Source organism: Mercenaria mercenaria, chromosome 12 (genome assembly GCF_021730395.1).
Source record: "Mercenaria mercenaria strain notata chromosome 12, MADL_Memer_1, whole genome shotgun sequence".
Classification (NCBI taxonomy): Eukaryota; Metazoa; Mollusca; class Bivalvia; order Venerida; family Veneridae; genus Mercenaria; species Mercenaria mercenaria.
This window is the reverse complement of record NC_069372.1, coordinates 46526938-46599026: the sequence shown is the minus strand read 5'-3', so window position 1 is coordinate 46599026 and position 72089 is coordinate 46526938. Positions and strand designations below refer to the sequence as shown.

Genomic DNA, 72089 nt, shown 5'->3' with positions numbered 1-72089 from the left:
AGTACTACCCAAAGTTGGTATATCGTACGAGCCAAATTCAATAATTTTGTAATAAACTCAAAATTCCCTTCATTTCTATTGCAAACATGGATAAGAAACAACAAGTAAGTTAATATATTTCCTAATTTAAATATATTAGACTAGGATTCCGGTAATGATATTTGTACGGTTTTCAATCCATTAGAATATTGTATAATATCTGGGTTATTACCATACATTATAAGATGATGATTTTGTAGAATGTATTTTAAAATATGTTTACCTCGTGAGGGTTATAATCGTTTATTAATAGTTCGTAGGGTATTACTTAATGCACGTATAAATTCTAATTTTAATATCAACCTTGTCTTCAGTTCTTTTATCCAGGATTCCGAATCATGAAAATATATTCTATATCGGCTTAAAATAAGGGTCTGCGGAGAGTGACTGGTCAAACTATAAATTAGTTTTAGAATTTGAAACAGTCGTATTTATACTCAGTTACGTAGCGTTAGGACGGATAAAGTATATTCATTGGATAATGACTTTTAAAATTTAGCTTTCTCTGACCAGCAATTGGGTGGTTTGAAAAAACGTATATCTGTTGGCATTAATATTAATATATATCGCGTCTTTTAGGAAGCGTGGCGTCGTCCAGTATGATTCACCGCGTCCGTTTCCACCCTGGGATTGGCTCGTATATAAATTAAATATATGATTAATAGAGTCTGCGAATAGCCCGTGGGTTATGATTCATAATTCTTGTGGTCACCGATTTAAGATCGATTATTGAATATGAATCATACAGTTTATTACCAGTGTATCGATTATTATTGAATATGAATCATACAGTTTATTACCAGTGTATCGATTATAATTAGTAACTGCTGTTATGATCCATAACTCGTGCGGCGTTATTTAGCGTCACCGATTTAAGATCGGTTATTGAATATGAATCATACAGTTTAATACCAGTGTATCGATTATGAGTAGTAATTGCTGTTATGATTCATAACTCGTGCGGCGTTATTTAGCGTCGCCGATTTAAGATCGGTTATTGAATATGAATCAGACAGTTTATTACTGGTATATCGGTTATGATTTATAATAATTTCTGTAACTAAATTTAGTACGAATAAGACTACTAAAAACGGGTAATTGAATCATCCAGTTTATTACCGGTGTATCGATTTATGGTTCGTACGCGGCGTCCTAATATTTAATAGATCATTTACTGGGGATGTTTAGTACCTATCAAAGATTTTACCCCGCTTTCTGTTGTTGCTACTTCGAGATTATCTTATATATTATAAGAATAATAGTACAATGTACTTATTTTCATTTTTCATTTCTTTCGGAAACGCTCTTTCGACGGAGAAGTTATTGTAAGCGTTCAATATTAGTCACTATTAGTTACAATTAAAATTGGTATTTTATAAATTATAATACAGTATCTATATACTTATAAGAGATTAATTAGGCAATAGAGAAATAGAAAAGTAAGGTATTTGACTTAACACCCGGCTCTTGTGAATGTTCTGTCTTGTTCAGGTAAAGTTTATAAAGAGATTAATAATAAAATTGTATAAAGCGTAAAGTTATAATCTTAATTGTAAATATAATGTTCGTATCAATAACTTCAGCACGTTATGAAGCAAAAATTTTACCTTTTCAGATCGTGGAGGAAGATCAATCCACCCCTCGTTTAGAGGGGAGAGATGTAAGTAGTTGGCAATATTTTATTATCGTTTCAGCTTTATTCGCGTATAATTTAAAAATATATCCATAAACCTTTTCACTTTATTACCGCATGTTTACCCGAGGTCTAAATATTCTATAGCTGTCTCATAAATGTTCCTCTTTTTAATTGTAGAGTGAAATACCGTCGTCCCAGAGAGAATTGTAATAATATTATACTATTATACTCTGTGTTGTACTAAAAAAAATGAAATAAAAAATAAATTCATCAAAATTTTAAAAATGACTCTGTGTTGTACCTTTGCTTTAGACTTTTGAATCCATTTCGCTTAGAACAGGGACGTTTTATATTTAAAAAGTCGGTTGCTGACGGCCTTAAGTATAGAATCTACGCGTCAAAGGGTTAACATTGAGGTGTAGTAAGGTTATATTTAATATTCTATATCTTTGATAGGAAAAAGGACGCTAGGCGGGAATCGATAATTAGGTCGTAAATATCCGTCGTCAGATTATAAAGAAAAATTAACGAGTTTACCGTTATCTAATAAGAACGGTCTTAGGAAATAATGAGTCAGTTCCGTTAGATGACGTCGTCGTAATGACCCTGGGCGAGTCATAACCTTGACCAATTACGTACCCCGTAGGCTCCGCCGGCTCCATCCGATCCCCGATTGCGGATTGCGGCAACTGCTCCCTGCTCCACCCGATCCGGATCGGGCAATTCTCCAGATCTGTGCCGTCTATACTACTTATTATAGTAGCGTATGAATTAACGCATTCTGCACAAATTGCAGCACGTGAATCATCTTTCACCCCGGGGTGTAAGACGACTAAAAACACGGAAAAATCCTGTCTGGTAAACAAGAATAGAAAGCATACAATACTTGTAACAATAGAAAAATATATGTTTGACTTAAATGAGCAAAGAGGTGGTAATAGTCTGCGTTAATCATCTTGATTGACATTTTATAATTGCAGTATTTACAGAGGCGTTTCCAGTCAAGGGCAGTGCAACTTCTCGGCATGACAATGGGCATGCTGCAAACGGTATTCTTGTTTTCTTCAGTTAATAAAATGTCAAATTTGGTATCTGAATAACGAAAAGATGAACTTTCCCGTGAACATAAACGTTTATATCACTGGACCGGTCACAAGAAGACAGACTGTCATAAAAATTAGCCTTGGATAGCAATACAATTAAAGCCTATATACATCGATACGTCATCATAAAATTAATATTTCATAAGAAATTACGTCAAAATGTTATAGCGCAAGCATTTAAAACTTTTATTTTCAGACAAAAAAAAAAGCTACAGTTTATATTGTTCAAAAAATCTGTTCTTTTTTTACAACAATATGTTTTGATACATGTAGCTGTATCATTGTAACGTGTTTTGTTTCGTGTAGATGCATCATCGTTATGTGTCTTGATAATTGTAGACGTTTCATCTTTTCTAAACTTGTTTCATGTAGCTGTATCATCTTTATAAGCCTTGTTACATATACTAGATGTACCATCTTATCTTGTCACTTTTTATGCTATTGTATGATCTTTATGTGTCTTGTTTCGTTTAGCTGTATCAGCATAATACGTCTTGTTTTATGTAGCTTTACCATTGTTATGTGTCTTGTTTCATGCAGCTGTGTCATATTTATGTGTCTTGTTTCATGTAGCTGTGTCATCGTTGTATGTCTTGTTTCATGTACTTATGCCATATTTGTGTCTTGTTTTATGTAGGTGTATCATCGTTATGTGTCTTTTTTTGTAGCTCTATTATCGTAATGTGTCTTGTTTCATGTAGCTGCACCATCGTTGTTTGTCTTTTTTCATGTAACTGTGCCTTGTTTTATGGAATTGTGACATCTTTATGTGTCGTTTTCTATGTAGCTATATTATCGTTATGTTTCTTGTTTCATGTAACTTTGCCATCTTTATGTGTCTTGCTTCCTGTAGCTATATCATCTTAATGTGTCTTGTTTTATGTAGCTGTACCATCGTTATGTATCTTGTTTCAGCTTCTTTATGTCAGCATTGTGTTGTACTCACCAGCACTTGCGCTAGAAGCAGGTAATATTATATAGTTCAATTAATTTCCATCACATTTATTTAAACATACAATTTTATATGTTTGTAGCAACCTTAATATGTTGAAATATGATACACCAATCTATGTTTTATACTAAATTTCATATTTTTATCTTAAATTAGTTATCAAAGACATATTAATTTTGAGACAATTACTCACTGCCTCTCATTTTGAAAACTATTAATGTATAGTGTCATATTGAAATCAGCTTGTTTAAACTGTTTTAACAGAAATGTAACGAGTAAAAAGTAATAAGTCTGACATAACATAAATTGCATTTAGCACTACAACCAATACAATAAGGTCCTAAACTAGGTGGTAACGTTTGATATAATTATTCATGATACTTTTTTCTGTTTCAGTTGCTGGAATTCCAGTATGGTTATCTATTGTAATAATAGGACTAATAGGACTGTTCACAGTATGTAAATTTGCTTCTGTGCTTTATCTGTCCCTGTATACGTTTTTAGGGTAACTATATCCGACGAATATAATGCAAGATTTTCATACTATCACTGTAGCATTTTATCTGGCGTTCCATAGTATTTAGGACGAGTACATTTTAGTGCATTCATAATACTATATGGCAGACAGACAGAAGATAATAATGCATTGTCATAATTCAACAACAAAAATACCACTTAAGAATTTTTTAGGCTTCAACGTAAGGCGGCCAGGCACAATTTTCAGGCATTCTTTAATTGCTCAATATGGTACAGTAAGAGAGCGAAAATTCGATGTGTCTATAACCAACTATAGATTTGCACTAATCTAGTCAAAAGACTCTTTGGAGTCTTTCACGCACCCTAGCACGGGTAGAAGCGGACCTCTTCTAAAGAAAAATGATTCCAGAGACATTATAACGATATTTTCATAATATATTGAACATGTATCGAGAATTATGCAGGAATCCTGAATTGATTAGGTTTGTCATTAAAGGAGATTATCTACAAGAAAATAAAAAAAAATCAATTACGGTCTTACACCCAAGATGAACTTGTACACGTCATTATTATAATAATTGATATTCTAAAAGTACTTACAAATTTCTTCACATTTGAACTTTCTATAAGTATATCAATTGAGGAACATTTGGTTTTTCCAGGGAGGAATGAGAACCGTGGTCTGGACAGATACATTCCAGTTTGTTAGGATCTATGGTGGTCTGGCTGTGATCCTTATTCTGGTTAGTATTAACTTGATATCGAAAGTGTCTAACTATTATGCATGAAAGGTGAACATTAGTGAACATGTATGTAATAATTCTGCTTCGTTCTTTTCTGTAAAGAGAATAATTGGCAAAATACACGAACAATTACAAGGATGTTCAAGCATTTACTAGATACAACTTTTTTCAAACAATTCTAACAAATGTTAAAGATACTGCTCTGATTCAAAATAAAATGTCAAGGAGAATGCTACATCTCTCGCACGTAGTTAGAATAAAACCTTTTCAGTCTGTAGCATTCTGTCTTGTGGACCTTTTCATTAACAATCTTTAATTTATACCCTTTTTCTGATCGATGATGGTTATTCCATTGGGAACTTTGTGTTGAAAGTTACTTTGTGTATTTTCATGAAATGTATTATATGTTAAAATCTTATCAATGCATTTCAATAATCGGGATTTTAATACGTGCGTGTAACGTGCATGTAATGTTGTTTTATTCTGAAAAGAACTGCAGTTAAATAAGACACCATTGCACCACTCCTGATTTAAATCCAAGTCTGTCAAAATTTTATTATATGGCGATCTGTAAAAAAAAACGTTTTTGCATACCATTGTATGATTAAGTTATGAACTAGAGGTACATTTTAAACAAATAATTTATATATAGCAGCTGTAACAATTTTCACTTTCATGTTTTAGACACACCAAGAATTTAAAAATGGGTTAATACAATCTAAATTTGGCCGATTTTACACAGTGATTTTTGAATTAAAATAGATTACAGATACACTAAGCATATCATTAATAATCATGAAAAAATGGTTAGTATGTTGATGAAAGATATGTCGAATTAATTAAGATGTAATTATCTATGAAGCGTCTTAGGGGTATGCGAGGAATTATTTATTTAAATTTTGAGAAGGACGGGTATATCAAAAGATAGTATAAAGTACGCCCGGTGGTATGTTTAGGACATGCTTTTATTTCTTTATAAGATTAATTATTTCGTGCGCACGACATCTTATCTCATTGTCACAACATCTTATCTTTAGCGCAAGACATCTTATCTCGAGCGCACGACATTTTATCTCGTGATGGTGACATCTTACCCCGTGCGCACGACATCTTATCTTGAGAGTACGACATCTTATCTCGTGCGTATGACATCCTATCTCGTGTGCACGACATCTGATTTCAAGCGACGTCTTATCTATATTTTACTAGGGCTCTTTTATGTATTCAGGTCACCAATAAAACCATAAGGACCTGAACATTCTTTGGGTTCCGCCTATTCAGGTGTTATTTAAATTTCCCATAAGTATAAGTACATAGTGATGCTAACTGCAAGTTACTCGAAGATTAGCGAACAATCGCAGTTCAATTCTGTAGAAAATCATACATTGTCAGAAAGGGTAGTAGGGAAACTCTCTGACATACGGGCGAAACCTACGCACTAAATCGTTTCTTTTTGTCAAGTACTTAAAATTATAACTACGCGTCATCACATACATTTCCTTTTTTTCTTTCATCATTAACTTGATAAAAGACTTTGAAACTTACACACCAATGTAACGGTTTTAAGCATAAACAAAATAAAAACAAAAACGGTGGGAGGTGAAATGGCATTTGAACTGGTATCACATAGGGCATAATGTCAAGTGCTCGGGATAATATGTCGTGCGCATGAGATAAGATGTCGAGCACACGAGGTAAGATGTCGTGCACTCGAGATAACATACCGTGCGCTCGAGAAAAGATGTCGTGCGTACGGCATACGATGTTGAGCGCATGAGATACTATGTCGTGTGCTCAGATAAGATGTGAAGCGCACGAGATCTGATGTCGTGCGCTGGAGATAATTTAATCTTTTAAAAATAAATGCATGTCTTAAAGATACAATCGTAAGTACGTTCACAATGTTAAGTTAAAATTGTTGACTTAAATCTATAATAGCAATAGAATTTCTCTCAAGAAGATAAAAGAGTAGCATTCGTAACATTATGTGTTAAATATTACTCAGTTGATAAAATGTGACAGAGCGTGTAGTCATTTAATGAACGTTTTCAATATATCTGCAATGAAAAATAAACATTGCGTTTGTTATCAAAATCTGCGGTAAAAGTTTACTTCATTTAATGTCAGTCATCAATGTTTATGGCGAAATGAGAAATTCATTGAATTTATTAATTCTCTCGACGGTTTAAAGCTTTTTATTGAATTTAGCCTTTTGGGGCTAACCTTTTGTGCATATAATGAATTGCTGCTGTAAGGCCACCCTGAACGCAATTTGTTCGGTGACTGAATGATCTTGTCAACATGCAGAGTGCGGAACGATATCCAAAAATCGTGAAATATTTTACTGAAAGATTATTTTAGAGAAACACATTATGCTGAGTGTTCAGTCCATTTACAGATTACAATACTATTTCCAGATTGTGTTTGGGTAGAATCCATGATGATTTGTTCGTAAAGCCAACCAGGTGCTTATCGTCCTTTATAGTGTATCTGTTGCATCTTTCCCTATGTGTATATAATATGTTAGATATTAGTACAGCTATAAATACGAAAATGGTTTCTTATAACTTATCGTTCTTTTTGTTACTGTTGTTTCCCGCAGAGCTGGGGGTTAAATTTATGTTAAAGTGATGTGGTTAGAGTACAAAACTCACCAATAGTGCTATGCCCATGCACCGTTTAAGGCGATGCCCTTGTGTTCTGTCAAAAATATGCTGTCATCAATATGATAAAATACCTAGACTAAATTAACCACTTGTGATATGCTGGAATGTCCGTAAATTATTCAGTATGTTTTTGACATTATTTCACGCTCAGTGCGCCTGCAAAACAGACATGTGTGCAAATTAATGTTAGATATTTGTAAAATAACAAGAAAAAGGCTGCACTTTTTTTCAAAAGCGCTGCAACTGTTTATTACCATCTGCACAATACTTTCAGTTATCTATAAAAATGTCTTTCAAAATATTTTGGCGATTAGTTTGTTACGCCTTTGTCACTTTCAGAGTTATCAATCTATATGGATTTTTGAGAGAAAGTATTTTTCACCTAAAATGTGTGGGTTAGTCCATTTGACATTTAATAGGTAATATCACCGTCTAAGGACCATCCTTATTAAACCACAACCCCACATCAGTACATGTATTGATGAAAATAGAGGATATTACATGAGTGTCTTATTATATGAGGAGTTGAATAAAATGAAAAAAATGCTAGACTGTGCCCAAATTCAATTTGAAAGACACAGGTATAATATTCTTTTTTTCACATGTAAGCTTTTCCTGTTGAAACACTAAAATGTCTTCTCCAAGTAAATTCGACCAACGTCTCATATACTTGAAATGACGTAAACGTCACAGCTTCATTTCACTATTGTATTACAAAATGTGTTTGATGACTATATTTCACTCACGCGACGTCGAACATGTGATAGACATGATTGATATAAACACAAAACTACTATATAGACAAAGTAAAGCATATACATAACCGATAATGATTTACTAAACAAGGAACCCACTGAGGTAGCGCCTTGGAAAGCACTGGAGGGTTCTACCTAGCCTAGCTCCTAGACTATGATATCATTCCTCTGTGAAAATCTCTAAAATAGACTAGCTTTTGTCTCTATGTAATTCGACCAAAAATGGGAAAATGTAGAAAGATATTTATTATCAGTCGAGTAGCTAGTCTAGGTTCTGCAAGTTAACGGCAGACCAAACCTCAGTATTGATGTTAACCATATGCCTAAGACAAAACAATTCCAACGACTATGTTTTCAATATTCTTCAGCATTGTATATAATGATGTGTTGAAGATTTAAGGAATATATCAAAAAGTACATAAAAAGTCAAAACACATAGAAGACAAGAAGAAAACAGATTATGAAAACTAATGTGGCCCCGACTTGGAACGAATAGTGGCTAAGCATCCACCTTGATGTTTCAACTGATTCTAACAAGTTCGAACATTGTTGCTATGTACATACATAAAACAAAACAATATTTTGATAACCAATATCTTTGTTACCATGCCAGTGCTATCGTTTATGTATTCTCCTTTTCAGAGTATAAAAGAAATAGGAAGCTTATCGAAAGTTTTCGATTTGTCATCGAAAGGTGGTCGGATTAAATTTGATGAGTATATATCTTTATTATTTGGTCTTAGTGGTCAATTTACCTAAACGTTATTTTTTTCACAACTTACACTGTTAAGTCTTGTGGCTCTATGGCTGTGTTTGGGGTGCTCTGTGCTTCCGGGATTTCTAACCTTACCTTTTATTTTTTATGTTACTGCTAGTAATTGGTTCTGTTTACATTTTACGCAAAACGGTATTATATCAAATACCTGGACAATTGCACCTCGATGCTTATAGTACAATTCTCGAATCGGTAAAGTTTATTGTATGAAAATGTATAATGTTACTTTACAGATAATAATACCCAACCGGAACTCTATGTTTGTGTGCGCAACGATATCATTTCTATTCCCGAGCGTAAAATGTCCATGCGACATTTCTATTAGAAGGTTTTCTGTTGCTTCGAATAGTTAATTAATGTTTAAAATGCATATTAGTAGAATCTTCAATACCTTAATATCTCAAAATATAAACTTTGAAGGATCAAACCGAAAACAACAAAATGGCTGTACAGTGCTCGGCTATCTTTTTGCCCCCCCTTACTTACTATAGATAGCCTCAGAAGTGTAGTATGTAATACACTTAGTCGTTCTTCTTTTCTCAACGAATATGCACAGAATCAGTCATGTTATTTTAAGAATATTCATAGAATTAGTCAAATTTAAGACAAGCATCGAGGGTTTCATACAGTCTTATTTCTTACAAATTAAATAGTACCGATATTTAGTCATATAGTGAGTTGATTTCGGATTATATTCTTACTTCGTTAAGAGCTGTACTGAACGCCAGATGCTCACCAGGGACTAAAATAATGTCGCTTTTTGTCTTCTTCCACAAGTAAAGACTGACTGTATCATTTGATAAAGCTTTGTTACTATTTCAAGTACTTTCGGATCATGGAGCCCTAGGAGTCATGTTATGTATAATTGGTAAATGGTGCTGACACAGTCTTTAAACCGAGTCTATTATTATTAACTGTCACCCAAATTAGATACAAACCGAATGAAAACTCACATGTGTTATCAAATGGACAAACATATTTAGATTCACTGGCGTTTGCAAATGTTGTGTTGAAGTCATTGTGAACAAAATAGTTTAAATCTCTATTCTTTCTCTGTAGAATTAACCCGGATCCTCGTGTACGTCATACAGTGTGGGGATGTGTTATCGGTGCTGCGTTTAACATGCTTCCAAATTGTTGCGGCCAGTCGGCAATACAGAGGATTTCTTCCATAGAAAAAGCTAAGGATGCGAAGAAGTATGTATATTATTTGGTATACTAATGTTTGGTTAATTGTAATAAACGTACTTACAAACCATTTTTGTACTGGTGCCTTTGTTGCTGGTCCGGAATTCGCTTCCATCCTGTTTAAGACATTTCGTAAATTATAACTTAAACTTAAAGACTCTCCTTTCTGTCGGTATAAATTATTTTCAAATTCAATTCATTGATCAAATTCATTTCATATAATAAGTCCTGTCAGATTGCTCAATCAATTTTGATTGTTTTTTTTTTATTAATCTACCTAGTGCGACCCTTCTGAATATACCACTGGCGATAACTTTCGTTTGCATTCTTGCATTGACTGGCTTGGTGCTTTATGCATACTTTGTTATAAAAGCATGCGATCTTTTGGCTGGTGATCAGGTGTCAAATCCGAATCAGGTTTGTTATTTATAGAACTATAAGTTGAAATAGAAGCAAATTGTTGATTTTCTTTCACGTGTACTTGATATTACTTCTGAATAAACAAAATATAGAATTCTTGATTAGCTCCTTTTTACTCTGAACAGATTTTTCTAGTTGCATAACTTGACTAACAAGGACAGCGTAGTATTAACGGGATATCAAACTATTCGTTTTGATAACATATATACATGAAGAGGAAAACATTTTTATGCCCCCGAAGGGAGGCATATAGTTTTTGAACCGTCTGTCAGTCTGTCGGTCTGTCCGCAACTTTCGTGTCCGGTCCATATCTTTGTCATCCATGGATGGATTTTCAAATAACTTGGCATGAATGTGTACCACAGTAAGACGACGTGTCGTGCGCAAGACCCAGGTCCGTAGCTCAAAGGTCAAGGTCACACTTAGACGTTAAATGTCATATTTGATGATAGTGCATTGATGGGCGTGTCCGGTGCATATCTTTGTCATTCATGCATGGATTTTAAAATAACTACGCATGAATGTGTGGCACAGTAAGACGACGTGTCGCGCGCAAGACCCAGGTTCGTAGGTCAAAGGTCCTAAACTAACATCGGCCATAACTATTCATTCAAAGTGCCATCGGGGGCATGTGTCATCCTATGGAGACAGCTCTTGTTATTTCTGGTTTTGAGTGTTTTAACGCTCCAAATATAATGTATTTAAAGTGGCTTACTTTGAAATAAAAATTAACGTTATCACCCAGGCAGGTATGTTGGATCTGCTTTGAATTTTAGTTGATGATATATTTCATCTTGAATGCATTAAGCGGTGTACCAGGACTGGCGGGGATTTTTCTGGCAGCAGTTTTCAGCGGAGCTTTAAGGTAAATACTAATGACGATTCGTGCTTTCTAGATATGTTCTCTCAGTCATACTAATTACTTATAGTAATAATACTATCAAGCTGGATTCTGCACGATGGGGTACTTGGTGTCAACAAATTTTTTGTTCGTTCAAAGTACAACTATGGACTCTTTCCCATGGGAGAATATTTGAATACTCTAAACCATATTATTTTCCAACGTTAGCAATTACATTAAGGCCCACATCCAGTTAAAACTAAAATGAAGAAGTCAAGTCAATATGCAAATGGATCTTAAAAATATTTGAATGTAATTAACGTATTATTGTTAAAATCCTACTGAATTTTAGTACCTTGTCTTCTGGTATAAACTCAATGGCTACAAACGCTCTACAGGATATTTTGTCTGGATACTTACAGGAGGCTCAACAGATTAAAAGGACATCCATTTTAAAACTATTAACTAAGGTATACACACATATTTAATACAGCCTAGTTTAGCATTTTAATATTCAAAATTTGCAATATATATATATTATATATTTCTATAAATACATATATGCAATATATTGTGTGTATAAATGATATGTCAAGTAACGTCTCATTGTATTAATTTGTTCAGCTTAGATTAGCATTGCAAAGCAGATGGAGAATGATAAGTAGCATTTAAATTTGAAAACAAATTCTTACAAGCTTTCATCAGACAAGCTTGTTTACGAGTATTCATAATATACAGAACAAACATGACATTTTCAGTTATTTTAATCTTCATTTTTCTAGTTTTAGTATTCGGCATTTTGACTGTTGTATTAGCGTACCTATCACAGTATTTAACACAGGTGATTATATTATGTTTTACGTGATGTTATGGGGTTTTCAACTCCTTAAAATACAATCATCTTAGCCTTATGAAATGTGATGGAAAGGCTATATTATATCACCAAAATTCAGTTCACTCGTTTCAAGGAAAACACGCTCACGATGTGTAAACGCAACCACTCGGCCTAAGGGCGTGGACTTCGTCCCATATCAGTACATATATAGAAAAAGGTAGTTAGCAAAAGCTAGAGAATTTTGAATGCAGATATGATCGCCTGTCATAGACAGGGTCATCTAGAACGCACAGTATGGTTCTTTAACGTGCGTGGTGAAAAGCACCGATACACAACTTCTTTCCCACGCTCGAATGTCTTGAAACCAGTACACTGTTTAGGGGTGTTAACCGAAAATTTACTGACTGAATAGCGAACAGAGGCGACCAAGGACGTGCAGGCTGATCTTGGTCTGCATTAGTCGCAAAGGAATAATCACTTGCCACCAGCAGGCTACAGGTTAAGTAGGAAATACTTTGGTCAGCATGTCAAAATTTCTCCAGCACCTAGGTTGGACATCTAAACTGGGTTCTCTGGGTTGGTAGTCCATGTGTTTTACCACTGAACCATCTTCCATTTGCATACAACCTTTGTCCATAATTTTCTTGAAAGCACATTGTTCTTACTTTGATACATGTATCCTAAAATAGTCGAATTTTATGTTATAATCTAATTATTCTTTTATCGAACACAGATGGGCAATACAGCTTTTGGTGCAGCCGGTGGTCCAATTGTTGGTATATTTTTTCTGGGTGCTGGTTTTCCACAGGCAAACAAAAACGTAATATTTTGATTTCTCGCGCCTTATATTTGCTTAAGAAAGTAATGGCAATGAATTTGACAATTGATTTTTCTGTAAGTCTACCAACAAAACAGTAAAGCGAACTTGATAAATGGTTCAATTGTTAATTTTCTTAGACAATTATTTGATTTTTAAATAGTGATTGTTAAATTCTTTCTTTGAAGAATATAATGAATATACCAATGATATGATTATAGATACTATGCTTAAGGTATTGAAGTTATCTGGAAACCAATCTGATTTTTGCACTGATATTGCTTTTATAATAGGGTGCTTTCGTAGGAGGGATATGTGGAATTGCTATCAATATGTGGATTGCTCTTGGCTCCTTTTTGTACGGAAATAAAGCTCCACTGTCACAGCCAGTCACTTCATCCGGGTGCTACCGAAATGAAACGGACTTAACTCAGCTGAATTTAACACTGAAAACCGGCAGTTCAACATTTGATATATCTTTTGATCGTTACGGGAATAATACTACACCTATGGATTTGCTCAAGCAAGTATCAGATATAAAGTTACTTAATTTGTTTATTAAACGGATGCATTTCCATAATTTTACTATAAGCGTTATCATCTTTACTTTTCAGCTACTGGTTAAGGTCCCAAATGGGTTATTTCGTAATAACTTGAAATAAAGAAAGGGAAATTATTTGAATTTATAGGTCAACTTTCATTCTTGATTTCAGTGTTCATCACAGTGTGAGTAACAATCATCTTGCTATCTATGATTTGTCATATCTCTGGCTTGGACTCATAGGATTTCTGGTTGCAATAATAACCGGTTTGGTTGTCAGTTTTGTTACAGGTATAGAATTTATACTTTTTAAACCTGCTAATGCCAGATATAGTACTCGCGTAAATGAAAATATTAAGAAAGAAATTATCATTATCATACTTTATACAATCGGACCAAATACATATTTAATTTAGTGCCGCAAGTGGAAGGTTGAAATTCTCACTACGTTTCAACTGTCGAATGAGTTGGCTAGGACAGCAAACGTTACAAATAGATTTTAATTCGCAGGCTTTTGTTGTGTCACCGAAATTTGGAATTTATCAGTATTTTACTTGGTTCAGCACTACAATGTATGGAGAGGACATCTTCTTACACGCATTCAAAAAGAAGATACCAAAGGTCATTAGCGTTGGCTTGTTAGTTTTTAATAACTTTGACTACGAACAAATAGTAGTTATATAATATCATTATCATTTTGTGTTCGTTTAAAAAGAAAGAATGATAACCTTAACATCTCAATACTAGGTAAAGATAAAGAATTTCCCACGGAATCGATGTACATCATTCCTGTTCTACGACATGTTTGGTCATTTGATGAATCAACGTTACATGGGCAGCCAAGAACTGAATACTGTTATGTTCCAACTGATGAAGAAATGAAAGTGATTGATCCAAAGATGGAAAGCATAGTAGAACCAATTAATTGAATTGCATAGAAAACAACCTGTATGAAATACTATAAGTGAGTTTTTTTTAAAAAAATAAATAATACACATACCTTCGTCAAATAATGAATATTTTGGAATAAATAATAATAAACTGTTTAGAAATATTATTATACATCTGATGTTCACTGATGATTGCAGAAGTTTAAGTCGGAAACACTGATTAGCGAATCCACGAGACCAAGTCGATTTGGAATATAATTCTATAACATATAATGACCTATGGGGAACTTCTAGCGCCATTTGGCTATAAAAATGCAGTACCGGACACGTTAAAGAACGAGACTGTCTATTCGCAAAGAGCAAGGCTAAGTAAGCCGGGCAAGCCTGTATCTATAAATATTTTCTCTCTATCTGTTCTGGGGGCTTAATCTCACTCTGTCCCTCTGATCAGATCAATCTGAGTCTGTACTAGTAGGGGATGCATTTTGCGCCCTGTGTGGCTGTGTTTATCATGACAAGGGCGCTATATAAATTTGGTATAATAATAATGATAATAATGATAATAATAATAATAAACCACTTAGGACAGAGACAACAAATGATCTAGAATTGACTTACTGTCCTCGCCGCAGTATTTTTAGTGCCGTGCGTTGGCCATGAAATGTATTAAAGCTGGACTCAATGTTGTGACATTTTCTAGTCTTTTGGGATTATCATTGAGTAAGTGAAAGAGTTGCGTTTTGAGCATATTTCATTACTTATCATAAACAGACTCATTCAAAAAGAGTATGTCGTTATTTTGCTTCCATAGTTTCAATTTTATTAGATTTCTAGATATTTCTAGATAGACACGGCCGCTTAGCTCAGTAGGCAGAGCACCGATCTACTGTTCGCGGGATCGTGAGTTCGATCCCAGGGTGGGGCGTATGTTCTTCGTAACAATTTGATAAAAGACATTGTGTCTGAAATAATTTGTTCTCCACCTCCGATTCATGTGGGAAATTTGGCAGTTACTTTCGTAGAACAGGTTTGAACAGGTAAAGAATCAAGGAACACTTATTTGGTTAACTTTCCGCCGTTACATAACTGAAATACTGTTGAAAAACGACGTAAAACCAAACCCAAACAACGATTTCTAGAGGGAAAGGCTTAGTTTGATGTGTTCACACGATTAAAATGTATCTAGTAGAAATACAAGAAAATACTGATTTAAAAATTCTCTACCAGAGAAACATTCTTTTTAAATACGGTACTAGACTGCTGATTATGTACATGCAAATTATTACGCGTGTAAAATTCGCTAGTTCAGTTTAGGTGTATATTGATAAACAATAATTTATTTCAAGATGAAATTGGTCAGTCACAACCCTGCCATATTGACTAGAGAACAAATAAGCTCAGAAATAATTCCTCATTATGCCAACACTATGATAACTTGATTTTGGAAAATGAAAGTTACGTCGTCACAATCATATTGGTAGAATTACTGAAAATTCAATACATTATTGAAACCTTACAAGGCTAATTTCAGTATTTACACTTTTTGAAATATATTCATTCAGCTGTTACAATTGCAATAACGTGCTGGCTGAGATGTGGCTAGTACAACCATTTACTGGAAATAAGAATGTTGGAGCCTAGTTTATACTCCTTACGGGGTAGAAAAAGCCCAGGACATGGGATATAATTCTGCAGATTCGAGTAACTGCACAAGTTTAATGAATTTAGTTTGGAAAAGAAAATTAAGAAGGTAATGCAATAAACTGCATAAGTATGGCGTTTTGTAGTAAAACACAAATTTCGTGAATTTAATAGGGAAATTGGGTTATGAATACAATGAGAAATAATGAAATCTTCAGGAAATGTGCGTGTTAAGATGGACGAGGAAGAAAGAAATGCAGTAATGTAAAAAATTGTAATGTTCTTCCTTCCAGGTTCTCAACCTACTTTTAACGTAAAATGTAAATATTGAAATGCATAACATGTATACACTTTTTTAAAACTGAATGTATAAGTAATGTTTCAGCTGAACACCACTATTGTGTAGGAGTCACCGACAATGCTTACAACATTCCATGGTATTTAAATTAAGTGGAAGTATTTCTTCAGCGAACACCAGTCCTGAAGATTCTTGTTTCTATTGTAGAGCATTAACTTTACGTTTCATTTTCATGCTGCAATTGCGTATAATCGTATGCATCCATTTCAAATACGTTTACACCAGCCTGCGTAAGACTATAATGTGTAAAATGATAATGACAACTGAGCCACGCCATGAGAAAACCAACATAGTGGGTTTGCGACCAGCATGAATCCAGACCAGCCTACGCATCTGCGCAATCTGTATAAGGATCCATGCTGTTCGCTAACGGTTTTACTAATTGGAATAGGCTTTGACAACGAACAGCATCGATCCTGACCAGTCTGCGCGGATGCGCAGGCTGGTCTGAATCCATGCTGGTCGCAAAGGCACTATGTTGGTTTTCTCATGGTACGGCTCAATTACTAGGTTATCAAGTCATTAATGAAAGTGTCTAAGAAATGTTCTCAACGTAAAAATAGAATGTACATATGAATTTTCTACAAGTTCAAATGGTAATTATGATGTTAAGACTTTGCAACATTGTATGTGAGACATTGTCACATATTGTCCGTTATCGTTGCGGCCTTGCAACACATATGTAGCTTACATAAGTTTATTTCTTTTCACAGTCTGATTAAAATCATTTCCTATTTACGTCACGCATACGGTATGTTCTGAAGACAACCGATAGAGGGACACGTTCAGACGTCCTTTCCCCTAGCCAATCGAAGTCTAGCTTTCAACATTTTAAAAGTGAAAGTAGAAGTTTGAAATATCTATATTTAGCCTGGGATTGCAGTTTTCGAAATGTAATTATCTCGGGTTTATAATTCTCATGACGACAACATCATGCCTGCTCCCTTGGATTTTGCGAAAAAATAAAATGATAAAACAAAAAGAAGATAGATATAGTGGAGTCTTGGAGTCAAACGTTCCCGATGGCAATCATGGTGATACATCTCTTTCACAAGACTTAGTGTTGTTTTGTATATCTATGCAACTGTCAGTGTCAATGGGTATATCAAACGCATGATGAACAATGTCTGTATAGTATATGTAACAAAAGATAATATAAAATATCTTTGTGTTATTTAGACTATTTTACCTTCATTTCTAATAATGAACACTCTAGACTGAAACGTTACCGCCAACGATATTACCATGAAAGTACTCCTCAGTATTACTGTAATACGAAATTGAAATTCCAATCACAGAAATGTAAGAAAGATCACCGTAATCATATTTTTAGCAGTGTAAATCTTTATCTCTATATTTAGGTGAAGGAAAGTATAAGAAGAGAAAGGGCCAGGTAAATTTTAAAAAGTTACTTATATACGTAACGCTAATATTAAGGGTAGCTAACTAATTAGCTACATTTTATGTGTACGAAAAGTCAAGTCAATGCAATAATTTTTAGCATAATCCCTTTCTTCAAACTCTTACGTATTAGCAAACAACTGCTTTCATCAAAAGATCAAAGGCGCGCATTTTGCGATATAACACAAGCTTTAAGCATAATGTAGGACGCAAACTTATTATACATTCAATAATTTTTTTTAACATGTTACAGATAAAAAAGAAATGAGCCGTGCCATGAGAAAATCAACATAGTGGCTTTGCGACCAGCATGGATCCAGACCAGCCTGCGCATCCGCGCAGTCTGGTCAGGATCCATGCTGTTCGCTAACAGTTTCTCCAATTCCAATAGGCTTTAAAAGCGAACAGCATGGAGCCTGACCAGACTGCGCGGATGCGCAGGCTGGTCTGGATCCATGCTGGTCGCACACCCATTATGTTGGTTTTCTCATGGCACGGCTCATATATGCTTATATTTCAAGTTCGGTCTTTGTAGATATTCTTTGTTAGGCTGTAATGTCACACGTACAAACCAGGGTCACGTTTCAACGTTATTATTTATGAATGCAGACAAAATATTACACACTTGATAATTTTCATTAATTCATATATAAATTTTAAGTACTTCATGCTGACTAACTTTAATGACAGGAGTTGCAATAAAATGCATTTCACCAGTATACAAGTGCACATAGCTTTAATACAAAAATCTTAAACTTTTTGATATAAACTCCTGTTTTATAACCAAATAATTCTAATTTCTTAAATAGCTGACCGGATCCCATATAGGAATATTGCCAAAGACATTTACGAACCTATTACAATCATGTTATACATTGTATAAATATATTCAAATTGTACCGGAAAAGTACCCAAATAGTGTTTCAGTAGGAAAAGGTCTTGCACTCATGTACGATGTTAAATAATAAATTGAACATATCCGCAAGTCTTTTAAATAAATATTTATTTACTTTTGTTCTTACCTTAGTCATACTACCATGTCGGATATACGTTTGAAATCAAACTCCGCGTGAATGAAGATTTTACTGTAACTTCAAATGTGATTAAGTGGTTTTAAGCAATGTTTCATTATCCGCATGATATTTCTTCTAAATTTTAAAACATTAAAATGATTTTTGAGAGACATCCATACCAAGGTATAGAAGTGAGATAATAGCGGAAAGAAAAATCCTCAATCTTCCCAGTAAAAGTAATATCTTTTCGGTAAGCCAGTTCCTGTTTTGATTTTATTGTAGATCTGGTCCTGTATTTGGCGTTTTGGTAGCATTTTAAAGGAGAATGTTTGCATGAACGTGGACAATTCTATGTAATTAGGCTTCAAAAATATTGTTAAAAACCCTTTAAAATCACATTTTTCACTGTCATGTGTGGATTGTTTTTCTGATAAAACAACAACAACAACAACATCAAACAACTCTCTAGATGGCCGCAAACAGGCAAAACTGGCCCTATCAAAAAGTCATGTTATGCATATTCCGACATTCTCATTCTGTCAAATTGTACAATTACCTGTTATTTCAGATATTCTCTATTCAATTATGTCAGTTATTGCAAGTCTTTTACTAAACAATTCACCAATATTCACCATCAAACGGAGGAACAATTTTCCGCGTAACCTTATTGCAAATAACTTTGATATTGTGCCACATGTCTTAGCAGTGATCTCCCCTTTCACTAATGTAGTGTTGGGGGAATCAAGTTTTAAGGAAACCGAAAATTCCTTACACATGTATAAGTATCACTTATCTTTAATCACAATATAAAGATAGTACCTAAGGCGACGTATTCAAGGACAACAACAACAATCTAGTGCAAAACTGAAGCGCATATCGTTTTTCTAACACTAGCGATATTTTAACATAGCACCGTGCAGTAAATACGGGAACTTTTGCCTGCGAAATCGGCTTCGTTGTTTTTGTGGATTAGCTAATGAAAGGTGATTGTCATTCTATTTAACTAACACAGCCATTTTATTTATACTAAAGAACGTCTGCATTATATTAACAGAAGTTTCTGTAACGGCAGATTCCGCAAAGGTAAATGCGATTCCGCACACCTTGGTCAATATGCAAATTAGGTACATTTGTAAACACAAGGTGCGTGTCATAAAACGTGAAATAATTTCTTTCGGCTCAGTTTTTGGTATGCTTTTGGTGTGACCATTAGATAGAATATACATTTTTATATCGCTCTGTTTTTAACTCGTGCATTTTGAGGCCTTGATTATTCTTAGCAAACCAATTTTGTATAATGTTGAGGGATTCGATGTCGTAAAATTCATATAGTCTTTTTATATTTTTTCTCACTAAAAATGTTTTCTTTCCTATGAGCATACCATACCTGCAAAATATCGGCAGTAATAAATAATAAAAATTGTCTGTGAATAAGTTCGTTTGAAAATGAAAGATAATGCTCAACTTTTCTGTTTGAATGATTATTCATAGATCTTGAAGTAAACTATATTTTTGGGAAACACATCCGAATCTATGCATACTTTGTTCAGATAACTAAATAGTCCTAGAAGAGTTATCTGTCACTGGCTTCACTTTTCCAAGTAGGACCAAATTTGTCGGATTAGATATTGCCTTTCAAAATGAATAATGAAGTATGAAAGTTAAACCATTATATAATTGAGGTACCCCGGTATTAAGGTTTCAACAGAAAGTAATATCAGATGCAGTTTGAAATTTTAGGTACCATCTCTACACAATACAATAAGATGCAATACAAATATGCATATCTTAACCTCTGTTAGGCAAACTGACCCTAATGCGGAAACAAACTTTAATACAGTACCGAAAAGGATATTTTAAAACACAACTAATTAAGTGATCAGTAATTCTTTAATAACTGTCATTTTTCCATTCTGTTTCCACAGCCTTGCTAGCAATTGGATATTAAATTATACTCGGCGACCCAAGACAGTCTAGAGCAAGTTTTAATATTCAACATTTTTACTGAAACTTTCAGTCATATACTAAATGACAAATATTTTTCACATTGCTAGTATGTTTAAATGTGTCATCATGCATATCATGTTATATTGAGCTTGCCGATTAAACCTCGTCAGTATAATGCTCCGCGCCCTTTCAAAGATACAATCATTAGTTTCAGGGAATATCAAAGTTAAATTGTCGGACATTTACCAAAAAAACCATTGGATAATTTAGTAAGATACATTTAAGAATAACATACGTCTTAAACATTACATCACTGCTTGTTGAAGAAATTTTGTTATTTCTTATTATTGAATAGACAAAAATAATGAAACGATTAGAATTTCACACTGCGGATTATGCTGTCATGGTGATATTTGTTGTTATATCTTCTGCGATCGGAATTTACTACGGCTTTTACAAGAAGCAGAGGACCACGGAAGAGTACATTCTTGGCAATCGGCAGATACATTTTGTTCCAGTTGCACTGTCGTTGGCAGTAACCTTTCAGTCCGCAGTTTCCATAATTGGAGCTCCAAGCGAAATTTATCTGTATAACACTATGGTGATTTACACGATCTTTGGGCTGACTATTGCATATCTTATACAGGCATTTTTCATCGTACCTTTGGTGCATCCATTGAGGTTGACTAGCGCATACGAGGTACGATTTATAGTTTATAACAATTGAACAAAAATAACTGAAATTATTTCAGTTGACGTTTATTAATGTTTCTGTTACTTAACTTGGGATAACATCAAAAGACAATATATTTATGTGTTCAATACAATCTGTTGTCAAAGAGACGTTTTATCATGACTAAATTTATACAACGTTGCTAACCAGTTTTTTCTTTACTCTGATATGTTTGTTTTTGTTAAAACACGCTTACGCTAAAATGACGTCACGTTAACGAACAATGACGTCAATGGTTTTGTTCCGACCAAGAAAGAACGTTAATATATTTTATCTTATGTTTTAGATAAAGGGCATATTAGAATAGAAGTAATGTATAATTTAATCATATTTTTCTTAAATTAATGCACTCAAAATGGGTTATACATCATCAGAATAATTCACTCCCGCTACGCCATAGTGAAATTATTCCTTGGATGTTAACGTTAAAATGTCATTTTCTATAAAGTTCTGAAATAAAGCAATGGAAGAAGTCCAAATTCAAAGACAACAGCCCGCACAGCATTCATTCCAGTTGAAAATGCGTGTAGATTTAATGTAAACTCGTACACAGCACCTGAGCATATGTATACATAAACAAAAAACAAATGCAATAATAAAGTAACAAATAGTAAAAAACCTTCATGAAGAAGGAAAACACCTTTGAGGAAGTTAAACTAGTTTACATGCAAAAAAAAAAACGCAATCTACCATGTTCCTATGTTACATGACAGTGTAAAGAAGAATGATGCCGGGTGAATCCCTACCACAAGTGACAGTAACCACTGGAACACATAGCATACCACTTGTACATGTCCAGGGCAAAGTTTCTACTGAAAGTCACTGAACTGAGATATGCCTATGGTATACATAACTAGGCTTGGCACTGAAAACTCCTGTAAGGTTTGGTGGAAATCTGTCCAATGGTGTAAGAGAATTTGTCAAAATATCATAAAATTTGACAAATATTGGGCCGTTACTCTGACGAAAATCAAGTGCCACCAATCCGCTGAAAATCACTTAACAATATACACAATTAAGATTGTCACTTGTTTAAGCTTTGTTGGCAATCCACTCAATAATATAAGAGACGTGGCAAACTGTCATAAAAGTTGACGACTCAAGGGCCACAACTCCACTAAAAATCCACAAAACGTTACTTGTCAATGCTATACACAATTCGGCTTGGCACTAATCTCTCCTGTAAAGCTGGCTTGAAGTCCGCCAAACGATATAGGAGAAGTAGCCAAGCATCCTAACATTTGACGAACCAGTGACCATGGCTCCAGTGAATATTATGAAACTGGAAAAGGCCGGCGACATGCACAACTATCACGTCAAATGTCTATTTTGAGAAAATGTTTAAAATGCATAAACTATACATAAACTATACATACAACTCCTGTGTATATTTAGTATATTTAAGATAACATGATTATATTTATCCCAGCGAAAACTGCCAAGGAACACAATAAACATATTATATAATTATTATATAATATATTATTTAAATAAAAACGGCATCACAGCGAAAGAAAATCATCCTCACAAGGAAAGTCCAATGATATACATCATTACACAACCAACCTGAGAATGACCTTTTAAAGCACTTTTATCATTTCTCTCCATTCGCCTCTAAACATATTGATCTTATACACATAAATACATCATAAAAATGCTTGGATGGGCACTTAATGCGCATTCAATTCAAAACATTTTCCCACCTCAAATACCACTTGTGGTAAAAGTTCAAAACTATTTGGTAATGATTTGAGCCGTGCCATGAGAAAACCAACATAGTGGCTTTGCGATCCATGCTGTTTGCTTTTAAAGTCTATTGTAATTAGAGAAACCGTTAGGGAACAGCATGGATCCTGACCAGACTGCGCAGATGCGCAGGCTGGTCTGGATCCATACTGGTCGCAAAGCCACTATGTTGATTTTCTCATGGCACGGCTCATTTATCAATTAAACCTGGAAGGTGAATGTTTGTTTAACGTTTTTACGCCTCGCCTATCATGTAAAGAAAACCAAATTGTTCAAAATAAGCGGGAGAGACTCTCAATAGTGGTTGCTTTGCCTGGAACCCCAATCTTTGCGCATTATATCACAAACACTTAAAGTTTTCACGTTCTATTTTTTTTAGAAAAACGTCCGTGTTCAAAAATACTTTGCTATTACGTTTATAATGATAGTGTCTTTACATATTTTGCTAAGTACAGTTCGATTTCTAGGTCATACATGTTTACACGTTTCAAACCAAAGTTTCTCTACTTATAAAATTGCCTTTCTACGTTTTGATTATGTTTCTTTTTAGCATGAGCTCACGCTTTTCTTATACAAGACACACTAAAACATGGAACCCTGAGTTTAGGTTACAAAACGGAATCTTTATTGTTTACAAGCATGATGTTTACGAAAACGAACTGTACTCCGGATGACAAAAGGGTTTTAAAACATGTACATCTCAAAACATTGCAAAATTTGCAAATTGAAAGTAAAAGCAGAAATTTTGAAATAATGTTATCCGCTGTGTTATATCGAAGCAAATTTTGCATTTTAGTGTTAATAACTTGCAATAGTACTTGTAATGTCTTTTGTTGTTTTCATAGGTCAGCGTCTGGCCATGCACTTTTAAGCATGCAGGGCTCTTTCACTGGTTGACGGCGCGGATTGAAATATTAAGGGTACCGTATCGGGGTTAATTCTGCGGGTTTTGTATTTCTGCTAAATCTGCTGGTCGAGACTGTCACGCAGAAATAAATTCCGCACATTTAAACTATCAGCAGAAATTTTTTAAACGCAGAAATAAATGTTGATATTTCGCTTAATATAATGACCCTTTATCTTTATCTCACGAGTTAATTATATAACGTCTGCTATAGTAGTTATTCACACCGTATCGATTGTGGTTGATTGCTTTTAGTCTGGTGGTTTCAGCCCCTGGAAAATGTTTATGAGGGCCGCAATGTTAATGCTTGGAAACAAGGACTTTATTAAGTTTAAACATCCCTGGTTCATCTGGGTGCTGTCTCCAAAAAATATGACCATTATATGCAAATTATAGTTGTCAAAAGGTCATGCGTTAAAACTGATATTTTCACATAATTTTCGGCGCTGATGCAATGATTCATGAATAATTACACATTTTACAGGTTTTGATTTGCAAAAATAGGTTTAAATAAACCATACACTTGAATCCAATTAATAGATTATGACTCGCACTCGAAAACGCATTGAATGCTCATATATAAAGGTTAAAGGTCATGGGGTATATATACAGAACAAAGTAGCTAACCGCATTTGCTAATTTCCAAAATCTTTGCAAATTCTGTAAATACAATTTTGAAATTTAGCAAACTTTTAGAACAAAGTGTTGTTAATAACATAATAAAATTTCAAAAATATTAAGTGACGCCAACAGATAATTTTATTCAATTTACTAACTCACCCCATTTGTAAAAAAGTCACAAAAGCACAAAAAAGCTGTGTTTTAGTGAATAAGTGAATAAGTGAATACCATTTGTAAGAATAAGAACTGTTCATACTTATATTTTTTTTTTCTAGCGAATGATTAAATATGACAAGAATGATGAATGCTGATTTTAGAAAAAGCAAGTTAACGAAGTTATATCATTATCTTCCCAAAATACGTTTTCGTTTTTTAGTATGTACATGCACATTGTAAACTTTTTTGTTTACTTTTTGTGACCTGTCAAAAATTGATTGAAATCGTAAAATGAATGAAAACGACGTGTTTTGGTTTTGTCGAAAATTCGGCATTTTATCAATAATATATTGTTCTGAGTGTACACTACATTTCAAGAAAGTATTTTGTGTTATTATTTTTTGTAGATATTGGCAAACAAACATGGGTGCACTTAGCTATTTTGTTTAGTATATATTATTTATATACAATTTTAGAAAAGATTTTATTTTACAGATTAAAAACGTCCCAGTAAATCTTTATGTAATATTTGCATACATATTATCATGAAATACTGTTGAAGTTCACCTTCTGGCAGGACATGTTTAAAAGTTTTAAATGTTTCTTTTTCGTTGCTTTATTAGCTCGACTTTTCGAAGACAAAGTAGAGCTACTGCACTCGCCCCCGCGTCGGAGTCGTCGTCGCCGTTGGTTAAGTTTTTGAATAAGTCAAATATATCTGTTACTATCAAAGCTATTGACTTGAAACTTATAACAGTTATTTACTATCAAAGTCTACACCATAAGAAACAACCCCCATAACTCTGATTTTTGAATTTTGATGGAGTTATGTCCCTTTTTGACTAAGAATTTTGGTTAAAGTTTTTGATAAAGTCAAATATCTCTGTTACTATCAAAGCTATTGTCTTGAAACTTTAAATAATTATTTACTACCAAAGTCTACACCAGGAGAAACAAACTCCTTCTGACTTGAATTTTTACAGAGTTAATTCCTTGTTAACGTAGGTTTTATCAAGTTTTTATTGGCAAAGCTCTAATTCAGAGTCAAACAATGAGAAAAGTCGAGCGCGCTGTCTTACGGACATCTCTGACTTGTTTTAATTCGGAGTGAGACTACTCAACCAAATATTTCTGATTTCTTGTTAAGATAATTAATAAATTTTCCTCTATGTAACTAATGCAATCAGTTTGATCATACAGATGCTTCTCAGTTTAAATGTCACAAATATACGTCAAAGGTCGCAATATAAATAAACATGATCATATTGCCTACTGAAAAGATACATAACATTGCATATAAAAGGGTATTATTTATCAAGTTTATAAAGTTGTGACTTGCGTCTGTGTTCATATTCTGGAACTATAATATTGTTAATAGCTTTTTGTTTATATCTATCAGAACCAATCGTAATTTCATTTTTGAATTAGTTCTAAAACTGATGAAAAACACATTTATGATACAATATGATATAATAGGGGAGTAATTTCACCTACAAACAAAAAGGAAACTTTTTTGTGTTGGATCTAACGTCGCACCGACACATGATAGGTCATATGGCAACTTTTCAGCTTTAATGGTGGAGGAAGACCCCAGGTGCCTCTCCGTGTATTATTTCATCACGAGCGGGCACCTGGGTAGAACCACCGACCTTCCGTAAGCCAGCTGGATGGCTTCCTCACATGAAGAATTCAACGCCCCGAGTGAGGCTCGAACCCACATCGATGAGGGGCAAGTGATTTGAAGTCAGCGACCTTTACCACTCGGCCATGGAGGCCCCCAAAAGGAAACTTAATTTGAGTGCATGTAACATTGACCTTTGCACATATTACTAGTATATTGTTTATAATGGTGAATATTTATGTGGCATCGGTGGAATAAACCAACAAAAATGCAAGCCAATATATGTATTATGTAAGGATGATGTCGACTGTATGTGGGAGTCGCTAAAACATGTACATGTACTTGTAAACTCATGACTACAGAACAATATTCGGTATTGTTAAATAAATCGTTTATGTAAAGTTAGCAGAATAGCAGCATAGGGCAATGAGTTCATATAAACTTTCGGAACTATTTAACTGCGTTCCTATATGAAAACTCATCTAAGTTATCGGTATATTACACAACGTTAACTTGTTTTGATATAAAAGTTTTTAAAAAGGTAGAGTTTCTTGTTTAAAGTGGATAGTGGACGAAAGTCCCCACCTGTAATGGATGGGACAACTTATTTCCAGTGGAGCCTACGGCAGGTGTGATATTTACCTTCCCAGCATCCAGTCTAGGCCTATAGTGCTGGAAACAGTACCAGTACTGAACACTAGTCGGGATATCAGCCGCGACCTTGAATCGAACCCGGACCGCTGGAGTTGTAGCCCAGCCTGCTATCCACTGCGCCACCCACTCTCTATTACCCACTCTCTATTAATAGAGAGTTTTAATAAACAAAGGACATAATCTAATTAAGTGACGTATGAATCAATAAGCTGCATCTGGCGAAAGAATGCACTTTAAAGTTATTTACATAAAGAATTAATTATTCAAAAGTCATTTAGAGATGCTTGTTAACTAAGCACTGAAACTTAATGCTCATTGTGTAACTTTTAAAAGTTTGTCAATCTTTAGTGTTATAATGTAACGTAGATTTTGGTGAAATAAATGGTACGCTAAACAAAGTATGATACACTAGTACTCAGTCATAGACAGTCATTGCTCAAACTGTGGTAAATTTAGGGAGGGGGCATTTTATTCATTAAAATTACGTAAAAGCAACTAGTAATAAGACCTCACAAATATAAAAAGAAATCGAATTATACCTGTGTTATGCAGTACATTTTTTTCAGAAGTAAACATAAGTATCGGTACATACGTTACCACGAAAGCATGCTGAAATAAAACAAGAGCACAGCCATGCGGGTGCAGATCTATGCTCATCTGATTTTTTTTTTGTTTCTGTATAATAGAAATATTGTCGTACCCATGATATTTTCAGTTCAAAAGGGGTTGTAATTCTTTAAAAAATAACACAATGTAGAGTTACCGTACTTGCTGTGCAGAGTCAGCTTTAAATGGCTAATAACTGTTCGAAGTTTTAAAGCAATAGCTTTGAAAGTTACTGAGAAAAGTTGACCTAAAAGCAAAATTTAAGCAAGAAATCTGATATTTTCTAAGTCCAAAAGGGGTCATAATTCTTGCAAAAAGCAGGATGGAGTTATGTTTCTTGCTTTACAGAGTCAGCTTTTGATGGTTAATAAGTGTTATAATTTTTGAAGCAATAGCTTTAATAGTTTAGGAGAAAAGCTGACCTAAACGCAAAATTAACAAAGAAATTTGATATTTTCTAAGTCCAAAATGGGCCATAATTCTTGCAAAAAGCAGGATGGAGTTATGTTTCTTACTTTACAGAGTCAGCTCTTAATGGTTAATAAGTGTTGCAAGTTTTAAAGCAATAGCTTTAATAGTTTGGGAGAAAAACTGACCTAAGCACAAAACTTGAACAAGAAATCTGATATTTTCTATGTCCAAAAGAGGCCATAATTCTTGCAAAAAGCAGGATGTAGTTATGTTTCTTGTTATACAGAGTCAGCTTTTAATAGTTAACAAGTGTTACAAGTTTTAAAGCAATGCATTGCTTTGATAGTTTAGGAGAAAATTGACCTGAACGTAAATCTTAAATAAGGAATCTGATATGTTTTAGTTCAAAAGGGGCCATGATTCTTGCAAAAAGCAGAATGTAGTTATGTATTTTGCTGTGCAGAGTCAGGTATTGATGGTGAACAAGTGTTGCAAGTTTTAAAGTAATAGCTTTAACAGTTTTGGAGAAAAGCTGACCTAAACTTAAAACTTAACCAGGCAACGCCGACGCTGATGACGATCAAGTGATGACAATAATTTTCAAAAAATCAGATGAGCTAAAACGGAACCCAATATTCTATAACAATGCTTATTAATAAGATATCTGTGTTAAATTATATACAAAATATGCAGACAAAGGGAATATATAACTATCAAAGATCATATGTTGTGCTGTATATGATATATATTGATGATAACGGAAGTGTCAAGGAGCTGAGGTCTAATTTAACAAGTACATAATGCGGTAAATATTAATCTTTATGTCTATAGTATTATTAATTGTGACCATCCGCTGATATGTTTTCTATATAATTGAACAATCCCTTAAGCAAGTAGGGTACCACAGACCGTTTGACAAAAGCTTTTTAACGATCAACTGATGCTAGTAACGTAAGTACTAATTAGACCACTGAAAAGAAAGTAATATCATTTAGTGTTTAACAATATGGTTCAAACAACTCAGTTCTATAAAGGGAGATAATTTAAAATATGAACGAGATAGACAAATGATTTTATACACTTTAGTTTCTTTTAATGGTTTTTATCGTGTGAAATTTCAACAAAAATGATTAGTTAAATTTAGAGTTATTCCTTGAAAAAGAAATGTTATATGTAAGTTTAATAAAGAGAGATAATTCAAAAAGCAAGCTCGATAAATTTATTGTACTTGTACAAAGCACTTTTCCTTAATGTCCTTACTCTTTGTATGAAGTTTGAATAAATTCTATGCATCAATTTAGGATAACATATTAATAGTATCTATAGATGACATTGTCTCAACGTAAATACATAAAGTGCATGACCTTTGACCCTTATTTCAGACGTTTGTATTTGTCATGTTCTTTTTTAGCTTTGCATCAATTCTAAATGACTAAAAAATAGTTTCATAATACATTTAGGGTACAATTTTCCAGAAAAATTGCCAGTACATAATCATTGAAATAAAAGCTACACAAAAAATGCAAAATCAGAATTTCATAGCATGACCTTTTCACCCCTCTAATTTACATAAAACATTGTTATATTTTTTGGAGACAACTATCAAAGTAACCGGTAAGGTTCAAGCTTCAACAAATATGTTGTCTTCGGGCATTAACATACCGGCCCTCATAAAATGATTTCTAGAGCACTTTTGTCACTAAAACCACCTGACTATTTTGTTATTGTATCAATCTATTGTCCACGAATGAATGGTTACCGTTTCGAGCGTGTAATCTTTACAAGTGTATATCACAAAACACTCTAGGTTTATGAAAAGTTTAACAAACTAATAAGTGTGTGTTGTAGCTGTTGTAACTGTTGTAACTGAATGGACTGTGAACGCACTATGTATAGTTCGACCGCATGTTTTGATCCGTTACGGAACGATACAATTTTTCAATTGGGTTATATCAATATTTGAGGTCCGTACCTGGCTGTCTAGACTAAGTTAATGTGTGTGTTTTGTTTATCATGAACTCAATTATATCGCTGGTGCAATTGGTAGAACGTAATGTTTATAAACCGTGAGATACTAGATTGATAGATCGTAATGATTATAAACCGTGAGATACTAGATTGATAGACCGTAATGATTATAAACCGCGAGATACTAGATTGATAGACCGTAATGATTATAAACCGCGAGATACTAGATTGATAGACCGTAATGTTTATAAACCGTGAGATACTAGATTGATAGACCGTAATGATTATAAACCGTAAGATGCGAGTTCAGTCCGAGGTTACGACCATATTTTATTTCTACTATACATTTTTTTCAATTGCATTTTAGTCAAACATTTTGGAAGATTCTTTAGAAAAACGCATTACATATTTCATTAATAATGTTTGACTGTTTCTATAATTTTGGTGTATTTTGCTACTTTTATTTCAATTTAATTCATGTTATAAATTTTAATTTCAACTACACTTGCTAAATTTGTTGAAAACCCTTCAGCTGTGTCAGTCTCTCAGTCAGACGACATATCGGAATTAGGGTTAAGCTCGATGATCACCGGTGCTGGAAGATCATTAACTTATCGATTCAATGGACTGCACAGTTTTCTCGAGCAATGACTATTGAAACAAACGATTAAAAAATGAAAAAAGAGAAAAAAAAAAAAGAAAAAGATAATGTGAACTTATCAAGACTCGAACCTCTTAAAGCAAGATTGTTAAGCCAACGCCATATCCTTTGGACCATCATTCGTTTACATTCAGTTCCGTAACTTATATCGTATTACTATGTATTACATATACCTTCCTACCCTTTTTTGGGAAATCAACTGTCCTGCATAAATTAGTCACGGCTCAAAACACATGGTCGACCTATACTAGATTTTGCATTTGACAAATAGATAGTAATTTTTTTTTGCCAGCAGTGTTACATTTCATTAAAATGTCTTTCAAAATAAATTACCGGTACTAGACCTACAGTATATTTGTGTTTTTGTTTTTTACTCTGATATTTAATCATTCTAGATGATGGAAAGAAATCAGATTTAAACATAAATAAGCTGCGCCAACTTCACTGTCCTATGTTCCGACCGAGATAATGCCACCAAGACATAACTTACGAGAACCATATGAAACTGAGTCGTTAATGATGACGTAACTAGTGCTATTTCCCATGCACAGAATTTACTTTTGGTTTATGCAAACCGCAAAAATTATTTCATGCTTTTCTCGAAAGTCGCAGAAATAAAAAGATGCAGAAATAAACTAGGTCCAATGTAGGACAAAACTGCAGATTTTTTTTGCCGGCAAAATTAACCCGCTATACGGTACATGTTGAGGCGTTAACGAAGCTCTGCCGAGTTACAAAAAAAAAAAAATAAAAAAATAGATAAATAAATAAAGAATTAGTTACCCTAGAAACAGATATTTCCATCCCCACATTTAACAAGTGGTCTACTCTTTTTTCTTGCATGCCGTATTCTTTGATTAATAGACGAAATAAAGAAAAACAAAGGCTTTTCTTTTGAGCACTATTACACCCCAGGGTGTAAAACGACAAAAAAAAAAAAAAAAAATAAATAAAAAAAAAAAAAACACGGGAAAATCTCGTCTGGTATATACAAGAATAGAATGTATACAATACTTGTATTAATAGAAAAATATATATGTTTGACTTAAATGAGCAAGGAAGTGGCAATAGTCTGCGTTAATCATCTTGACTGTACATTTTATAATTGCAGTATTTACAGAGACGTTTCCAGTCTAGAACAGTGCAACTTCTCGGCATGACAATGGGCATGCTGCAAACGGTATTATTATTTTCTTCAGTTCATAAAATATCAAATTTGGTACCTGAATAACGAAAATATAAAATTCCACTAAACAAATACGTTTATTGCACTGGACCAGTCACAAGAAGACAGTCTGCCACCATTAACTAATGAAGGCTATATTCATAGATATCTCAACATAAAATAAATATTTCATAAGAACTTGCGTCATAATATTCTAGCGCAAGCATTTAAAACTTTTTTCCAACATCATATGAAATGCATTGATTCATGTAGCTGTATAATTGTTGTGTGTCTTGTTTCATGTAGATACATCATCGTTATGTGTCCTGAATTTTGTAGATGTATCGTATTTTCTAGTCTTGTTTCATGTAGCCGTATCATCTTTATGTGTCTTATATCATAGAGATGTATCATCTTATCTTGTCATTTTTCATGCAGCTGTATGATCTTCATGTGTCTTGTTTCATTTACCTGTATCACTTCAATATGTGTTGCTTTATGTAGCTTTACCATCGTAATGTGTCTTGTTTCATGTAGCTGTGTCATCTTTATTTGTCTTGTTTCATGTAGATTTGGCATCTTTATGTGCATTGTTTCTTGTAGCTCTGTCATCTTTATTTGTCTTGTTTCACATACACGTGGCACCTTTATGTGTCTTGTTTCATGTAACTGTGTCATCTTTATTTGTCTTGTTTCATATAGATGTGGCACCTTTATGTGTCTCGTTTAATGTAGCTGTGTCATCTTTATTTGTCTTGTTTCATATAGATGCGGCACCTTTATGTGTCTTGTTTCATGTAGATGTGCCATAGTTGTATGCCTTGTTTTATGTGCTTGAGCCATATTTATCTGTCTTGTTTTATGTACGTGTATCATCGTTATGTTTCTTGTTTTTTTACCGGTACTGTTCTATCCTTGTTTGTCTTGTTTCATGTAACTGTGTCATCTTTATGTGTCTTGTTTTATGTAGCTGTGCCATCTTTATGTGTCGTTTTATATGTAGCTGTATCATTGTTATGTTTCTTGTTTTATGTAGCTGTGCCAGCTTTATGTGTTTTGTTTTATGTAGCTGCATCATCTTTATGAGTCTTGTTTCATGTCGCTGTATCATCGTTATGTATCTTGTTTCAGCTTCTATATGTCAGCATTGTCCTGTACTCTCCAGCACTTGCGCTAGAAGCAGGTAGTATAATATTGTTCAATGCATTTGCATCACCTTTATTTAAACGTACAAATTTAGATGTTTGTATCAAACTTAATATGTTCAAACATAATACACAAATGTATTTACTTCATGAAATTTATATTTTTATCTTAAAATTATAAAAAAAACATGTAAGCCTTTTCCACAATAACTCGTTAGCTCTGCGTTCGATAATTATTAATGTATAGTGTCATATACAAATATTAGCTTGTTTTACTAATTAGCTGTTGTAACAGAAATATTGATAAAATGATACGAGCTCAAAGTAATAAGGCTGACATACATAGAATTACCTTTTAGCAACACAACCAGTACAATAAGGTCCTAAACTAATTGGTAACTGTTGATATAATTATTCATGATATATTCTGTTTCAGTTGCTGGAATTCCGGTATGGTTATCTATTGTAATAATAGGACTAATAGGAACAGTTTACACAGCTATTGTAAGATTTTTGCTTCTTGTGCTTTTTATCTGGCGTTCCATGTAATTACAGTTTTCAGTAGTTAAAATCATATCACGACAGAATAATTATGCATAGGAGGGATATTCAATACATATGCAGCTGCAAGGATATATTTTAATGTATTTTGAATATATGTATATCTAATGCCCTAGGTTGAGGGTCTTCTAACAAAAGGCATTCATCAACTATGAACGGGTTCCGTAGAAAAGGTATTATGACAGGACTTTTCTTGCGCAGCACATGCATTAGATTTGCAGCAACGATGTTCTTACAGCAAAACCCTCGAAGTGTCTTTGAATATGATATCATTTTTCCGTATTTGTCCGATAATACTGTATTATCTAAAACTGCATACATTTCCATTTTCGTTGCTCAACAATGCAGTCATGTAGAGTCGATATCAGATCTTAGTTTCTACATAGGACACTTATATGATATTACAAAATTAATTTGGCACAGAATGTAGCAAAATTTCATATAAAACTTTATATTTATTTTGCAGTTGAGTAGGTTTTATCTATTGTAAACGGAGACGTGTTTTATTTTTATAGGATAGCATTATTCCATCAATTCTTAATATGTTTGTCATTAACCGTTTACTCATCTAAAACGCCTATCATTACGACAACAAAAGAAATTATTTAAGAAAACTTTTAAGGCGGCCAGGCACAATTTTCAGGCATTTTTTAATTGCTCAATATGGCACGCAGTTGGGATAGTCAGAGAGTGAAAATTCGATGTGCTTTTAACCATAGATTTGCACTTATCTAGTCAAAAGATCCTTTGAAAGCATAAAACGCAACCTGTCAACATAATAGCAGAATAGGTTTGCTTGAGTCTGTTCATGAGGTGTAATGAAATGTGCAACACCCTTCACGCTCCCTAGCACGGGTAGAAGCGGAACTCTTCTAAAGTAAAATGAATGCACTCAATGATTCCAGAGACATTATAACAATAATTTCTTCATATATTGAATGATTAACGTTCGTTATTAGACATGTATCGAGAATTATGCACGAGTCCTGAATTGAAGAGAACTGTAATAAAAGTATATTATATACAAGAAACAAATAATTTTAAATTACGGTCTTGCAACCAATATGAACTTGTGCACGTCATTTTATTTGATATTATAAAAGCACTTACGATTTTCTTCACATTAAAACGTTATATGAGCAGCGCCATGAGAAAACCAACATAGTGGCTTTGCCACCAGCATGGATCCAGACCAGCCTGTGCATCCGTGCAGTCTGGTCAGGATCCATGCTGTTCGCTTTCAAAGCCTATTGCAATTAGAGAAACCGTTAGCGAACAGCATCGATCCTAACCAGACTGCGCGGATGCATAGGCTGGTCTGGATCCATGCTGGTCGCAAAGCCACTATGTTGGTTTTCTCATGGCGCGGCTCATATATTTATATCAATAGAGGAACATTTGCTTTTCCAGGGAGGAATGAGAACCGTGGTCTGGACTGATACATTCCAGTTTGTTATGATGTATGGTGGTCTGGCTGTGATCCTTGTACTGGTTAGTATTAATTTGATATTGAAAGTGTCTAATTATTACGCAAGAATATAAAGATCTTATATGCCTGCCTGTGTAAGACGGGGTTTTCCCTACCCGAGGGACAGTGTGGAATGGAAAACCGAGCGTTAGCGAGGTTTTTTATCCATGCTGTCCCGAGGGTTGGGAAAACAGTTGTCTTACACAGGCAGACATGTTAGATCATTTTCTTGCCTATCACGTTTAAAATAGATCGTAGAGACAAATAGATTCAAATTGGGTATTTCCTGACATTATTTATAAGGTTTATGACGTCACAACAGTGCCAGTACTATGTGACGTCACCTTAGTGCACGCAATTTTAGACAAGGGTTTTCCCTAGGGAAAGACAGGGATATCTATCCCCGGCGCGTGCTCGGACAAATGTATACTTTCCCCGCTAGGTAGGCAAGAAAGGTGAATTTTAGTGAACATGTATGTAATAATTCTGCTACGTTCTTTTCTGTAAAGAAAATAATTGGCAAAATACACGAACTATTACAAGGATTTTTAAGCATTGACTAGATACATTTTTTATAGACAATTCTAACAAATATAAATGTACCTGCTTTAATTAAAAATAACTTGTCAAGGAGAATGCAACATTTTTCGCACGTAGTTGGAATAAAACCTTTTTTGTATGTAGCATTCTGCCTTGTGGACTTATGACAAACTTTTTGAACCCATCACCTTTTCATTAACGATCTTTAGTTCATATCCATTTTCTGGCGATGATTGTTATTCCACTGGGAATTTTTTGTTGAAAATTAATTTTTGTATTTTCATGAAACGGATTATATGTTAAAATCTTATCAATTAATTAATGCATTTAAATAATCGGGATTTTAATATGTGCGTGTGAAATGTTGTTTTACTCTATAGTCGGTAGCATTTACCGAAAAGAACTGCAGTTAAATAAGACACCATTGCACCACTCCTGATTTAAATCCAAGTCCGTCAAATTTTATTTTATGGTGATCTGTATAAAACGTTTTCGCATACCATTATATGATCAAAGTACGAACTAGAGGTACATTTTATACATGATATTTTATGTATAGCAGCTGTAACAAATTTTCACGTTCATGTTTGTTTAAAGATATATAAATGAGCCGTGCCATGGGAAAACCAACATAGTGGCTTTGCGACCAGCATGGATCCAGACCAGCCTGCGCATCCGTGCAGTCTGGTCAGGATCCATGCTGTTCGCTTTCAAAGCCTATTGCTATTAGAGAAACTGTTAGCGAACAGCATGGATCCTGACCAGACTGCGTGGATGCGCAGGCTGGTCTGGATCCATGCTGGTCGCACACCCCCTATGTTGGTTTTGTCATGGCACGGCTCAAATTGTCTACTAGACATTAACCTTTATTTCAACTACCTCATGAATTCGTCGTAAATTTTATGTTTAGATTTTATGTGGCGTGAATAGTTTGAAAGGTCATCAAAAGGTCACGTGAAGTAGAATCAATCTAAAGGATCAATCTAGTAGGTTAAATGCAGTTCAATATTACAATTTTAAATTATTTTCCCTTTTCATGTTTTATCAGGCTCACAATTTTGTTTTGTAATACAATCATTTATTACAATATAAAAATGTAATTGCCACTGAAAAAATAATAAAGCACAGGAAGCTTGATATAATAACTGAATTTACATACATGTACGTTTCTTACCTCAAGAATTCCATACGGACTTTCAACTTTTATTCATAGTGAATATGATACTTCAAAGGTAGAAAGTATCGTCTGAAAATGCTTTACTTAAATGTTGGTTTTGGTTATCTATAAGAATGTCTTTCAAAATCTTTTGGCGATAAGTTTGTCACGCCTTTGTCACTTTCAGAGTACTCAATTTATATGGATTTTTAAGAGAAATTATTGTTCACCTAAAGTGTGTGGGATGGTCTCTTTAATATTTAGTAGCTAAAATCACGGTCTAAGGACCATCCTTATTAAACCACAACCCAACAGCAGTACATGTATTGATAAAAATAGAGGATATTGCATAAGTGTCTTATTAAACGAGTTTAATATAATGATAAAATGCGTGACTTTGCCGAAATTCAATGTGGAAAGACACAAGCGTAATATTCTTTTTATCACATGAAAGCTTTTCCTGCTGAAACATTTAAATGTCTTCTCAAAGTAAATTGGACCAACGTCTCAATGACATATACTTAAAACGACGTCAACGTCAAACCTTTATACTATTAACTCTAATATAGACAAAGTAAAACATGCATATACTATTTGATACCGAGGATAATTTACTAAACAAGGAACCCACTGAGGCAGCGCCTTAGAAAGCACTGGGGATGGAGAGGGGGTGGGGGTTCCACTCCACCAGTTCCAACAGTTAACGGCAGACCAAACCTCAGTATTTATGCCAACCATATTTCTAAGACAAAACAGTTGCTTTTAACGACTATATTCTTCAGCATTGTATATAATGATGTGCTGAGAATTTAAGGAATGTATAGAAAAAGAACATAGTAAGAACGTTAAAACAAACAGAAGACGAGCAGAAAACAGATCATGAAACACAATATGGCACCGACTTGTAACGAGTAGTGGCTAAACAACCACATTGATGTTTGACGCGATTCTAACCAGTTCGAACCTTGTTGCTATGTACATACATAAAACACAAAACAATATTTTTATGACCAATATCTTTGGTACCATGCCAGTGCTATTTTTTATGTATTCTCCTTTTCAGAGTATAAAAGAAATAGGAAGCTTTTCAAAAGTTTTCGATTTGTCATGGAAAGGTGGTCGGATTAAATTTGATGAGTATATATCTTTATCATCTGGTCTTAGTGGTCAACTTGCTTAAATGGCGCTGTTAAGTCTTATATGGCTTTATGTCTGCGTATGGGGTGTTCTGTGCTTCCGGGAATTCTATCCTTACCTTTTATTTCTTATGTTCTGTTTTTCGTGTAATTTACTGCTAGTAATTAATTTTAATTTCATTTTACGCAAAACGGTATTATATCAAATACCTGGACAATTGCACCTTGATGCTTATAATACAATTCTCGAATGAGTAAAGTTTATTGTATGAAAATGTATAATGTTACGTTAAAGATAAAAATACCCACCCAAAATTCTATGTTGGTGTGCACAAAGACATCATTTCTGTTCACGGACGTAAAATTTTCGTGCTACATTTTAAATAGAAGGTTTTCTGTTGCTTCTGATATGTAATCAATGTTTATAATGCATATAAATAGAATCATCTTGATATCTCACAATATAAACTTTGCAGGATCGAGAGGAAAACAACAAATTGGCTGTCTAGCGCTCGACCATCATTTGAGCCGTGCCATGGGAAAACCAACATAGTGGCTTTGCGACCAGCATGGATCCAGACCAGCCTGCGCATCCGCGCAGTCTGGTCAGGATCCATGCTGTTCGCTAACAGTTTCTTCTATTCTAATAGGCTTTAAAAGCGAACAGCATGGAGCCTGACCAGACTGCGCGGATGCGCAGGCTGGTCTGGATCCATGCTGGTCGCAAACCCACTATGTTGGTTTTCTCATGGCACGGCTCATTTCATTTCTAACACTTGCCCCCCCCCCAACCTATTACAGATAGCTTCAGAAGTATTGTATATTCATAATTTTTATGTAATATGTTACGTTGAACGTTGAAGATCGTTCTGTTTTTCTTAAAGTAATATCACAGAATGAGTAGTGTGCGTAGAATTAGTCAAGTTACAGACATGCATCAGGAACATCATACAGTCTAATTTCTTTATTACAAAATATTACCGGTATTTAGTAATAAAGTGAGTCAATTTCGGACTATTTTCGTACTCCGTTAGAGCTGTACTGAACGCTAGATGCTCACCAGAGCCTGAAATAATATCGCTTTTGGTATTCCTTCACCAGAAAAGACTGGGAAGTCGCTGACTGTATCATTTGACTAAGCGTTGTTACTATTTTAAGTACTTTCGGATCATGGAATCCTAAGAGTCATGCTGTGTATTACAGCTAAAACATGCTGGCAAATCTCTCAGGAACAGATTCAGTTAAACCGAATCTATTATCATTCAGTGGTCTCCCAAATTAGATACAAACCGAATGAAAACTCACATGTGCTATCAAATGGACAAATATATTTAGATCCACTGCATTTGCAAATGTTGGGTTGAAGTCGCTATGAACAAGATAATTTAAATCTCTATTCTTCCTCCGTAGTATAAACCCGGACCCTCGTGTACGTCATACAGTGTGGGGATGTGTTATTGGTGCTGCGTTTAATATGCTGCCAAATTGTTGTAGCCAGTCGGCAATACAGAGGATTTCTTCCATAGAAAGAGCTAAGGATGCCAGGAAGTATGTATAGTCTTTGATATGCTGATGTTTGATAAATTGTAATAAACGTACTTACAGACCATTTGTGTATCGTTACCTTTGTTGCATATCAGGACTTCGCTTCCATCCTGCTTCAGATATTTCTTAAATTATAATTTAAAAGAGACTCTCCTTTCCGTAGGTAAAAGTTATCTTAAAATTCATTTCATTGAATATGTTCTGCCTGATTGTTAGATTAATTTTAATACTTTTTTTATTAATCTACCTAGTGCAACTCTTCTGAATATACCTCTGGCGGCAACCTTCGCTTGCAGCCTTGCATTGACTGGCCTGGTGCTTTATGCATACTTTGTTATAAAAGCATGCGATCCTTTGGCTGGTGATCAGGTGTCAAATCCGAATCAGGTTGGTTATTTATAGAACTGTAAGTTGAAGTGGAAGCAAATTTATTGATTTCTTTCCCGTGTACTTGAATTTATTTCTGAATAAGAAATATAGAAATGTTCAGTAGGTCCTACTTACGCTTAACATATTTTTCTAGTTGCCTTACGTGACTATACGAAATTAGAAAACAAGGATAGCGTATTATTAATGGAGTATTAAACTATTCCTTTTTATATGTATATATATACATGAAGAGGAAAACATGTCTTTTTCTTTAGTTTCGAGAATTTTTACGCTCCAAATATAATGTATTAAAAGTGGCATACTTTGAAATAAAATAAACACATTAACTCAGGCAAGTCAGCCGGATCTGCTTTGAATTTTAGTTGATGATATATTTCGTCATGAATACGTTAAGCGATGTACCAGGACTGGCTGGGATTTTTCTTGCAGCAGTTTTCAGCGGAGCGTTAAGGTAAATACTAATATCGATTCGTTCGTGCTTTCTAGATATGTTCTCTCAGTCAACTAATTACTTAATATACTAACAAGAGCCATGTCAGACATGGCTAATCCCCCCACCGGGCATATCATAATGGAAGGATGTGGTCCGCATCAGGGGTTTTAAGATGTGGAAGAAAGAATAAGTCAGTAGTGAGGTGGTTTACTGCTAAATTTTATTAATTTTCATGAAGAGTATAACTATGATGTTTTTCTGATGCTACTGTAAAAAGAAGGAATGGAAAGCTAACAGGGAACAAGAGTGCCAGAATGTCACAATATATGCCCGTCAAAGCAAATTTCTTTACTCTAGCAGCTGTATTTGCAAATGGAATGTTAATTTTGTGGTTGTTTAGTAATCATTGTAAGTCTTTTGTTTTTTAAAGTCCACAAAAAAACTCCTTACTAGGTAGAGATACCTTATATATAATAAAATTAATAAAATACACCTAAAACTGGAGAGTAACATCTATGCTGTACCACAGGAAAGTGGTCTTGTTTTTTCGCTAGGGTCAATTATAAAAATGTTACAATATAAGTTATTTATAGTAACAACTAAGGGAAGTTAATCTTTATAAAAAAAAAAAAAAAAAAAAAAAAATTGCAAGTCCACACAAAAATCTTTATCAGAAAGAGACTGGTCAAAATACACCTCAAAATTGGATTTAGCATGTTTGTTGTACTACAGAAAAGTGGTCTCGATTTTTCCCTACGACTAGTAATGAAAAAGTTACAATAAAAGCTATTTAAAGTAACAACAAAGGGAAGTAATTCTAAAGAAGGGAACTGCGCATGACACTTCGTCTCATGATGGTGTATAATTGTGCCAAGTTACATCAAAATCCCTCCATTCATGAAGAAGAAATGCTCCGGACAAGGTTTTTATTCTTGTATCCTTTGACCTCTAAGTGTGACCTTGACCTTAGACCTAGGGACCTAGTTCTTGCGTATGACACTCCGCATCGTGGTGGTAAACATTTGTGCCAAGATATATCAAAATCCCTCCATGCATGAAGAAGATATGCTCCGGACAAAGTTCTTTAAGAAAATATTATAAAGGGGAATAACTCAAAAAATAGGCAAGGTAGAGTTATTGTTCTTGCACACTGCACTTCCTCCCAATGTGTTCTATCAGTGTATGAAGTTTAAAGAAAATCCCTCCAGTACTTTTGGGGTTATGCTCCGGACAAAATGTTTTAAGAAAATATGATAAAGGGGAATAACTCAAAAAATAGGCAAGGTAGAGTTATTGTTCTTACACACTGCACTTCCTCCCAATGTGTTCTATCAGTGTATGAAGTTTGAAGAAAATCCCTCCAGTACTTTTGGAGTTATGCTCCGGACAAATTTTTTTAAGAAAATAAGATAAAGGGGAATAACTCAAAAACAGGCAAGGTAGAGTTATTGTTCTTGCACACTGCACTTCCTCCCAATGTGTTCTATCAGTGTATGAAGTTTGAAGAAAATCCCTCAAGTACTTTTGGAGTTATGCTCCGGACAAATATCGTTGCGGACGCACGGACGGACGGACGGACGGACAGACGGACGCACGGACGGAGAGCATTTCTAATATCCCCTTCACCTTTGGTGGGGGGATAAATAATGCTAACAAACTGGATGTATTTCTTGTTGCCTGGATCCCACAGCGATACGTTCGTTCTCTGAGGCGATGTACAAGATATATTGATATCGAAACAAACATTCTTTACTTATTCAATTAATTGATTCTTGACGCTTATACTAGCTATTTGGTAATACTCGCGTGTAGTTTAGTGTGTTAGCAAGCTGAGAAATTGTTGAAACTATTTGCCTCAGAGATCTAGTGGCTAAGGGTCTTTGGGTGACTTGCCTCCCACCACTGTAGGTTCGGAACCTCGCTTGGGATGTGAAATCTTTCATGTGAATCCATCAATCTGTGTTGCATATGTTCTGTTGTTCTATCCATTTACCAACCCGTACCTGCATGCTGCACGATGGGGCACTTGGTGTCAACAAAATGTTTGTTCGTTCGAAGTACAACTATGGACTCTTTCCCATGGGAGAATACTTGAATATTCTAAACCATATCATTTTCCAACTAACGTTAGCAATTATATTAAGCTTATTCAGTTAAAACTAAAATGATAAGTCAATATGCAAATGGATCTTTTAAGTATTTGAATGTAGTAATTAAAGTATTATTGTTAAAATCTTGTTTGATTTTAGTACCTTGTCGTCGGGTATAAACTCAATGGCTACAAACGCTCTTCAGGATATCCTGTCTGGATACTTACAGGAGGCTCAACAAATTAAAAAGACATTCATTTTAAAACTATTAGGTATACACACATATTTGATACAGCCTAGTTTAAATAGTTTTAATATTCAAAATTTGCAATATATATATATATTTCTATAAAAACATATATGTAATATATTATGTGTAGAAATGACTTGTCAAATCATGCCTTATTGTGTTAATTCGTTCAGCTTAGATTAGCATTGCAAAGCAGATGGAGAATGATACGTAGCATTAAAATCTGAAAACGAATTCTTTTATTCAAGTTTTTATCAGACAAGCTTGTTTATTCATAATATAAAGAACAAATATGACAGTTTCTGTTATTTTATTCTTCATTTTTCTAGTGCTAGTATACGGCATTTTGACTGTTGTATTAGCGTATCTATCACAGTATTTGACAGGTCCGGTGACACAGGTAATTATATATAAAATATATATGTTTTATGTGATGCTGTGGTTTTCAATTCATTATAATACAATCATCTTGGCCTTATGAAACTTTTAAGAAAAGCTATTTTGTTACATTTTACCGTCTATCATAGACTGGGTTTTCTGGAATGCACATTCTGATTCTTCAACGTGCGTGGTTTAAAGCCTCCTCTCCAATATGTCCTATAACAGTATGTCCTATAACAGTACATTGTTTAGCAAGTTAAAATTTATATTTTCTGGGTCGGATATCGAAAATGGGTCCTCTGGATTTGCAGTCCCGGACCACCTTTCACTTATATACAACATTTGACAATGATTTTCTTAAAAGCATATTGTTCTTAGATTTAACCTAGAAATGCTTTTATTCCAAAGTCGATTTTTGATATAATCTAATTATTTCTTTTATCGAACACAGATGTGCAGTACAGCTTTTGGTGCAGCCGGTGGTCCAATTGTTGGAATATTTTTCCTGGGTGCTGTTTTTCCACAGGCTAACAAAAACGTAAAATTTTGATTTCTAGCCCCGTGAAGTTGCTTGAAAATGCATTTACAATCAATCTGACATTTGATTTTTTTCTGTCAGTCTAGCACCAAAACAGTAAAGTGAAATTGATAAACAGTTCAGATGTTAATGATCCAAGATAATTAGTTGATATTCAAACGATTGTTAAATGCTTTCTTATTCATTAAAGTATAGTAAATTTACCAATGATATAATTAAAAAGTACTATGCTTAAGCTATTGAAGTTATCTAGAAATCAACCTGATTATTGCACTGTTATTGCTTTTGTAATAGGGTGCTTTCGTAGGGGGATTATGTGGAATCGCTATCAATATGTGGATCGCTCTTGGCTCCTTTTTGTATGGAAATAAAGCTCCACTGTCATCTCCAGTTACTACATCCGGGTGCTACCAAAATGAAACGAACTTAACTCAGCAGAATCTAACACTGCCAACCGGAAGTTCAACATTTGATATACATTTTGATCGTTACGGGAATAATACTACACCTATGGATTTGCTCAAGCAAGTATCATTTATAAGCTACTTATCAAGTATATGTTAATATCTTTGTTAAACAGATGCGTTTTCATAATTTTAACATATACATAATCATTTTTGCTTTCCAACTACTGATTATTTAGCCTGCAAAATTTCTATAAATTGAACTGGTCCATCCTGGAATTTTGGCAAAATCATTTATTATTCGAAGTATTCAATGAAAATATACTGACAGAGTAGCAAATAGTGTAGACCATGATCAATCTCAAATGGGTTATTGCGTAATAGTTTGAAAATAAAGAAATGGTATATCTCAAACAATATATTCATCGTTAAATGAACAAAATCAAAAAATAAATATGAAAATTATACTAGCGGAAAAAAGAAACTGTGCATGGGTATAATATGCTATAACTTAGGAGGTTTATAAGAAATCGCAAAAAAAATTCAGCAGGGTTTTATCTGACCTGTATTTAACACCAGCTCAGTTGATACGGTTATTGCATCAGCAGCGTCTTGGATAGATATCAGTTTTCAGAGACGTTCTCTAAACAAAGTTCAGCTCATCACTACCGTGTATGTCCACCATCAGAATCAATGCATGCTTGGCAACGACGCCTCATTGATGCGACAAATGTGCTGAAGAATGCCTTGTGAATACCATTCCAGATTCTCACAAGCGCACGTGACAGGTCAGGTAACGTCTACGGCTGATTTTGGAGGCCACGTAAGCGACGCTGCATCTCATCCCACACGTGTTCTATAGGCGACAAATCCGGTGACATTGCAGGCCAGGGCTGCACATTTACATGGTTCTGGATCAAGACGTCGGCGACGACCTGCGCGCGAGCGTTATCCTGTTGCAGCGTGGCGTAACGTTGCTGCACAAATGGAAGGACGTGAGGCCGTATGATTTCGTCACGGTATCTGATGCCTGTAAGTGTGCCGTCCACAACCACAAGAGCAGTTCTGCCAAGGGATGAGATGCCACCCCACACTATGACACTACCTCCGCCGAATGGACGTCGTTGAATCACACAACTGTCATGGAAATGTTCACCTACACGAAGGTACACTCTAGAACGACCATCGCTGCTGTCGAGATGAAACCTGGACTCATCCGTGAATAAAATATGTGTCCAGTCCTGTTGCGTGAAGTGTATGTGTCGTCTACACCAGGCAAAACGTGCTACACGATGACGTTGCTGGAGAACAGGACGTATAGCTGGACGTCGTGGACGTATGCATCGCTCACGCAATCGATTACGTACCGTTCGGGGACTAATTCTTCTAAGGCCAGGAATACTTCAAGCCGTCAAAGTAGCAGTTCTGAGTCGTTTACGGAGATGAACCACCCGGATGTACGTATCCTGGCGATTAGACGTTATGCGTGGACGTCCTGACCGAGGCCGGTCTCTGGTGGTCCCAAACTGCTGGTACCGTCTCCACAAGGCGTCTACAGTATTTCGGTGCACACCAAATTGTCTGGCAACGTCAGTATGACGTACACCAGCTTCAGTCATGCTTACGGCGCGGCATCTGTCAATTTCATCAACCTTGGCATGGCGTTTCAAAGACGTTTTTCAAAATTATCCTGGTTTTGTGTCTTACAGGTATCAACACTATGCTTTTACACAGGTTTAGGCGACAAACGTGTTTGCGATTGACTGCTGCCCGAAAAAACAACGTGGAAACGAAGACATTGGCCAGACGGACAAACTACCCGTGCACTTTATTCACTGACCAGTGTAAATGACCGAGAGGGATACACAGCTTACCTGTGTAAAGTTTCAAGTTTTAATTTGTAAAATTGAGCGATACATGAACATTTTACACATGCACAGTTTCTTTTTTCCGCTAGTATAGATAGAAAATACACTTAATTAGAAAGTGTAATAGAAAGTGTAATATAACACGGTTGTTATAAAAGAAGCTTGATCTGGAATGCTGTATTCGCCTGGAGTTGATTTTTACCAGGTTGGATCTCACGAGTGTGATCCGACCTTGCAAAATCCACAAGAGCCGAATACAGCATCCCGGATCGTGAAATATTCATGTGCGCTATTCATAGAACTGTGTTAGGTCATGGATATTAATGAAAGTAGTCCGGCAGCATACAATACGAAAGATACAATACGGAATTTAACAGGAACAATGCAGATTTTTTTTTCTGCCTGTTCATATTTAATTGTGAAATACAAGACAATTTATTTACAGAATTTATATGTATATAGGTATATAATAAAACTTACTATTAGATAAACATATACAGATTACAGACTTTAGGAATATTTTAGAAATTGTATTTCAGCATTTTCATATTGTACTAATTTACAATCATTTGTAACTGGTCTTACTGATTAAAATAGCACATAAAACAAGATAGTAAAATTAACCGTTTAAAGATTGTCCAGAATGCGTATTTCTAAATCATTAATTGACGCTCGGAAGGTCGAAGATTATACCAGTGTGCCCACTCATGCCTAACACAATGCCCGGAGGGTCACATGGGGTCTTTCTGTACCACCAAAAGCTGCATGATCTGCATATGTGGCGGTTAAGTTTAATTGCAACTAAAAGAGAAATTGATAAGAGGTGAAATAAACAGAGGAAACTACATGAGCGTCTTTTCTTTATGAATTCATTAAACAAGTTGAATGAAAAATAAATGTGACGCTCTGTCGAACAAGTCATCTTTTTTTTTTATTTAACGGGTTTAAAAAAATTCTATGTGGAAACATGTGGTATTCTTTTATCACGTTTTAGGTTTATCTTTTGAAACATCGGAATACCCTGTTTCTTACAAACCAATTCAGTTCGACCGAAGTCACATATACTTGAAATGTTATCGATGTCTAAATGTAATTTCACTTGCGTTATACCACTTTTGTGTATTAGCAGTATTGCACTCCCTGGACCTCAAAACGTATGGTTATAAGTTATATCAACAGATTTCTAGACTTCAAAAGAAAGCCAACTTCCCAAATATGGAAGAAAAAGCCTTAATCTGTCATTATAAACAAGAAAATGTTATTATACATTTTTTGCATTCGTATGCACCGAAACAAATTCTCTGGTAACTTAAGGAAGGTGACGTGCTTCGAATGTACCTTTTTAAATAAATATCAAATGATTATTGCCCTAAATTAATACATTACCTTCCCATTGAAAATTTCCACAACATTGTTTATCATATTAGAAATTAAGTAATTACTTCATAATAATTTATAACATTATAGCAAGAATTTAGAAAACTTACATTTTATGGACAGTTTTGATGTACTCAAACGTATTGTCATGCATATGAATAGAGGTTCTTTTAAAATTTCTTATTCCAAATTTTTCCAGTTAAATGTCCGAGTAACGTTAAAATGAAACATTGTCGTTTTCGTAGTTTTCATATATAGCAAGTGACTTTCTACTTATTTCAATTGAATTGAGATGATACACAACATACATTTGTTTTAAGACGGTTTTAACGTTTTAACCTTTAGCCTGCTGGCGGCAAGCGATTCTGCCTTAGCGACCAGCGCAGACCAAGATCAGCCTGCACATCCATGCAGGCTGATTCTGGTCAGCACTTTTCGCTATTCAGTTGGTTAGTTTTCAGTGAAAATCACTCCGAATAATAAATGGTACTGCCGCAATTGGATGATGGACCAGTCCACTTTAGAGATTTAGCAGGGTAGAGGTTAATATAATGAGCATCGTCTCTTGCAAGCAACATGATCTTAGCTTGCAAGTGCTATTTGGTATTCTAGTGTTAATAGACCTATAAGTATATAATTATCTGAAAAATTAAAAAAACGTGTTATCTTTTACGGAAAAGAAAATCTGGACGCCATGCAATTCCTTGTTTTGATAATATTTGGAGTTTTAGCTATTGTCCGGCCAGGGTTAACTTGAACATGTAATATAATGATTTATTACATCAGTGCATAATACCATCATTTTTAATGGGTATGTTAAGTAATTGCTTCGTGTACGTGGGCAGAAAGAGAAATTATTTGATTGTTTAGGTCAACTTTTATTCTTGATTTCAGTGTTCATCATAGTGTGAGTAACAATCATCTTGCCATCTATGATTTGTCCTATATTTGGCTTGGATTTATAGGATTTCTGATTGTTATAACCATCGGCTTGGCTGTCAGTTTTGTTACAGGTATAGAATTATTAATCTGGATAAAGCCAGATAGGGTACCCTTGTTATAAAGTTATTAATATTATCATTATCATACTTCAGTAAGAAATCAGACAATCGGGCCGAACATATATTAAGGTTGAAATTCGCACTATATCTCAACAATCAATTGATTTGTCTAAGGATAGCAGATGTTTCAAATATATTTTAATCAGAGGATTTTTTTGCGTCACTGAAAATTTGAATTTAACAATGTCTTACACGGTTCAACGCTACAATGTATGGAGGAGACATCTGTAGTACTTATTACACACGTTCGGAAGGAAGATACCAAAAGTCATTGACTTTGCTTGTTAGTTTTTAATATCTTTTACTACGAACAAATAGTATTTATATAATATCATTATCATTTTGTGTTTTTTTTCAAGAAAGAATGATAACCTTAATATCTCAATACCAGGTAAAGATAAAGAATTTCCCACGGACCCGAAGTACATCATACCTTTTCTACGACGTGTGTGGTCATTTGATGATTCAACTTTACATGAACAGCCAAGAACTGAATACTGTTTAGTTTCAACTGACGAAGAAATGAAAGTGATTGTTCCCAAGACGAAAACATAATAGAACCAATTAAATGAATTAATTAAAAACATGTGAGTGAAATAACATGACTGAGATTTTAAGAAAAAATAATAATCTTATACGCTTACTTATGTCAAAGGCGACATTTTGTACCATTCGAACGTCTATAACTAGTTTGAAATAAACAATGATATACTGTTTATAGATATTATTATACATTTGATGTTCACTGATGATTGCAAAAGTTTCAGTCGGAAACATTGATGCATTGAAGTTAGACGAAACCATCTACGATGCCAAGTCGATTTGAAATGCAGTTCTATGTCATGTAATGGCCTTGGGGAACTTCTAACGCCATTTGGATATAGTTCTTTCATAATTCCAAAAGAACATTTATCAAATTTCCTACACATTAAAAAAATGTTGCTATGGAATATCAGAACTGCAAAAACATTTAAAAGACCGAATACATCTTCTACATCCCAAGCAAAGTTTCGAACCCACAGCGGTGAGAGGCAAATTAATTTGAAGTCCTTGCCTTAATCACTTGGGACAGAAAGCCAAAAAAATATCTAGATTTGAGTAACTATCATCGCCGCAGTTTTGTGTGCCGTGCAGTGGCCATAAAACATTTTATAGTTTTTATATACATTTTATTAAATTTCTAGAGAGTTCTAGAGAGATCCGACCGCTTAGCTTAGTAGGGAGAGCACCGATCTACGGATCACGGGTCATGAGTTTGATCTCAGGACGGGGCGTATGTTCTTCGTGACGATTTGATAAAAGATATTGTGTCTCAATTTTTTTGGTTCTCTTACTACCTATGATTCATGTGGGTAAGTTGGCAGTTTTTTTTGCGGAGAACAGGTTTGCGCTAGTACAGAATCGAGGAACACTGGTTAGGTTAACTGCTCGCCGTTACATAACTGAAATACTTTGAAAAACGGCGTTAACACCCCCACCGCCAAAAAAAGCCCGAGAACAAACAAAGATTTCTAGACGGGACAGGCTTAGTTAGATATGGTCACACAATTAATTAGTATGTAGTAGAAATACATGGAAATACCGATTAAAATTTTGATGAGAGAAACATTTTTTCTTAATTACTAGAAGAACACGGTTATGCCTCGTACATGCAAATTATTACACATGTTCAGTTCTAGCTCAGTTCAGGTTTATATTGATAAACAATCATTTATTTCATAATGAAACTGGTTAATCACAACCCTGCCAATATTATTGGCTCAGTAAATAACTCACAGTGATTCCAAGTAAAATTCTCATTTAAACAAATAATTTCAGAAATAATGCCTCATTATGCCACTACTCCTTTCATGTGTCATTTGGCTATCTGCTAATAAGGACTGAACGCAACACTATAATAACTTGGCTTGGGAAAATGAAAGATACGTCATCACAATCATATTGGTAAAACTTTGACAAAATGGCAAGCGTTACTGAAAATGCTATAAATCATTGAAACATTGCCAAGCTAAAACATAAGACTCTTCATGTGCAAACGTAAGTACTCTTCATGCAATTTAATAATACAATGTACATTGAAAACGAAATTGATTATAGAAATCCAGTTGATCTTATAGCCTTAAAAAGCACTAAAGGAACTGCGCATTAGCCCTGTGGTCCGATTGCGTATTGGTGGACATGTTATGAAACGGTACTTTTTCACTTAGGATGGTCACACACGTATACTCTATACCTTTTTTTATTCCATCCTTTATGTTTTATCAATGAAAAGTGGCCACAATATTTAATGATCAGTTGACTTAATCAAAATATAACAATCTTAACATTTAGACAAGAAAATCAATGCAATCGTCTGATCCATGTTAATTTCACTTTTCAAACCTGTTTTCGAACTCGGGGTTCCTCATAACAAAGGTCTGCGTATAATCAAAGCTAATACATTTATGTAACTTTAAAAAGAATTGCGAATATGGACTAGGGTTAGTGATGAAAGCCCTTTATCTATTATGGCAGAAGAATCTTCTAAAACAACTTGCTGAACCCTAGCAGCATATATATTGAAATGTACCTAAGCTGGTAATGCGCATGTTATTTAGAGGACGACGTTATAACAGTATTTGGGTCGATAACGTGGTGTAACTGTTTTAGCGCAGATTCATATCAGTCAAGAAAAATGCTTTCACTGCACTGGATAACCTTCTGTAAGAGACCGGTGATGTCATGCTTATCTAATATTTTTGGCGTTTTGCGGATGTCTAGATTTCCACCATCGACATGTACTATATTGTTTTTTGTACCCAATCGTCAAACTGCTACCGCAGTTTAAAAAAAATCACGGGTCTGTGTATGAAACAATTACTGTTTTATATGTAGCCTATTTCTATATATGACCAAATAAATGGAAACTTATTAAGGTATGCAAGTTGGCGGGCGAATCAAAACGAAAAAGTACAAATGCTGTCAATGACGTCATTTTAAAAAATGATTTGTATCGTTTTTGTCGTAATTTATTCATTATTTCAGCGTTACTACACCAGCATTAGGTCGGAGACAAGTTTTGTTTTAGAAGAAATTTTCACGTTAGCTTCTGGTTGGCAAGCGCACATATATATGTTAAGGTATACTACTTCCTTAAGTAAATGTTTGTGGATTGAACTACGAATTCAAGACAGAAACGCTCTTTATGGTATATTTTATCGGTCGCTATATTCTCCTTCTCGTGTTTTGACTGACATTGAAAATATCCACAACATACAGATTACTGGCGTTTTGAATCTTGTCATGCCAAATTCTACCACTGGCACCATGTTGTACCCTACCCCTAGGTTTTCTATAAAAACCATGGTCATGAACGGGAAATTGCACTAACCCATTTCAATCCTAAATTTCTCACATAAAACGCTAAGTTCGGTGAATGGGTACCAAACATATTGAACAAACGGTAATTTATCTTCCATCGTGCACCGGTCACATTGTATCAGTATTTCATATTGCAGAGATACTCCACATATGTTATGCTTTCGTTAACGTTACAGAAAACCTTGCGTGAACTCCCCTAATGAACATCCGGTCTAGAGGTCACAGCAGTGTGCACATGTTAGGCAAAATGTAAACAAACAAAAACAGAATGCAAAATATTCACAGTTAAACAATAAAAGTCGAAATCACAGGTGCTAGACACATAATCAAATATTTTACTCATAGGCCTATATATGTATATATGAGACTTAAGGTCCTGAACGGAACAAAAACATCATGCTGAACAAACAAGAACACTGTTGCAAGAATCGATCACTGTTTTCTCCTTGTGGTCGCCGCTTGAAAGCGTCAATCCAAGTGTTAACGCATTTTATTTAATTAAAATCCCTAAAATAGCAAAACAATGACGAAAAGTTTCACAAAATTCAACGATTATCAATCCATGTCGATTTCGACGTCCATTCTATACAGGTATATAACACGGTTTCTGATCGATTCCTACGAAAAAAAACGAGAAACGGCTAGAACTTCCACATACTTTCAATAAATGAACACTTTCCTGTCAATCTGCGAAGTATAAACTGAACGATAGCCCTCTACAAACATAAATCACCTGAAAAAATACGAAGTGATCTAATTTGTGACAGTATTTTATCGCCATGTATTCAGTTCGGCACTGAATATTATGCTAGGAGTTAGTTGGTTAAGACGAGAATCGGAATGGCTTGCATTTCACCGCTGCCGGAAGTTGACACTTTGCGGGGAAACACAAGCGGAACTTCTCGGCTATCTCCGTTATTGCGGTAGTGCAAGAGCAAAAAAATGAACGAAGAACAAAAAAGAGTCTGGAAGTTTGTCCAGGATGGCCATAACGTGTATATAGGGGGGTATGCAGACACTGGTAAATCCTTTCTGGTGACAGAAATAGTTTCCTGGGCGATGAGCACCGGCAGGCAAGCAGCGTTAACGTGCACCACAGGTGTGGCATGCTGTCTGTATCCGCAGGTAATACATGTACAATATTACTAATTTTATTATTAGTAACTCCTGTCATTGCCAGATGTAGTATGTATCAAAGATCACCTGAGCTTATGCAACTTGTTATTAACTACGACTTTGTAAAATAAACATTAAAAATAATAAATAAAGCTCAAGAGCTAAATATCATAAATGAGCCACGCCATGAGAAAACCAACATAGTGCTTTTGCAACTAGCATGGATCCTGACCTTACTGCGCGGATCCATGCTGAGGCACAGTCTGGTTAGACTCCATGTTGTTCGCTTTCAAAACCTATTGCAATTAAAGAAACTGCTAGCGAATAGCATGGATCCTGACCCGACTGCACTATATGTTGGTTTTCTCATGGTGCAGCTCATTTAAAAAAAATCTTTCTGAAATAGTCAACGATTTTATGTGTATATGGAGTACCAGATACGGAGGTATACTTTGTTATTAAACATATTTCACCACGGATATAAGTTATTTTCATCTGTGGTTAATTTGTATAATTGTTAAGAAGAGGCAGAATCAGGATTTTGTTTTGGACAATGCCTAAAGTCTCTGCAATAATTTAGTAGTTGTACAACAAATTGTGCAATCTGACATGTAATTTACGTAGTTTGAGGGTGAAACCTCCAGATAATCATCTTATTTTTAAGACATATATCTGAAGATGTGCCCCTTGGTTTTATTCAAAAAAGTATACTTATTTATTTATTTATCTGGGGTTTACGGCGCACCAACACAGTAGAGGTTATATGGCACCAAACAGGACTACAAATTTTGGTATACAGATAATGATGAAAAAATATGTATTAGGTCTAAAAAAACTCTTTGTTTCCTGTAACATGCTAAAACGAAATTAAGGTAGGGAGGTTGGAAAATTTCATTTTTAAAATATATATATTTTTTTATTTAAGGGAGACTTTTCAGAAATTATTTTTGTGTCAAAAAAAAAAAATGAATACAAATAAGGGGATACTGCCTTTAGAGCATCAGTAACTTTATTTCTTACATCACTGACCATGTTTAAAGCATAAAAAATGCAGTTTTGCAACTTTTTGTAAAAAAGTTGAAAAATTTCCTCCAATGCCATCAAACATTTAGCGCCAGGCCAAAAATTTAGGCTGTGTCACCGGAAATAAACACATTTTTTTTTACACCTAGCTTAGATCAAACATAAAGTTTCTTTTAGATTCTTTTATATTAAATTTTACCAGTCAACTGTATATAATTTCAGATGCATTACCAAATGATAGTGCACAAATGCAATGTCTAAGTGGATGGGAGGTTGACAGCGCAGCAACTCAACACACTCATAGACGCAGCAGATGGTCGCTATGTAGCGCCGCAAAAAAGATGAAAAATGTTGACATTTTAATAATTGACGAAATTTCCATGTTAAGTAAAACCATGTTTGAAAAGTTAGAGTATGTTATGAGTGATGTGAGAGGAAGCAGTGAGTTATTTAGTGGGACACAGCTTGTCGTTGTAGGAGATTTTCTCCAACTCCCCCTGTTAGAAATTCTAGGTACAATGACCCTGGAGGATTCTGTTTCCAGCCTGATATATTTCAATTTCATAGTATATATCTGCTACATGTTATGAGACGGCAAGATGAACAGTTTATCAAAATAGTGCATAATCGTGCCATTCGAAAGGTTGACCATGAAACTAGCGCTTATGTGAAACATTTAAGGAGACTTTTAACATCCCCAGGCCAAGAAACGACAAGACTTTTCTCTGTTAACATATTAGCAGACATTTACAACAGAGACTGCTTAATGAAACTCAATGGTGATGTCTTTGAATTCGAAGCAACCGACGAGGGCGAGGAGCGGCACTTAAACATTTAGATCGTTCAGAAGACACTTTGGTTAAAAAAATGCAAAGGTAAATACAGAATCGATGCTTTAAAATTATCCCCTTACAGATTTTATTCTTATCTTGAAACCAGAGTTGACTAATGTCAAGTAGGTACATTTATGAATGATATAAGTTTGTTCAAGTATATACTGATTTCATAAAGGCTAGTTAAATGCTTACATGCCATTGAAAATGATACTGGTAAAATTGTGTCCTTCTTTATATAGCTTAATATACTACAGTAATTAAGCCATGGATTATCATAACAGAATGTATTTTACATGCAAGCAAATAAGTGTTCATTTACATATTCATTTCAGGTCATGTTACTGCGTAACCTGTCTGACCAGCTTGTGAATGGTTTATGTGGCACAGTAGTGGAAGTTAGAGAGGGTGAAGTAGATGTCCACTTCTCAACACTAGGCGAGCTAACTACTTTAACAAGGATGAACTTTGCAGGTATGCACTCATGAGAAATAATTTCTGATTCAAACTGTGACTCCTTACTAAGTAGGTACACGTATTAAGCAAAACAGGATTATAGGTGTCACTTGCTTTATAAAATTTAATCCCTATCAAATGCATTAAAACACAAATAGTTACATACTACATGTATATGTAGATATCTTAAGAGTTATTGTAATAAATATAGCTCAGTGTTAAGTGGCTATTATTTAATGATGTATTCCTAGAGCTGACAAAAAATAACATTGTTGAAGTGATTAGATACACGTGTATAAATTTTCAGTAATTCATCCAGCCTCCAACAGAAACTTAGCAGTGAAAAATCAGGTGCCGCTGAAATGTTGCTATGCAATTACAGTGCACAAAGCTCAAGGAATGACACTTGATAGGTATCTTAATTCCGAATCATTATGTCTTACTTTTGTTACATAGGAATGACATATTTACTTATATATTTTAAGAATGGAATAAAATGTTAGATACATATTTACTTATATATTTTAAGAATGGAATAAAATGTTAGATACAATATACCCAGATAAATCATAAAAAAAATCTAAGGACAGTAAGATTAATACGAAATTTCACACAGTTTATGAAAACAAAATAATGTTTGGAAACATTATATACTAAAGTGATAATACCTACGTTTAGGGTTGAAGCTGACTGCAGACAGATGTTCCAGTCTGGACAGGTAGCTGTGCCGATGGGCCGTGTAATGTCAACCGATGGTTTGCGGGTGGTGAACTTCACTGAAGACGCTGTTATTCAACAACCTTCACTGGTATTAGATTTCTTGAATGGACAGTGGATACCAGCAGAGGTTGATAAATCCTGCTGCCACACAAGGTGAGAACTTTGTGTACTCTCTTGCTTTAATATGCTCCTGATCCTGTTGTGTCACATTATTTTACATTTAAATGTCATCAAAGTTTGCTGCCATTCATTCACTGCAGTCACGTTACTTATCATCAATAGGGAGTTGGCCTAAACTTAGACTCAGTGAAAACCGAAAGTATTTTGTTTTCACTTGAAATCAATGTAAAGGTGTTCGAGTAACAGTGTCAGATTGTATGCCGATTAATATTAGGACTGACGAACAATACCGCCAAACCTTAAAATCTGTTTTCGACAAGCACCGGTAACAAATATGCGCGATTCTATTTGGCTTGTGGCTGATCGAAGACTGGAAATCCGCTGTCTTCGCTTGAGTATTCTGCTAACGTGTCATGCTTACAACACATTCTCACGAGTAGCGTAATTTTTAGCTAGAATTTTTAGCCAAAAGTTATGTGCCGAGTTTTATAAACAGGTTTATGTTACTTTTGTATACGTGCATGAGAAGAGAAAGCTTATTGATATGGTGAAAAGAGCTTTTCTGTCTACATTTTTCCATATACGAACTTTCTTGAGCTTTTATTTCTTCAGATGATTCAGTCTCTTAACCATATTTGTTTCAGTTTTATGATAGACCAACTGACAACTATGAAAAAAAGGCGGTAAAAACAACTACAGGAATGGCATCATTGAATTTCATAAATGGAAATACCATTCACCATTGGGCAGGAATAGGAGACTGTAAATTTAATAAAATACATTTAGCATCTTTGGTGAAAGATGATGAAGGATACGCATATTAAGCAAAACACAATATCAAGACGACAGACATACTTGTCATTGACGAAATTGGCATGATGTGAAGTCGCGTATTTGATATCATAGAGTATGTTTGCATGCACGTGAGAGGGACTAGTGTAATATTTGGTGGTATACAGATATGCTATTATGACACTTAAAACATAATATGGCAACTTTTTAACTGTAATACCAGGGAGGCACGCCAGAACTGACTTTGTTTACCATATAGGCAATAATGTATTAGAAACTGTACGTGACTATAAATAACTTGGTGTTATATTCATTGAGAAAACAGATTACATATCGTACACTGATGCACTGGGTAAAGCAGCAGGCAGAGCGTTGGGTGGTGTAACTACTAAAGTACATTAAAAAAGTATTGGTAATAAATCCTTTGAAAAATTGTTCTACAACTGTGTTATACCAGTATTAGATTATTGCTCTAGTGTATGGAGATATAAGGCATATCAAAGTCTAAATAATGTACAGAACAGAGCAGCACGTTACTTTTTAGGTGTTCACAGGTTCACACCAATAGCAGCAATAACGGGAGATATCGGATGGTTGCCAGACAAGTTCAGAAGGTGGTTTAACATGTTGCGTTATTGGAATAAACTTATTACAATGAATGATGATAGATTGCCAAAGCGAGTTTTTATTTCGGACTATAATAACTGTTATAATAATAGTAATAGGTCTAGTGAAATCAGATCCATTACAGACTTACTTGGATTAAATACATATTTTAATGAGAAAAGGACAATCGATCTATCCTTAGCCAATGACAAAATGGTGACCTTGTTTTTCCAACAGTGGAATAATAGTGTTAATAATAGCCCGAAGTTAAGAACATATAAAATGTTTAAGTCTAGTTTCTCAACAGAAGAATATGTATAATTAAACCTTGAAAAGAATGAACGTTCGATGTTGGCACAGTTTCGGTGTGTGATTTTAGCTCTGAGAATTGAAACGGGACGCTACACTGGTTAGGAAGTCAGTGAAAGAACATGTAAACTTTGTGAGAATAATCAAGTTGAAAATGAAATGCACTTTTTATTAGACTGTGTGAAGTACGATCACATTAGACAGCAAATATTTGGTAACATATTAGCAGACGGTGTGTATATACAGAAAACCCCAGAGTATAAACTGTGTTATTTGTTAAGAGAACATACAAGAAAAACAGCAAAATATATTGTGAAAGCTTTCTTGTACAGGCGGAAATCTTTATATACTTCAGTACAATTAACAGCTCATGTCTATCTTATTGCCATACATGACATTTAAATATAAATATAATGCACATAGCTCTAATGTGATTTTGCATGAAAATTAGTTTGAATATTTCTGCAATGTTTTTCGTTAAAACCACATTTATCTATTGAATTTGATCTACTTCTACTATACCTGATTAATTACTACACATCGCTTTATATACTATTTGTAATTTAAAAGTGACTTATAGGACCATGGGGCGGGTGTTTCTTATATTAATTTACTGATGTATTTGTATATACAATGTATTGAATATGTATAACACAAGTCACTATAATAAATAATTTACTTACTTACTTACCAGCACAATATTATTGATTGTATTTATCATTCGTCAATAACAATGCTTAAAATGGGAAAAACAAAACATAATTGTTTATTCTTCATGTTTAAGGTAATAGCAAGTGTGACTTTAAACAGCTCCGGCCAGTCCCAAACATATATCTGGAAGATTCAGGAAATTATTGCTTCTTTTCAGATATATTCAAGAAAATTTTCACACATAGGATCAACCTAACAACTGTAAGTAACGGAAGCCGTGCTACCATCCTTTGGCGTAAGCTTTCATTATATAATTCAGCTGTGTTCATAGTTTTTATGACAGGGCAAAAAACTTAAGTACATGTATTTACCGTTTGATTACAGTGTTAAGATTATTTGATTTTTAGTGAAAATCAAGAGGGTATATTTTGTACTTTAACAAATACTGGTGCATTTCAAGGCTTTGAGGCAAGATCAGGAAATGCAGATAAATGCAGTCCAGGAACTTTGTGACGGGGAGCCCTCTGAGGAAACTTGTAGTCTTCTACGATCTTTAGAGACAGACCTGTGCAAGGAGAGTCGGTGCTGCTTTTTGGTAGCAACATGGATGTGGATTTTTATAATTAAGACATGCTTGATGCAATGGACGGAGTATGTTTTCACAGCTCAGGACGAAGGTATTTTTTATCAATAAAGCCAACCCAAATTGAAAAATTGTTCAACTGGATTTTTCTGGAAAGAATTGAGAAGGCGAGCAAAGAAAGAAAAAAAAATAACTTAAATTTTTGTTTTTGCTTTAGTGATAATCACAAGCGAGGGAAGAGAAAAGAAATATATTTGCCTTGACTTGGCTCCCACTATTTAGCTTCCACTATTTTGCTCTTTTATTTGTTTGTTTTGGGTTTAACGCCATTTTTCAACAGCTTTTTTAGTTCTGTAACGGCGGGCTGTTAACATAACCAGTGTTCCTGGATTCTCCACCAGTACAAACCTGTTCTCCAAAGTAACTGCCAACTTCCCGACATAAATCACAGGTTGAGGACAAATGATTTCAGACACAATGTCTTTCATCAAAACTTCACAGAGAACATACCGGGAATCGAACTCACGACCCCGTGGTCCGTAGTCCAACACTATCTCTAGTGAGCTAAGCTGGCGGGTTAATTTTGCTCATTCGAGTGCTCGACGCGAGTACGGAATATTTCCCGTATGAAAAGATTATCTCATTATTTCCTAGGACCGTGTCAAATCAAAGATAACATTTATTTTAAGTCGGCAAGATATCAAACAAGTATAACATATCTCATGTGAGGTTTTGAACCAACTAATGGGCTTTTGAACCGACTGTTGGTTGGACTAAAATGATATGGTAATGTGGAGGAGAAAAAAACCCAAGCCTCCAACTAGGGTCGAACCTCAGACCCATTGATCCTAAGGCGGACACTCAACCACGTCGCTAAAAGGTTAACCCAATAACAAGGCTGTTGGAAGTGGCCAAACACACAACAATCCTCCCTCTTTAACCGTTCTGGAGATGGGCCTCAACTGTACATCTTAACAATATCTATCCCGTTCCGGTTCGAACCTCGGATCCCTTGATCCTAAGGCGGACAGTCAGCCACGTCGCTAAAGGGTTAACACAACAGCAAGGCTATTGGAAGTGGCCAAATACCCAACAATGACTATTAAAGTATTATGCCCCTTTTTCTGGCAAAGGTCTAATTCTGGGCTCCAGATAGATTTTTTTGTCTGTGAGTATCTACTAATCATAATATTAGTGAATGCCTCACCCTCTTTCGTTTACAAATACTGATCATTTGGACAGAAAAGCAGAAAAGTGACATGCACGTATACGTATTTACTGTTACCAAAATAATGTAGACTGATGATATCAAATAAATTGGTATATTTTTATCCAGCTTCAAGAAAATAAATCAGATTATTGTAGCAGATCAATATTCGAGGAAAATGGCGTAACTGCAAGGGGAGATAACTTTACAAAGACTGAATGTAAATATCATGATATAGAGTCACTATAGACGAAATATCATGATTAAGGTCCATTTTAGAATAATCCGGGCCTGGAATAATAAGCAATTGTATACTGGTATGTCAGTAAAAAGAAGCGCACCAACAAATTTTGGCTTGATTTGTTTTTCAATGGGGCTAGTGCAAGCACCGCCCCTCACCACATTTTTTGGTGTGCCTTCAAATATTCAAGCGGCAAATCCGATGAACAACTTTTCAATTCTTGGAGGCATTAGTTAAAATATATACAAAAATATACTTGCACTCTTTAGAGTAGTTTTGGGGCATACATTTGTAAACTTTAGACATAAGATATTTCATTAAAATAAGATATTTCATTAACAGATAGTTAAGTAGGCTAAATTCCTTATTTATAGAGGGTAACACATTTAGCAAAGCTAATCTTGCATGGGACCCTCTTACGATAAGATACAATTCCGCCTTTCAATCAGTTTTAATATTCGAAACTTATAACAAACCCGAATTGCAAGTATATGGTATGTTATGATCTATATCTTTCAACAGGACAAAAAATCTACTTTGCAATGTAGGGGCAATGAAAGAGCTGACGTTGAAAGTCGGTGCTCCGGTTATTCTTTTGAGATATATTAGTTCCCAGTTGGTAGATAGAGTGATTAAAACCAATCAATAAATTCAGTGTTAATTCATATCGTTATGAGAAACGTTTTCGTTAGACGCAGTGCCGGACAGGGCCGAGGAGCGGGGCGTGCCTCCCCTCCTCCCCTTCCCCAGTTGATTAAGAAGTGACATATATTCATCAAAGATGACGGAAGAGGGGGAGGGCTCTATGATAAGCAGTTTTTAAATCCTACTAGGACTGAACTGTTTTGATATCTGACTTCTGGCCTGTTTCGTCGGGCCCTTAAGGTGTTTCTCTTGTTGCTCTGTCTTCTGAAAAGGCATTTAGTACATACGGTTTTGGTTCTAAAGGTTTGCTTTTTATATATTTATACACGAGCATTTTTGTGTTTTACATGCCATGCCTTTTTGTTTCCATTACGTGTGTTAGAGATTCACCTGGAGGGGATTACTTTTATTTACACTGTCCCGTGTCTTTGGAACATGGTGGGGGTAAGAGTGAGGTTGGGTGCGCACCATAAACCGGTTTAAGCTCCCCAGTGGTGTTTTTGCCACTGACCGTTCCAAGGCGGTGCCCCACTGTGTTCCTTTGTTTGTTCGTTTTGTCCTCATGTGTTGACTTTGTGTGTGCGCGCGTATATGTGTATGTGGTGTGCACGTCTGCGTGCTGTAGGTTTCGTTTTGGGGAGGCTGCGTTTTTGGTACGTGGCATTCCCTGTTTGATATTTGTCTTTGTTTTTTTCCCCTACTATTTTGGAAAAGGAATAATATTTTTTTTTTTATAAGAATTTCCAGAGAATAGCCCCCTGACAACCCCCTCCCCGCCTTTCAAGAGGGAGTAACTCCTCCATTACCTCAAAATCTAGACCAAAAAAGCTAAAGAAACCACATTTCATGTCTTTATTTCAAAAATTTCCTTAAGAGAGCACTCTGACCCTCCTTAAATAAGGGACTCCCCCACCAGTAAATACACTGGTCAGAGACCACCATTTCATGCCTGTATTTCAAATATTTCAAGGGGAGAGACCTTTACACCCTTTAATGGGCAGAAACTCTCCTCCCACATCTAGCCACACTTGGCGCTAAGTGCCTCGTTCTAAACTCGTGCCCCCTCCCCAGCAAAGTAAATTTTGATATTTTCTAGTCAGGAATAGTACAAAACTGACACACTGAAAATTTCTAGTGATTTGAACGCAAATTGATGAAACTATTGACATTTTACTGAATTTTAAAAACAAAAAATCCTTATTTTCTCGGGTGGTGTTAGCGAATTTGCCATAAATTATTCAGTATGCTATTAATTGTCATAATTGTTGATTTATTCACTACAATATATACATTTTCATTTCACAATGATAATTGTAATGTTTTAAATTCTACAAGTTTTTTCATGGTGAAGTGTAAAATCTAAATCCACGGGAATAGGAGAAATTCTTGGTCCGTTTCTGTAAATGCGTGTGGTATCAAATACTGTAACAAAATGATCAAATTGGATAATTTTTGTAACATCTCATGGCTGGATCTGAAGGACACGTGAATTTTCTACAAAATAATACCCAAATATTGTTTGTGAAATGGTGTATCTGTAACTGGTAATAAATCAACCTCTAAGGCCCCTGAGAATATGAGAAAAACCGGATATGTAGTAAACAAACAAAGTATGACTCGTATTGACAGTTTAGCGATCAAACACATGTAAATACACGCTAACATTTTAATATAATAGCTGCAATGAATACGGCAAAATTGAAAATGATAAATCTACATACCAAAATGCTAGGTTTCCGTCTTCGCTCATCTCCATAAAATAAGCACACAGCCAAACCTCATCATCCCAGTGCTGTTATGACGTCACGAATATTACGTCATGTGCAGTTCCTTGAAATCGTTGGGGGTAAATAAATGTTTTATTGGCTGTATTCAGCTCGGATGGTTTACAAACAGGCGTTTTATAATTCATTTTGTTCGATACAATTGTTATCGGTGAATTTAGTTTTTTTCTGAAAAGTGATTAAACTCAAATTTTAAAACCGAAAGCTGGGTAAGGTATGGCGGACTACATATACGGCGATTTTGATAGTGTAAGATAACGAATAAAATGAACGACTTGGGTATGTTTATTACTGGATTTGATCAGTGTACCATAAGAGGAATGATTAATTTACCACTTGAAACTGTGGTTTTATTGGTAGTTGACATGTGGTTCCATGTATCAGGCGATAAAAAACGACAAAAAAGCAAGATTTACTTGCCAACGTGCACTATTTCATAGTATATTAGGTGGGTGGGATATAGTAATGCATATATTTATTGATAGAGCTTCAAGCGCCTGTGGAAAGACAAAGGAACAGGTAGATTTTTAAAAACGTTACTTATAAACACTGTACGTAACACTAATTTTAAGGGTAGCTTATTATCTAGCTACTTTTTATCTGTACGAAAAGTCAATGCTTTAATTTTTAGCATAATCCCTTCCTTCAAACTCTTACGTATTAGCAACCAATTGACTATCCATGACATGTTTTCTGTCATCAAACAATTAAAAAAACGCATTTTGTGATATAGAACAAACTTGTAGCATAATATTGTACATTTAATGAGTTTGTTTAACATGTTCCAGCTGAAAAATATATCTATTTTTCATGAAAAAAGAAATTATATTACCTACATGACATTTCCAATAATTTATAAACAAAATCTAAGTACTTTAAGCTCACAACCTATAAAACGACTGTAACATACTTTATCTGTTGCGACCGATCAAAACAAACAATTAAGCTCGCCAAAGTTAACAAATCGTCTTCAAATTAATTATTTTGCTTTACATGGTGTGTGTATTTAAGTTTTATGAATATGTGCATGTGGTGATATAACAGATGAAACAGACAAATAATGTTTACAAAATGCTGACCGATCTGAACACTCATTGTACAGAAATTTACTCGATCAAATCACACAACTTGAGAATTACATGTCTAATCCATTTGCAATCCAATAATCCATGTTGCTTACAGATATATACTCTAATAAAATACAGAATTGGAAATCGAAGGTATACGCAGCGTCCCTAGTATGTCACATGAAATTGCCTTCTGTCGATTCCCTATGGAAGTCACGTGTTCAAAGAAATGTTTCATGCCGACTTCAAAACGTCGTCTGTCTGTCCATCCCCCAAATTTTCTAAATTTTATATTTTGACAGTTTATCAATTGTAGCTTGCGATGATATATGGGTTTTAATGGGCTAAAGGTTTAGTAAAGTAAATGGATGTAAACTGGCGACTTGTGGGAAATGTTTCACTGGTATAGCCTCTACCAAACGCACATCCTTCATTTTAAGTATAATAAACGTAGAAAAAGCATCCTATAAACCGTATTTCTATCTTACTAAAAGCTAGAGCTGCTAGTTAATGGTTGCTCGTTATACCTCCGCTTCCGCATCCCTAGACCAATTCATAATGTTAATCCCTTTTTTAAAAAAAATAAAAAAGTACAAGCGGAAGCACTGATTGCTATGTACAATAATTGTACATTAGGATGCGTGAACACGTAACACAAGTTACGGTACGGCACGAAAAATCAATCCTTTATTTACATTTTGTCTGAACACTTCTGTTGATACCAGTAACAGAACACGTCACCCATTTCACAGTATCACAATTTTGACCTACGATCGATATTAGTCGTACCAGTTTGATAAGACGGGCCCATGTGTACGGAATCCTGTTAGTGCAATGTGAAATGCGATACGACATTGCGACAATGCGATACAACGCGCCACAATGCGATACGACACACGACAATGCGAATCGACGCGCGACAATGCGATATGACATTCGACAAAATGTCGCGATGTCGTTTCGCAATGTCGTGCGTCGAGTTGGCAATGTTGGCACGATATGTCGCGATGTCGCTTCGCATTGTCGTCCGTCGTATCGCATTGTCGCGCATCGTATCGCATTGTCGCGACGTCATATCGCATTGTCGCGCGTCGTTTCCTGCATTTTAGCGACGCGCGACAATGCGATACGACACTCGACATTCTCAAACAACATTGTCGCGATGTCGTGTCGCATTGTCGTGTTATTTCATTAAAATATCTTGTGTTTGGAACATTCTACAATTATTTGAAGTTAATGAAAAACACGGACATTTTCCGTAAGAAAAGTACGGAAATACAGCTTTTATCCTTAATTACGTACAGACGGACGAATAGATCTTGTCTTTTTGTCACAAACATTCAAATTTTGTCATTTTTCTTCCAAACAAGTTTAAATTTGCAGTTATTTACCCAAAATGAATATTTTACAAGCACTTTTTCCTTATTTTACTGCTAATATTTTAAGCAAAAAAATGGCAAAGTTCAGCAAATGTTCATGATGGCGTGCCCGTCGGGGAAGAACATTGCTTTTAATATTCGATTAGGCAATACTACTTATTAAAAGAAATTTCAGTTTGATACCTTACTTTTAACGCTTTTAATAATAAAATGAAATTGATGAATTGTTCGAAAAAATGCGACCAAGATTAGCCGAGTTTTATTTAAGTGAACACCGGTATTTATTTAAGTGAACACCGGTCGACGCACGACAATGCGATACGACATCGCGACAATGTCGTTTGAGAATGTCGTTTGTCATATCACATGGTCGCGCGTCGTATCGCACTGTCGCGATGTCGTATCGCATTGTCGTGTGTCGTATCGCAATGTTGTGCATCGTGCTATTGGCGCATAGGCGACACACGACAATGCGAAATGACATCGCGACAATGTCATTTGAGAATGTCGTGTGTCGTATCGCATTGTCGTGCGTCGTATCGCATTGTCACGCGTCGTATCGCATTGTCGCGCGTCCCTTTTATGGGCGACGGACGGCATTTCATAGGCACTAACAGGATTCCGTACATGTGTCTTATATTTTGCACGTCGACTCATGATGGCAAATATTTGTAACAAGTTATTTCAGAATTCCTTCATTCAAGAAGACGTTATGATCCGGACACGAGAAATTAACCGACCCTATTTTTGAAATTTGACCTTGACTTTGGAGCTAGGGATCCGTGTTACGTGCGCGACACATCGTCCCATAATGATGGAAATTTGTGCAAAGCTGTTTTAGAATCCCATAATGCATAAAGAATTTTTGGCACGGACACGAAAATTTGACTCGTTTTCACCTTTGACCTCTTTGTGAAATTGACTTTAAAAAGAAAAAAGAAAAGAAACAGAAGAGGACGGGCATTAACTTTTTGTGTTGGTGAAGTTTGAGAGAGGTAGGTGTAACAGTATTCAAGTAGACACTGTAACTAAAAAATTAAAATCGGATTTTTTAACTTTTAGACTCCAAATATATATTGCTAAGTGCATCCGATAATATAAACACAATATTATAATGCTGTGTGTTATTTATTAAAAGAGATATTTACTCCAAAAAATTTAGTCACCATAACATTTTTGGAAATAGGATAGACAACTCCTGAATGACTATCTCATCAAATTTGCTGATATAAAGATAAACTTAGGTATCTTCCCGTGATGCCCTCATTAAAGTCTGTTTCACCTGTTCATTCAGACATGGAATGTAAACAAATCCAGGAACAACTTAACAGTACAAGGACATCAAACAACCTTTTTTATTTTCCTTCAGGACAAATACACATGTTAGGTCATACTTGTAGTTAATAAACCAACATGTAAAACAATTAATTAGCTCATCAAAGAAATGAAGACTATTAACTTCACAATATTTTATTACCTCCCTTCATTATATTTATCATCTACATTCTACATATTTTTTATGGAATTACCTCCCTTTATCTCATGTAAGCTTTCTTATATTGAAATTTAATCAGTCAGTATTTTTACCTTAATTTTCAGACAAATAAATATATATTTTTTTTAATCCATGGTAAGATGAAAAGCATACATCATATTAAAGAATACCATAAAGTCATTTATCACACATGAATGCAAGGTATACATAAGAAATAATGTTTAGCCTTGTTATCAATGACAATGTTTAAAAATATTAAAGCTCAGATGGCATAACAGCGAGATAAAATCTATTTCAAGTTAATAATTCCCATATTAACTTATGACTACAAAAATTTAAAGTATGTTGTTATTCCCATTTCAGTCCAACATATCTAAAGAAGTAAATACTACAAAGACTGTTTATCATTTTTTTAAAATAAAATTCCACCAACATAATTTTTCTTATTTCTTTTATCATGATTATGTAGTGTACTTATCTGGAATGATGAGATATTTTAAAATGTATATTTCTTTATTCCCCTGGATGGAAATAAATAAAACATATCAACAAAACAACCATTTATACCAACCAAATTGTAAAATATCTAAGTTTTGTTGATGTTAGTAATTATATGTTGAGACATCAAAACAAAAAAAAGTATAACTGAAAAATTGTGGAACATCATTTCTAGATTAGATTAGACTGTATTATACAAATGTTTATATGAAAATATGTGACAACTCTGGTTAATAGAATATTAATTAAGTTATGGTAAAATGTTGAACTGCTTTAACATTAATGTACAAGTGATGAATGAGTTCATCTAACCATTATTTTGATATTTTATGCATTATTAAGAAAACTATAACATACAAGAAATGACTCACAGACAGTATAAGTTGCTGAATGACTGGGTCAATCTCCACCAAAAATAATATGAAACTTAGATAGTCCAATTAAAGGTTATTCTTTAAATTAGATTGATCACATTTTAACATTTCTATGAATGCAATTGTTTATTTAATGCTTTCTTCTTACATGCATGCCATAATGGAAATAAAAAATGATTTAACAATATATGTATACAGTCTTGTCATAAACACATTGTGTACAGATGATAATACATAGAAAAGTCAACATATTTCATGTGTGGGTCCATCTCAGTTTACAGATGGTGCATGGCTGTCTCACTCTTGAATATACATCATGCAGCACAGTTGGGGTAAAGTCCTTTTCACATGACAACACACTTGTAGAACTTCTGGAAATACAAAAGTAAAACTTTATTACATAAAGAGAATAAACATAGCAGTTTGTAAAACAATTATAACATCATTTTTGACATTTGCAGATACTCTTAGATATATATTATCAAGCAGCAAGTCAGGTAACTCTACAAATTGACATTTTGTCTATTATAAGTACAGTGCAACCTCTGTAGAGCAACACCCTGTGGGATATACAAATATTTTTAGTAATGTTGAGGTTGTTGTTCTGGAGAAGTAAATTTGATAGTTATATTTCAGCTTAGGGAAATTCTTATGATGTTGTTATTGAGAGGATTTTGCTTCAGAGTGGGCTATTCTGGCCAGGTTGTACTGTATAAATTGCTTCAAACTCCATCTCTTTCAACTGAGCTAAATGGAGAAAAACAACAACAGATTCTCCAAATTTAGAATTTCCTTGTTTACAATTTGACATTTAATGTTAGGCAACTATGCAGACATACTTTTATGTGATACAATGTCGCCTTTAACTATTTTATTCCAATGAACAAATTGTCAGTCTTGACAAAATCATGTGAAAAAAAGGTCACAGTAAAAAATATTAATCTAATCAGTTCATATATATTGCAAAATCAGCTTTACAGAACTCATAAGTGGCATTATTAAATTTAAGTGTTGCCTTTGTGATGTGCAGCACTGGCCATGTCTTTTTATCACAATAATTTACCTTATTTATATCTGTTACTTTCACATTACTTTTATGTCCCTTCTGCACTAACCATTGTCTTCAAGTTCTGAAATATTGTAAAACATTAATTCACACACTTTCTAGGCAACCAACATAAAATCAGTGTCAAAGCATTTGAATATAATTATTTTAATTTTCTTGATATAAAGATACAAATGTACTTCATGTTTTACTGACTGATACAATATACTGATAAATGTTTATTTCAATGTTTGATATCAAAGTACATTTTCATTCTATTTTTAAAGTGTTTACTAAAACATATCTATTAGCATTATCTTTAATGGAGATATGTACTTAGTAAATTGAGAGATACACAAAGCTACAAGAAAGAAATGAATATGCCAGGCTGACATAAAGTCCAGAAGGTTCACATCTTGTCAGAGCTGAAATGCTTTGAGACCTTTGTTTAACATACAAAAGCATAATACCCCCTGCATTTATTCATAATGGTAACATCTTCTGGGACTGCCACATGGTAAGACAGGTCAAACAACTGTACATACTCAAACTTCTCCCTACCAAAACTGAAAATGAAAATTATACAATTTTTTCCCTTTATTTTTGTACAAAAGATGACCCATACATTTAATATAGACTTTTTAAATATATTAATGTAAATATAATGAAATTAATAAAATATCTCATAACTCATTTTATGTTTAAAATTATAATTATTAATAAACATAAAGCTGAAGTGTTCTAATTTATAAGCTGCAATTAGTATTGAAAATAAAACAAAAAACTGGAACTATTGTATATATTAAAAAAAGTATCATGAACCTGATTATGAAACAGTCCCAGTTCAAATGTAATAACCATATGACTGTCAGAAAATCAATGTAGGGTACTCTATAATGATATCATGAATGCCATCAATAAACTTCATATATAACAAAGTATACCAGGATGTCAATGTAGCCTCTTTCTTGTTACTTCAACAGCTTCCGAAGACAGACTGCAACTACATGTAGCAGACACTGAAAGTAAAATTAACAAATAATCCTTACACAAGATAATTTTTATGTTAAATAAAGGGAGTTAATTAAATGATATCTGAGAAATTATTGCTAAAACATAAAGGGAAGTAATTATCAATAAAATAGTTGAAGGAAAATGTATATATAAGGGAGGTAATTTAGATAAAAAAAAACTTCAAATGCCAGTATAATGATAATTGACACTGACAATGACCTATATCAAGTATGCACAAGGTAAGAAACAGCAAGCACTTGAAAAATGCATTATATTTCCTTGCAATTTCAAGAATATTTGACTGTATGTAAGGGTTCCCTAGATGCTGTTATACTGAAATAAACTTTAGTCTAAATATAGCTAAAATCTATTTATATCTTTAAAAAAAGGAAGCTCCACATTTCCACAGCAAATCACAGGCTCAAAATTTTAGTTATTAATATCAGCAAAGAGGTTGATATCAATACTTTTTAATAACTATCGTCAAAGGTAGGGAAAAACTTTCTGGAAAGGCATACACTTCTGATCTAGTCATTTCAATACATTTTTAGCTCTTTTGCATATAAGAAGAAATTTACAGAATTCCACCTGTTTCTCTTCATTTTCAAACAATCTGTACGATGAATATAAACCAATACGTTCTTCTAAGTGTCAGCTATCAGATATATATTTCAACAAAGACTGTCAACTTACCTTGTTTTTAGAAGAAGACAAAATTCCAGCAACTTTCGTTTCCCCGCAAAAGCTGTACCGGTGTGCAAGTAAAAAAATCTCAAATGTGATTTTTGAAATAATACAGTCAGACCACAATTATGTCCCTTGAAAATAAAATGCTCTAAGTAAATGCCTAATTCAAGTACTTGCAAGACCAATTTTATGAGGACACACATACAAACAGACTCTGGTACGACTCTCTCACATTCAAACTTCGTTTGCGGGTTATACTTATGTAGAAATATGACAGGAGGAAGAAAAACGCCGATATTTAATAAAAAAAAGTCAGTTGCTAACAGGCATACAGTCTTTTTTTACGAAAGTCGCACACATTTGTACAGTACTGCAAGCAAACATGCATACAGTCAGGATATCACACCGAATCTTCTTTCAATGACGGTTATAAACAAACTGGAGGCATTAGCAATGATTTTGTTTAATTTTACTAAACTAGCATTGTTTCTTTATCCACGAAACCGTCGGATTTATATGTATATCATTCTTCAAGCAAGAAAATATGAACTTTTGACGACAACAGAGTTAAGTCGCGACAAGTATTTTTTGTGAAAATTGCCGCAGTGACACGCGTTACCGAGAATGCCACAGAGCCTTGAACACTAATTTTATCAAGCTAAAACTTGGTAGTTTAATGCAATAAAGTTACTGGCACTGCATAAATGAAATTAGCACTATTACAGAGAAGCAGTTTTTTCTATAGATACTTACGTATTAAATAGGTAATAAAGCAGCAATTCCGGGTTAGGTCATGGCAAAAAGAAAAAAAAAACCCTCTTTTTCCCTATCAAAGTGACATTTTCGTATTTTTGTAAGCCAGTTCCCGTTTTTATTTCGTTGTAGACCTAAGCTTGACATTTTGGTAGCATTTTCAATGATAAAGTTTGCATTTATAGAAATGTTAACGACCCTTATTACACAGGTGTTCATACCCACATTTTAGCTGTCAGTAAGAAGATGTTCCATAGTGTTGACCAGACCAAAAAATTCTTAGAAAATACATAACCTCTACATTTCTTGCATTTTTATGGTTTATAAATCATTTAAAGACTGAAGGCTAGTAATTATTTTTCAAAGTCGGCCAGGCTATGTGTGACAGCTCTCAAAGGTTTGTTATGTAGTTAATGTTTTTACAACCGTGCTACCTCAGTAGTTGTTGCCATTAGGAAGTTAATTATTCACAGACGCATCTCTACAATACACGTTTAGCTATAATGTTCAAATGCATACACCAAGCTGCGGTGGTTTAATGCCCCACAATCTGAAGGTCGAATGTTTATGTGTAACCATTAACTGATGAGATCCCGGTTTGTGTGCTGCCAGCTAGTGAAATAATAATTACCAGTTGTCAACCTGCCTGGTGTATAGGGATCGGGAAGTCATGTTGTTCAGTGTATGTGCGTGTCTTCTAAGCC

The 72089-nt window shown here is 34.6% G+C and overlaps 1 protein-coding gene and 3 long non-coding RNA genes across 4 annotated transcripts; 3 read left to right on the top strand and 1 right to left on the bottom strand.

The window, feature by feature from the left end:
- The first annotated feature begins 33414 nt into the window (after window positions 1-33414).
- Window positions 33415-38291, top strand: LOC128547174 (uncharacterized). The gene is made up of 4 exons (XR_008366346.1): window positions 33415-33467; window positions 33866-33933; window positions 35401-35481; window positions 38218-38291. It is a non-coding gene; the product is annotated as an uncharacterized LOC128547174 (long non-coding RNA).
- A 1415-nt stretch (window positions 38292-39706) lies between these two features.
- On the top strand, window positions 39707-43763 carry LOC123535466 (sodium-dependent multivitamin transporter-like). Its single transcript, XM_053520555.1, has 6 exons — window positions 39707-39838; window positions 40087-40222; window positions 40588-40676; window positions 42908-43020; window positions 43328-43398; window positions 43758-43763. The coding sequence occupies exons 1-6, from the start codon at window positions 39765-39767 to the stop codon at window positions 43761-43763; spliced, it is 489 nt and encodes a 162-aa protein (XP_053376530.1). The 5' UTR covers window positions 39707-39764.
- Window positions 43764-48445: 4682 nt separating this feature from the next.
- On the top strand, window positions 48446-49343 carry LOC123534192 (uncharacterized). The gene is made up of 2 exons (XR_006682952.2): window positions 48446-48579; window positions 49019-49343. It is a non-coding gene; the product is annotated as an uncharacterized LOC123534192 (long non-coding RNA).
- A 17630-nt stretch (window positions 49344-66973) lies between these two features.
- On the bottom strand, window positions 66974-70773 carry LOC128547127 (uncharacterized). Its single transcript, XR_008366329.1, has 5 exons — window positions 70639-70773; window positions 69876-69950; window positions 69402-69497; window positions 68950-69016; window positions 66974-68257 (listed from the first exon to the last, which is right to left on the bottom strand). It is a non-coding gene; the product is annotated as an uncharacterized LOC128547127 (long non-coding RNA).
- Window positions 70774-72089: the final 1316 nt, after the last annotated feature.

Coding starts and splice junctions, on each gene's coding strand:
- LOC123535466 (XM_053520555.1), top strand. CDS start 39,765: ATGCTGCCAAATTGTTGTAGCCAGTCGGCAATACAGAGGATTTCTTCC. Junction 40,223..40,587: donor AGGTGTCAAATCCGAATCAG/GTTGGTTATTTA, acceptor TTTGAATTTTAG/TTGATGATATATTTCGTCAT. Junction 40,677..42,907: donor GTTTTCAGCGGAGCGTTAAG/GTAAATACTAAT, acceptor GTTTGATTTTAG/TACCTTGTCGTCGGGTATAA.